Consider the following 72,089-nt stretch of genomic DNA (forward strand, 5'->3'; position numbering starts at 1 on the left):
CTCTGGGATTACTGGGGATTGAGCTTCGCTTTTGAGGCCAGAATGAATTTATCTAGAAATTCACACTGCAAGGGCAAATGAACATCATATGGGCAAAGTCCGTCCTGGAAAGGAAGGCCAATAAGGCCAGATCTGTGCTGCAAATGGGTAAAGCAGGCCAAGTATAAAAAATGTACAGCAGTATTGATGAAGTGGAAAGTATGGGCCTTAATAATGGAGCAGCTATTTTATTAGTTGAGATGACTTCTGTTACAAGTAAGAGAAAATTCAACTTGAAATTGCTTAAACAATAAGAAATTTTATTGATCATATCAATAGGAAGTCCCAACAAAGTATGGGGTGTCTCCAGCAGTTACTAATCGACCAGTTCAATAACATCATTAAAAGACCAGGATTTATTCTTTTCATCTTTCTGCTCTACCTTGTTCTGTATATCAGTCTTGCCCTCATAGTTGCCACATGGCTGCGACACTACCAGACAGGAAATCCAGATGCCAACATCCAGAAGGAACAAGGAGATCTTCCCCATAAATTCCCCAGCATGTCTCCTTTCTTGTCTCATTGGCTAAAACAGAGAGAGCTACACTCACCTCCAAATCAACCACCAGTAAGGGAGATTAGATTCTTATGTTGACTTAGAGTAGTAGAGATTTACCCATTAGAGTGAGAATTATTCTTTTAAAACATGGACAACTGAACAAATTGGCGTAATGGAAACAAGAAAGAAGAGGGTTATTTGGCAGGCAACCAGCGATGTTGGCTCATCAGCAGCCAACTAAGCAGATGGTTGCTATGAGCCTGTGATTAGTGTTGACAGACCATTTGATTAATTTTAATAAGCGGGAAATCTGGATGTTTATACAAGATGTCCCAACTTTTAAATATTGGCAATAAATTTAAAAACACTTAAAAATACTTTGTGACCCAAATTATTCAGGTCCAATATGAATAAATCCGCAATTCATACATGTCTGGAAGGCTACCAGTTTACAATCTCTAATTTGTTTTTTAATTTAACTGAAAGTTCTTTACTTAGAAAGTGAAGCTCACTTTAAACTCACCAGTAACTAAATTATACAAATTTCTATGAAAAATATTTTTATTAGTAAAGTTTATTCAATTTTAGTAAACCTCAAATTACACAACTAATATGGATTATAGAAGATAATGTAGGAAACATATTATTTAAATCAGAAAATGGTTATATACTTTTTCTTTTTAACAAAGGGTTCTAATTTGACAGGTTAATAGTTAAAACAATTGAGTTGTTGTTAGTCTTCTAATGATAAATGTACTATTTTCTCCCATCCTTCCCAGTTTTCTTTGATTACTTCTTTATTTGTTTTCATTACAGGGTGAATTAATTCCTACCAAACCTAATTAGAAATTTCAGCTTCATAGCTGTATCTGTAGAGTCATCTTCCTTCCCTATGTAGAATATAAATTTTAAATTCAAAGATTCTCAAAAGTACATCTCTCTTAAACATTTTATTTCATCTCTTCAAAGTATAACATGAATCAAGAAATGTTAACCTCTTTGGGTATCAAGAGCAAATAGTAGTGAGATAACCCATATATTTCTCTTCTATCAGGTTGTCCCATTATTCAAGTTGATCATTTACCCACCAGTCCTTGATAAGCTGTTGCTTCAGACATTTGGATTGGAGCCCTAAAAAAGATAATACACTTAAATGATCAACTTTTTCCTAAAAAAAATGTATATATCTCATAATTTTGAAATATTAAGAAATTAAAATTTATTATCTGTAGTACTTCCTATTTTATGGATTATTTCATACATCACAGGAAAGGAGTGGAAACATGGGAGTGTAAGGAAAGAAGGTAAGAAAAATGCCACACTGGGATGCAAATATCTATCTAGCTAATTAGCATAATATGGAGATGGTGGGGGGAATCAGGAGAAAAGTTTTGAGATACTAGGTGATTATTATTCTATGGGATACTTCCACAATCTCAATATTTCTGTGGAGTATTTCTGAGAGAATGAATAATATTGAGATCATCATCACGTCATAGCTAAGACACATCCATCTTTTTCCTCTTGGTTATTGGGCAAACTCAGAAGGAAGACATGCTAGCACCCATCCTATAATCATACAGATATTATTCTTACTGAGCATCTTCTAGGGAAATATGGTTATTCTTTCCTTGACACCAGGAGTGCTACACAATTATAATAGTTTAGCTATGGATCTCATACCTTAGGCATAGACGTTGGCTTATCCTTGAAAACAGTAGAGGAAAGGACCTTTGTTTCTTCATGCTATATTATGGACAAAAATAATGGTAAGACTTTAGAAATGCTATGCATTTCCCATCTTAGCTATACTTTTTAAAAAATCATTCCTGACCTTGTCAGCACTCATTTAAATTCTACCTTACTCTCAAATTCCTGTTTTAAGCACCCTGACCCCATTCATTTCCTCTTCACCATATTCTTCTCATCCAATCACCAGCTTTGACATAAATAATATGTAAGCAAATAAGTGCTTCATATATATTTGACTTGTTTTCCTACTAAAATTGTAAAAGTTCTTTAAAAAAATACCTTAAGTTTTAGTTTTTTCATTTACCCACAACAGAGCATCAAGTATGTGGAAATATGCTCAGTAACTATTTGAGTGAATTAATTCTACCCTTTACTTCATGAGTGCCTGACTTTGATTCCATGTTTGCCTATATGTGGGCTATTTTTCATGCCCTACCTCCTACAGAAACTATGACTAATATAGGCTCTATTCTACCTACAATAAATTAAAAAGTAAATATAACTTATTAAATTTTACATCATCCAAAATCAACAGCTAGACACTGTCCTTTGAGGGAGACAGTCTTCTACAGCAGAACTATTGATCATTTCTTAACAATTATATAACAGAGCTGTTTTTAATAATAATAAATTATTAATTAATAATAATAATAAAGTATCATAATACTTTATAGATAGTAAATAGAACTTGCTATGCTATCTCAGATTAGCCTAGGGAGCACATATCTTGATAAAGAACCCATAGATTTAGAGATATTATTCACATTGGCACAAAAAACATTTTAAAGATCATCGGGAATCATCTGATACTTACTGGTACAAGGAAGGAAGAAGATGACACAGAAGTAGGAATCGGAGGTGGTGGAAAATCTGGCTTTGTAATTAGCTAGTAAGAGGTAAAAAAAAAAAAAAAAAAAAAAATCAAAGGTTGGGCCTTAAAAACAAATGCACTTAATGGAAAGAATTAAATTATTTTCAGAAATAATTTTCAGAGAATTTATGCCTTTACCCATGAGAATATTCTAAAGCTGTAAGTTCAATTGTTTTCATTTTGGTGTACACATCCAATTGAGAAATAAGTCCAATGCCAATAGACATATGATTGGGATGCCATTCTATGGAGCAGATTGGCACTCTTCTTGTAATAAGTTATCAGCTTTATAGACCTGGTAATTCTGGTTTAAGGGTTAAATTTAGTAGTTTAATGGACAGGTACACATTCTCAAATTTGACATTTTCAAAATGTTGTGTAGAAGAATCTATACTTTATATTACATTCACACAGATTCTAACATCCTTCTAAAGAAATAATTGGGCATTGTGGGTTGTGACTTTCACTACTATTTCCTCAAGGTTAGGCTGGAAGTGATTTAAGAGAAGTTGCTAACTCACAAAAGAAGCTGGAGGCTCACTGCCATCCACTGGCAGGTCAAGGGCATGAAGCTTCATCTGACTTTTCTAAAAAGAAAAAATATTTTTTAAATGAATTTATCAATTTCCTATGTTCATGTTCCAAATAAGCAATCCTTTCAAAGCATCAAAGACCAAGACTATGATGACACCAAAAGACCAGATGGAAAAATCACAGTGGCCCAGCTGCTGCATTCTGCTATGTCCAGAGCTATCAGAGATTGGTAAGTCTCCGTCAAAAACATTATTACCAATGTCATTATCACTAACCAACTTTTGCTAAAATTTCTAAACTTGCAGGACACAACCAAGGCATTAGGACTTATACATATTACATGTACTGTCATACAAATACACATATTATTTTCTTTACTGGGATATTTTTAAAGGAATAAGAAATCGAGAGAGAGAGAGAGAGAGAGAGAGAGAGAGAGAGAAATCTGACATCTGCCCTCCTTATTCTCTTATTCTGTTTGCATTTTGTGAATCCCAGCAAAGCAGCCAGTGAGATTCCGCATTTTAAGCAAACTTCTACATTTAACCAAAGGCAGAGGACAACTTTCTAAATGTGTAGTTACAGAGCCCACAATATTGCTGCGTACTCAGAAGCGTCATACATTTATAAAACACTGATGAGTAGAAATGACGGATAGATGGTCATCACAAGAGAGGGAGAAAATCACAGACTGGGATCCACAGCAAATATAGTACAGACTATGTTTCACCTCTTTGCATTGAAGAGCCTTCATTGTCTGTGGTTTCCTCTTCTCTCTGCATGGCCTGGTGCCAGGGGCAGAAGGCGACCTGTAGGTGAAAGGATATCATACACATTGACCAAGCAGTGTGTTCGCCATTAGGGGGAAACTCATGATAAATCTGCCAATTTCCTTTGCCCATTGTGCCATAATTAATGAATGCCTGGGTTTTCATCTGCTCCCTAGGATGTTCTTCAGGTTTCTGTGTTCTGTAATTCATCATTACCACCACTGATTTTCTTTTTGATTCTCTTGCAGAGCCCTGAATCTAATAATGATGGTGTGGAATCCAACTTTTATCTAAATTACGCCATCTAATTAATGATTTGTTTTATTCCTTCACTATTTATTAATAGCCCATTTTGGATAAATAGTTAGCTTTTAAAAAAGAAACTGCAAGAAAGATGCTGTAGTGCCAAGACCATTTTCAAAAAACTGACTGATCTTGGTGCATATCAAGACTCCATCACTTACTTTGTACAACTTTGAACATGTTTATTGACCTCTCTGAGCTTCTCTTTCCATATCAGTAAAATGTAAAGTGTGTGGCCTTGCATGATTATTGTAAAATTGATATATAACATCTTTTAATCTATAGAATAGAAATAATAGTTACTACCCTCATGATATTCTTAAGAGGATTAAATGAGATAATGTACGTAAAAGGACTTACTAACAGTGTTTATCATAAAGGTAATAATCAATAAAGATTATATATTGTATTATTATAATGAGCACAAAATCTTTAATAAAGAGTTATTAATCTTATTATGAAATATATATACAGTAATTACAGGAGAAAAAGACATGCCTTACTGTGAAAGTTTTCTCAGTAAAAGGAATACTCAGCCTCTGATCCAAGCAAAATGTATCTGTACTTATTTTTTTTCTTAATACATGTTTTTATTAATTTTTTTGGAGACAGAGGAAGGGAGGGGAATAGAGAGATAGAAACATGGATGAGAGAGAAACTTCATTGATCAGTTCCCTCCTGCACACCCCCTACTGGGGATGGAGCCCTCTTGGTCCTGGGTCAAACTTTAACCACCGTGCAACACCAGCCAGGCCTATACTTATTTCTAAGTATTTGAAGTAAATCAAATTTAAATTTGAGAATTTGGGTCACATCTTTGAATTTAAAGTTCTTTAGAGGCCCAAAAGTCCCCCGATAAAAACCTACCTCTGTACTTTCTTTTGCTTTCCTTTGGTGCTTTGGTGCCTGAATACTATAGCACACACCACAAATATGACAGCCACAGGAAACAGCACCCCAACCAAAATGGAGACATCTACAACAAAGAGAACCCAGGCCTAGTGAGGATCTGGGAATTCATACGCATATATCACGTTAGTCCTTATTCATCATTTAGCATAAATTCCACCTACCCTTCCCTAGAGAAAATGCGTTCTCTGGCAAATCTCTCATAGCCAGTAAAATGAAGATGTATTTTGAGCGTGATTAGTAAAATACTATTTAGATAGAAGAAATAAGGGGAAATCTATATGAAACATTTTGTATGAGATAGTTAAAGCAAATACTATAGAGAAGTATTAAAAGCAATGATGTTTATAATAATTGGGGGAAATGACTGGAAAGTTAGAGAGAATATAAAGTAAGGGGCATGGCAAAAAGGAGTGGAATATTTTTCAAACTCAAGGCTGAAATAAAATAGGGAAATAGAAACTGAAGCCTTAAAATCATATTTCTGTCAGTAGCAAATAAGGAGCTGAGATGTAAGACAATTGATAGAGACACAACTAAGTATTCTACTGATTTTTGCCCTATATTGCAAAAATTATGAACAGAAAAGAAATGATGTGACCCTGTAAATTGGGAAATGGTTTAAATAAAATTCTTGGTTCTATTTAGTGCTTTTTTTCTTTTACCTACTTATCTAAGTAATCACTGTAACTCCAATCTTTTGCTATTTGAAACATTCATTTTTCTTATAATAATCAGAAACCACAGATCCCAGGAGGTACAGCTTCAAAGAGAAAATCAAACAGGTATTATTCTCTTATTCTAGAGATTAGCAGCTCAATGAGATTATTTTTTAATATAAGAAAAGTTCACAAGTGTAAACACACATAGATGAAGACAACAGTAGTAGAATTCTAGGTGAGATGACAATTTCACTTCAAATATCTGAAACTTTCCACCCTCCATAAAAATGAAAATAATTATAAAAATATAGGAAGTAAAGGATTTATATCTGACAGAAACAGAGTAGATTAAAGCTCCAAACACCAGAAGTAGATGCTATTTCTTCTTGGGAAGTCTAACAAAGAATCAACAAATTAAAAACATAATTAGTCCAAACATCAGAAATAGATGCTATTTTTTCTTGGGAAGTCAACAGAGGATCTGAACTTGGGACAGATGATTCATTCAGGCCCATCTCCATCCCTTGTGTATACAGAACAAGCATGCCTCAAGACAAAGCCCTTCTAGAGAACTCTCTAGAAACAATGGGGGACATAAGAGCCTGAGAAGCAGCACAGATCTAATGGCAATACCATTCTAGATCATAGAGAGAAGGAAGAATCAAGGAGAAATTGAGTGCAAAGAAAAATAAAATCTCTCAGGAAGTAAATGACATAAAGACCCCTCTCCTCAAGGCAAAGTACTCTTCACCACAGCGACTAGTGATGAGGATCCCCGCTTTAGCTGCTTCCCACATGATAGAGCTCACAGCCAGATCTCCCATCAGGAGAGGTTATGAGTAGGCACAGCAAACACACACACTCATGCAAAGAAAATCCATGTGAGCTAATTCAAGTTGACCTAATCCCACATGTAACAAAAGATCACATACCCTGAAGTAAAAATAACACAATGAAATACAAGAGACAGGGTGAAAACACAGAACAGTCAAACTTAAAAGAAATAGAGATAGCCTGGCCAGTGTGGCTCAGTGGTTTAGCATCAAACTATGAAACAGGAGGTCAGGGTTCAATTACTGGTCAGGGCACATGCCTGGGTTGTGGGCTCAATCCCAGTAGGGGCCATGCAGGAGGCAGCTGAGCAATGATTCTCTCTCATCATTGATGTTTCTATTTCTCTCTCCCTTACTCTCTGAAATCAATAAAAATACACTTTTAAAAAGAAATAGAAATAATCCAGTTCATAGAATTAAATCTATGGGAAACAATCTGTCAGATTCTTAGAGAGTTTTATGAGGATGTTATATCTATAAGTCAAGGATGGTATGAAAATAGAACAATCAGAAAAGAGAATTTGGGAAGTTAAAGTAAGATTACAAATATAAATTTGAAGAAATATTTTTTTGTATGTAAGGTAAATTCATAGGGATGTGGAAAATTGGATTAAAAACCTGTTAAAGAAACTCTGAAGATTAACATTGTAGATTCATTATTTACAGGACAGGAATTTCAAGAGGAGAGAAAAGAGGCAATGAAATCTTTTGTAATCTGAAAGAAAAGCTTGGAAAAGACAGCAATTTCTCAGGTTAGATGTAGAATGTTACCTACGGAAGACGACAGAGGAGTCATCACAGTCAGGAGGGACCCAGCCCTCTTTACACTGACACTGGAGCTCATGGTCACACACCTGAGGGATCAATGATCTTGTCAGTTTCCATGCCATACTGTCCACTGACCCAAGGGCCTACCCATCCACCATTAAGTCCATTATAAAAATGGAGTAACACCAATTCTGCATCTTTCAGCTATCTACAGAACATACAAATCAATAATAGGAATTTCATATAGACCAGGTTCTTGAAAGAAATTTTTCATTGAAACACCCTAGTGATGGGTTAGACAAACATAAGCTTTATTTCTTGGTTGGTGGATTTTTGAAAACAATTATCTTTATTGCTGAAGTATTACAAATATCCCCCTTCCCTCCCCTCCCCCCCTCCCTCTTTCTGTCTGCTCTGTGCCCTCCCCAGGCCTTCACCACACTATTGTCTATGTCCATGAGTTATATAAGTTCTTTGGTTAGTCTCTTCCTGCCTTATCCCTTCCCTCTGGTGTTAGACTGTTGCATGCTTCCATGTTTCTGGATCTATTTTGTTTGTCAGTTTATTTTGTTCATTAGACTCTACATATAAGTGAGATCATGGGATATTTGTTTTTCTCTGACTGGCTTATTTAGCTTAGCATAATAATCTCCAGGTCCCTCCATGTTGTCTCAAAGGGTAAGAGATCCTTCTATTTTCACAGTTACTAACACATTGTTTTATATAATCAAAACTGACCTAAAAACTACATAAGATTCAGCAAGATTGGGCAAACATTTTCAAAACTTACAGCATGTCCTTTGCACTTAGATGAGCAATTGGTCGATTTGTAGGCCCTCTCCATATCTACACATTCTGCATTAATGCAAACCTGAAAATGATGTGAAAAACAAGAAGTTGACACTAATGTCCAATAGTATCAGTTCTTCAAATTGTTTGGAATTTGGTCTTATATTATTAGCTACTAATACCATTATTAAACTTACCTTTTCATTTGGGAAATCACAGCATTCTTTTGAAAAGAAGAAGATGGGATCTACATAATCTTAGAGGGAAGGCAGAGTGGGTGGGTGGGAAGAGATCAACTAAGAACTTGTACGCATATATACATAACCCATGGACACAGACAATAGGGTGGTGAAGGCCTGGGGCAGTTAGTGGGAGCAGGCTAGATGGGGTCAATGGGGGAAAATGGGGACATATGTAACATTTTCAATAATAAAGTTGTAAAGATATAGATGATATATAGAGATAAATATAAAGATAGATAGATATAGATGATATAGATATATAGATAGATATAGATATAGATATAGATATAGATATAGATATATAAATAAATATATAAAATAAAATATTTAGAGAGTCCTCTTTAAAGATTTTCTTACTTCACTTCATTCCTCAGGGGTCATCCCCTTACCCCACTTCCTCTCTTAAGACAGATATTTAGCATAGAGCTGAGCATAGCACATGATACAAGGTACCCATTCCAACAAAAAATATTACAGAAAACATGTTAATATCACATCTTCTACAATATTAATAATTATCATTTATATAAAAATAAATAATATTTTGATCTATTATTATTAGTGAGACTATCATTCATTGAAAACCTACCAATTTAGGGGCAATAAAACTTACCTAAGTTTAACAACCTAGTGCTAAGCACATAGTAGGTACTGATTAAATAATACTGAAGGAATACATGCAGGCAGGCCTAAATGAATGACATAAGCATTGCTTTGAAAACTGCTCCTATGAAACACAAGGATGCCTTGAAAAACTAAACAAGAAACTAAAACTAAAAAAACATGTGAATAAAAGCCACGATTTCAACCTACCTTCTTATTTCCACACTTAGTTCCATTAGCTACCATGCCTATTTCTTCACTGCTGTCTTCAGGTTCAAATGTTTTACATGTCAGGAAAGTTACTATACGTCCTTCCCAGGGCAAATTATCTGACCCACCTTGACAGAACAACTTCCCACATATGGCATCACTAAGGAAAAGTAAAAAAAAAAAAAAAAGGGGCTGCAGTTAAATTACCAGGACCAAATTGCAGTTGATAGCTCCTCAACTATCCAGATTGAACTAAAGGTATTTCTCCCTATAGCAGAGACTCCTGGTTCTCCTTTATATCAACATTTTTCTTATTCCTCAGTAATAGCACCATTGAATATGGGAAGGCATATTGTTGCTGTAACAACAACAAAAACACATTTCTCAGATTCCCATGCTACTGGTTTTGGACAATAGAAAAGAAGCAGAATCTTAAGTACGAATTCTTGAAGGTGGCCTTACTTTTTTGTTCTTGTTTGTTTGTTTGTCCTTTTTGCTTATTGGAAAGTGATGCCTGGAGAAGCCCAACACAGACCAATAGAAATGCTTGGGAATGGAGGTCACATATGATAGAGCTAGAACATATAAGGAGAATGGATTTCTAATATAATGGAGGGTACCTAGGAAGTCAATTTCTATCTTGTTTCAGTTAACTTTCCTTGTTTATTTTCATGAATTGCAGTAGAATTATTTCCACTATGGTTGTGTCAATATAAATCTTAGCCTTAGTTGATCCTCATGTGGGGTTACTGAAAGAACTATCTCCCTGCAAAGGTAGATGACACTGCTCAGCACTCAAGAAAAACCATGTGTTCACCACCGAAGAGAGTGAAGTCAACGCCAATAAAAGTGCAGACCATTGCTTCATGCACAATTCAGAGGAGGGCTATGAAGAAGTATGCTGAGAGCAGATAGAATCGGATGTCTTCGGTGGTTGTCGAAAACACGAGTGAGCAGTAGAGAAAGGCATGCATCCTCTTCAAATTTGTTTTCCTTGGGAAGGCTTATAATGAATATTCTAGGATACAGGGAATTACAGGCTTACTCTCATGACAGCCAGTTACTATTCAAATGTGACTAGAAAGGCAGCCTGTGAGTAGAATGAAATGCTTGTGCCTCTAGTTGTAATCACAATGGTGATATAAGAAAATGGGATATGCACATGCTGTCGATGAAAAACGCAACTACCCTGCTCTCTTTCCCCACTCATTACCACTCATACTACATATTACTCTTTTCCCCAAAATATTTCCTTTTACATATTTCCCCCTTTGAATCTGCCCTGATATCCTATAAAGGAGAAAGCACAGAATATGATAATCCATCCTTTAGGCCCAACCTCCCCAAGAGATTATCCTATGTCTAAAATACATATTGCTTAGAAAAAATAATAATAAAAAAAACACAAAGTATAGTTTACTTGGCAATATCTATTATCTAGAAAAATTAGTATTTAATAGAAAAACTTTGAGAAATGCTTATCTCGTTGCATATTACTTAGTGAAAAATTTGGAGCAGGTACTAGTTTAATCTATTATAATTTGAATTTTTAATGTCATCTTAAAATTGCACAATCAAGAAATCTTAGAGAAAAATACCAAGTTTATTGCATATAATATTCTATACTTTTTCTATAATATCAATATAAGATTAAAACATTCTTCAGGTGAATTGTCAATTTTTTCTCTTGCTGCCTTTTTTTTTCTTGATATAATTCCATGGCAAGTTTACATAAAACTGTACAAGCATTTATTATTTCTTTAAGTAGGTAAATATTTGTGCCCCTAGGATCATAATAAAAGATATCAGATGGGAAAGTACCTAAAATATCCTGGAATATTAATGGACATATTTCCAACCAGGACCATTTATTTACCTTGCTTGTCCCGTCTCAAACATTCATTCTCTTTAACAGTGATTGTACCTGATGTCATCTAAAACACCCACCAGAATGGACTTGAAAAAAGGCATTAATTCTTATTTCTCTTGTTAACTCAGTGCCTAGCTAGAAACATGGCACATAATAGTCACTCAATGACTATCGGTCAAATGAATGATTTCCAAATTAACTTTTCCTTGAAATGGAATAAATCAGAACATGTAGCTGTAAGTAAACAATTTCTCTAGTCTGTGGAGCAAAAAGGTTCAAAGTATTGTTTGCAAGCCACTTACTTTGCTTTACAGGGAATAGGCGTGTTATTCACTCTGTGGCAGTACCCATACTTTGACCCACCTTCGTTCTTCCGGTAGCATGACTTATCTGCAACCTTGGTTCCTGGGACCAGGCAGGATCAGCAGGAACATAATTTCAAAGAAACAGAAAGGAAGTTCAATGCTGCAAAGGGTTAATGGAATATAAACCAATAGCAGAGGGAATATAGTCAACAATATTGTAATAATTATGCACAGTGCCAGATGGGTACTTGAAATACCAGGGGGGTCACCATGTAAATTATATGATTGTCTAACTTGACTGTATATCTGAAACCAATACAAATTGTGTTGAATGTAAACTGTAATTAGAAAATAAAATAAATTTAAAAACATCATGAGAAATGCTATTTGTAGTTATTCATTCCTTAACAATAGCAATGCATTATGAGAAACGCATCTTTAAGTGATTTTGTTACTGTGTGAATATCATAGAGTTTACTTACACAAACCTGGAGAGTATAGCCTACTATACACCTAGGCCATATGGTATAGCCTATCGTTCCTAAGCTACACACCTGTACAGCATGTTACTGTACTGAATACTGTAGGCAATTGTAACACAATGGTAAGTATTCATGTATTTAAACACAGAAAAGGTACAGTATAATTATGATATAGAAGGTAAGTGGAACACCTGTGTAGGGCACTTATCATCAATGGAGCTTACAGGGCTGGCAGTGGCTCTGGGTGAGTGAGTGAGTGAGTGGTGAATGCATGTGCAGGCCTAGAACATTACTGTACACTGTTGTAAACTTTATAAACACTGTACACTTAGGCTACACTAAAGGTATAACAAGGTAATTTTCCTTCTTCAATAATAAACTAAACTTAGCCTACTATACTTTTTTACTTTATACAACTTTTATATTTTTAAACCAGAGGCCCAGTGCACGAAATTCATGCACAGGTAGGATCCCTAGGCCTGGCTGGTGATTAGGGCCAATCTGTGGGGTGACTGGTGAAGTGATCAGGGGGTGGTCCCCGACTGGCACCCACCTTGGCTGGCCTGGGGCCTGTGGGCAGCACCCGCATTAAGCAGTTGCCCTCTGGTAGTCAGTGAGCATCATAGCAACCAGTCGTTCCACCAGTTGGGTGATTTTCATATTAGGCTTTTATTATATAGGATGTTTCAACTGCTTTATAATAACACAGCTTAAAACACAAACTCGTTGTATAGAGCTGTGCACAATTTTTCTTTATATACTTACTAGGGGCCCGGTGCACGAAATTCGTGCACTGGGTGTGTGTGGGGAGGGGAGTGTCCCTCAGCCCAGCCTGCCCCCTCTCACATACTGGGAACCCTCAGGCGTTGACCCCCATAACCCTCCAATCGCAGGATCGGCCCCTTGCCCAGGCCTGATGCCTCGGCCAGAGGCGTAGACCCCCATCACCCTCCGATCGCCTGATCGGCCCCTTGCCCAGGCCTGACGCCTCCACCAGAGGTGTCAGGCTTGGACAGGGGACCCCCATCTCCCCCCGATCACTGGCTCTGGCCCCCGCCCAGGCCTGAGGCCTCTGGCCCAGGAATCATGCCTGGGCAGGGGACCCCCATCTCCCTCTGATCGCTTGCTCCACCCCCCGCCCAAGCCTGATGCCTCTGACCCAGGCTTCAGGCCTGGGCAAGGGGACCATCATATCCCCCCAATCCCCGGCTCCGCCCCCCACCCAGGCCTGATGCCTCGGCCAGAGGAGTTGACCCTCATCACCCTCCGATCACCAATCACCGGATCAGCCCCTTGACCAGGCCTGAGGCCTCCGGCAGAGGTGTCAGGCCTGGGCAGGGGACCCCCAGCTCCCTGCGGTTGCAGGCTCCGCCCCTGCCCAGGCCTAACGCCTCTGGCTGAGGCGTCCGGCTCGGGCAGCGGGGACCCACAGCTGCAGCGGCCCCGCGATCGTGGGCTCCGCTTTAGGCCCAGGCAAGGGACCCCTAGCTTCCGGGATTGCCAGCTTCGACCGTGGCCAGCTCCCATCGCTGGCTCCACCCCTACTTCCTGCTATCACTGGCCAGGGCGGAAAAGGCGCCTGATTCTCCGATCATGGCTGGGGTGCAGGGCAAAGGCGGCCCCAGGGCCGCCTTTGCCCTGCCCCCCAGCTCTTAGCTCCCCCCTGGGTTTCTGATCACTGTCAGTGGCAGGGGGCTTCTTCCTGCTTTCCCTTTCGCCTCCCTGCATTGTGCCTACATATGCAAATTAACCGCCATCTTGTTGGCAGTTAACTGCCAATCATAGTTGGCAGTTAATTTGCAGATAGCCCTGATTAGCCAATGAAAAGGGTATCGTCGTACGCCAATTACCATTTTTCTCTTTTATTAGATAGGATTCTAGAAGCTTTTCTCTATTTTTTTTTTTTTATTTTTAAATGTTTTGTTAAAACAAAGATACAAGCACACACATTAGCCTAGGCCTAGCCAGCATCAGGATTATCACTATCATTCTCTACCACCTGCACATCTTGCCCCACTGGAGGGTGATCAGGGGCAGTAACACTCCTGGAGCTGCCCTGCCCTGTGATGGCAGCGCCTCCTCCTGGAGCTCCCCCTGGAGGACCTGCCTGAGGCTCTTCCTGAGGGGGTATCACTCTTTTCAGAAATATGTCCATGGTGGTTTATTTGAATCATTTGTTTCATCATAGATTTGCTTGTAAGCAGATAATGCGCAATGAACATTCCTCTCTATATAGGATTTGTCTTCATTGCTCTTCTGCATTCCAAGTGTCTTCCTTTTTTCTTCTCCCCCTTTCTTTAACTCTCTGTCCACCTCTGATCACCTCCACACACCTACATACATACATGCATACAAATGCACATGTATGCACATGCATGCATACAAACTTCCAAGGGTTTACTTATCTGGAAAAGATCTTGGTTGGTGTTACCAGATAAAATACTGAACTCAGCACTTACATTTAAATCTCAGATACACAAATAAAGGTTTTTGTTGAGTTTGCCTCAAATATTGCACGAGACATACGAATACTAAAAAAGATTGTTAATCTGAAATTTAAGTTTCACTGGCCCATTCTTATTTTTATTTGCTAAATCTAGCAAACCCCAAACTGACCTTTGGTCCTAAAACGCAGTGGTGTAGTTGCTTAGAAAGAAGATTGGGACAGAACGCCACTTTGGCCATGATTAAACACTGTCACTTGCAATAACATGTTTTGTTTTGCTGCATATGTGTAGAGAGAGGCAGGAATGCCAGCAACACTGGGATGTGTCCTCCTACCTGCTCCCCAGAGCTCGGTGCACTGCTCCTGCAGCGTGGGGCACATCCCCACCAAGCAGTAGCCCTTCCCATCCTGGCAAGGGAAGCCATTGACTTGGAATCGATCAGCAGGGCAAATACCAGATTTACCATCACACATTTCCAGCAGGTCACACTCATCTTTTGCTGGTCTGCACACTGTACCAGCCTTTTTAAACTGTGGAGGGGTGGAGGGGGTGGAGAGACATTGAGAGAAGGCTGTATTCCACCTGGCTTACCAAATATTTCAAATTAACACAAATAATATTTTCCCTTTGGCCTTTTATTGCCAAGAGAGTTAGGGGCATCATTCTATTCCAGTTTACATTTACCTGGTATAAGCTAAAGCCATCTCCTATTATGTCAATTCCATTGATTTCGGCCAACACTCTGATTCTTTAAGCAATCAATGTTTCTGGATTTGTAGTAGAAACACTATAGAAATATCAAGGAGAAAAGTACCAAAGAAAACCAAGCAATATCCTAGATGCAAAGAAGGAAGTTATTTCTGACTTTATTGAATGTATCATTGTCAAGACTTTCAAGGAGGTTTCAATCTGTAACTTCAGAGGATCTTCCATCTTAAGGGAGGTAAGTTTACAAGAACCAGTAAATTTGGAGTTTGCCATTTAGTGATCCTATTAATCTGCACGTTTTCTGTTCTGAGGCTCCTTTCCCTCAAAAGCAAAATGAGATACTAATACCTACTTCAAAGGGGTGTTGGAGGAAAAAAATAGCCCATGTTTGTCAAGCCCTCAGGGAGGACTTGATAAGTGGCAGGTAGCATTATGTAGAGACAGGAAAATGCTGTTTTCCTTATTTCATTTAACACAACCCCTGAGATTTTAACATGAAAAAATAAAGGGTAGTCATCATGGTTAAGACAGAATAAAAGAATCTTACCTGGCACTTTTCACAGCATTCTCCTAACGCACATTGAAAACCTGCCTTGATTTTACATGTTTTAGCATCACAGCAGATGTTGGTGCATTCCTAAGGAATACCAGAAACAATTGCAAATGCCAAATTACTTTTTTGGTCTCGTTTCAGTACAATTTATAATACAATTTGTTCATTGCACAGACCTCATGTTGGTATAGTCTGAACATAATTTTCAGGAAAATAAAAAACAACAACGAAGCTTAACATTAGAAAAGCTGAGATTTTAGAACAATGAAGGGTTTGGTATTTTTCTGATTCTACTTATATATTTTTTAATTTGAATATCTTTTTTTTTTTAGTTCATCAAGCCTCCCATATTAATACTGAAAATATGAGAGCCAACAAACACACAAAGGACAGTTTATTTAAAAAATAACATTTATCTAAATAAAGAACATAATTAATTCAACTGATCAGTTATGTATCTATTCAGCAGTAAATTTAATATCTAGAACATGTAACTGAAAGTCTAAAAATATAGTTCTTTCTTAAATTTCTACACCCAATTCAACTCTACATAAAGCAGTATACTTTGTTTTGTTCTCCTTGCCTAGTTTTTGAGAAATCGTGCCCCTTTCTCGTTGTAGCAATTGAGTTTCCCCAAGACGAATGGCATATTCAGAATTACAATATTTAAGCTTAAAATTCTTACCCAATTTCAAATATAAGTATCATCTGAGAAAGTTTGCTCTTTTTCACAGAATGAATAGATCTGAAATCCTACTGGAAGTTACTGAGAAGCTGGACCCCTGGGGGTTTGACATGTTACTTATATTAAGTCTTCATAACAGGGGGGCAAGGGTTCTATGCAGAATCCCGGCTGCCCTGTGAACAAGGTGGGATCAGGCCAGGCACTTATAACAGTAACAAGTCCTGAGTCACCAAGGGATAAACTGTGCAGGGTGCTGTGGGACTGCTAAACAGCACACCTGAGTCCACACAGTGGCTCCTTCATTTACCAGCCTGGTGACCTTGGGAAAGCTACTTCCACTCTCTGAGCACTGTCGCAGTGCTCTGTCTAAAGTGACTGCTCAAGAAGTCATAGGGCACATAAGAGATGTGAAGTACTTCTGACAGAAAGGGAGGGATAAGGACACAAAGCCCCGGCTGGTGAGTGGTATTAAAAAACTAGACATGGGGAAGAAACCCAAGAAGGTCTGTTAAGCAACGCGGGATTCATTGTTAGAAAAGCTGGCCTGGCAAGTATTTACAAGTGAATATACAAAAATCACAAGAAACATGAACTTTTATAGTGAACCACATTATATCATTTTTAAAAATATATCTCAAAAGTGTTTCATTTTATTTTAAAATTAAATGCATCACGGTGATGTCGGTTAATAAAATTACATAGGTTTCAAGTGTACAAACACTATAGAGTTGTATAGTTTATCTTCTTGGCAATTTTAAAACAAACTAAACTTTTATATAAAGGACTCAGTTGTACCTCGGAAGTCCCACAATCACAGTCCTCTCCCATTTCTACCAATTGATTCCCACAGATTGGGTTGGATATGATATCTGTAGGTAACGGAACATTAAAGAGGCAATTTGATAATTTATCTTCAAAAAAGTTGGCATAGCTGACACGGCTGCAGGAACTGAAGTCTGTAGGTATATGGAAGCTGTGAAGATAAGGAAAGAGAAAAGAGAATGCAGTTATGCTGAGCAGGTAGGGGACAAATATCAGACATTAGGGATGGTATACCCGAAACCTTCCCCAAAAGAACAAATCAAAGCCACTGATCAACTACCAAGTCACAAGCTCATTTACATACTAAATTAGCCCACCTGAATGGACATAAACACCTCCAACTAAATGAGCAAAATACAGAATCTGGGCTGCTGTTTAACAAAACAAAAATGCAGCCCAGCCAGTGTCACTCAGTGGTTGGGCGTTGACCGATGAACCAGGAGCTCAGGGTTCACTTTCCTGTCAGGGCACATGCACAGGTTGCGGGCCTAATCACTAGTGTGGGGCCTGCAGGAGGCAGCCGATCAATGATTTTCTCTCATCATTGATGTTTCTCTCTTTCTCCCTCTCTGAAATCTATATATATATTAAATGCACTAATATTTTGAAAAAATAGAATCAGATATGTAGTTGGTAAGCAGCCATATGCTATTTTGCAGAATGGAGACTAATCCTATATCGAGAAGCTAAGAAGGAAATGAAAAAGAGGAAATGATTGTGTAAAAGGGAGTCTGGAATTTTAAAAGATAAAATTGCCTGGTAAGTTTGCCTAAGGCAAGGGAGAAATGAGTAATCCCCTTTTCACAGACTCTCTCTTCATCTCCCTGTAAGAACTTACTTCTTTAGATTTTTCTCCTAGAACTTTTTCCTTACTGCCACCCAATCTAAACTTATTCAAAATTTGATAAATGCTAATGATTTCATAAAGATAAGGATGAAATGACAAATCACCCTTAAGAGCAAAGAGAAAAGATGTTTAAACTCTGTGTTAGTTAATGAAAAATATTAGCATATAGGGGAGGGATAAAGTAGTTTGGTATAGATACCCATTTGTGACGATGCTGTTTAATCATTTAAAACCTTGACCATGTTATGGAAGATGACATAAAAGAGTAGCACACCCCAGAGAAAATAAAAAAAAAAAAAACAGGGAGAAATAGCATCTTCCCAGAGAGCCTTACCTTAGTGCATTGTTCATCACACAGATTGTAGAAGGGCACTTGCAAACATGGGAGTCATGAAACATCCCAAAGTTATGGCCCATTTCATGGGCCATTGTCCCTGCAACTTTAAGCACATTGTCACTGTGGTCCTAAGGGTGAGAACAAGAAACAGATCTAGTTTGTAAACTAAAGTATCACTCAGGGTATAATGAAATGTTTTTATTGTAGCCAAGTGGAGAGGCTGATTTTAGCTTCAGCCTACTCATCCTACCCACCATCTGTCCTCTGTCCTTCTCCTCCCCTCCCCTCTCCTCCTCCTCCTCCTCCTCCTCCTCCTCCTCCTCCTCTTCTTCTTCTTCTTCTTCTTCTTCTTCTTCTTCTTCTTCTTCTCTCTCTCTCTCTCTCTCTCTCTCTCTCTCTCTCTCTCTCTCTCTCTACACACACACACACCAAAATAAAATAAAACAAAAACTTCAATACTGAATGCCCATCACAGGTCATATTACCTGCTCTTTTTTTCTTGTGAATGGGGAATTTTTTTTATTGATTAAGGTATTACATATACTGAGTATCCAGATTATTATGACCACCTGATGTTTGTAGGCAAATTAGCTATACTTTTGTGCTGAAGTTGCTAGAGGGCCAGACCATTATAAATAGGGAAGCAGGTTGTTTACCATGACAGTAGAAGTGATTTTTTTCTGAAGATATGGGTAAGCAATATGATTTAACAGCCTTTGAATATGGGATATATATTATGATGAGTGGCCAGATTATTATGACCACCTGACATTTGTAGGCAAATTAGCCGTACACTGCATCGTATGGGATATGGAAGCCAAAGGCCTGTTCGAACACCTTTGCTGTTACAGTTACCAAGATAAAGCATCTCCAATTCACACAGGAACACAAGGATTGGACAGTCGAGCATTGGAAAAAAGTCATGTGGTCCAATGAATCACGTTTCCAGTTGCATCATGCAGATGGCAGAGTGAGAATTTGGCGGAAACAGCATGAAAGCATGCACCCCACATGCATGAGTACAACCCTTCAAGGTGGTGGGGGCAGTGTTATGGTTTGGGGCGTGTTTTCCTGGCATGATTTGGGCCCTTTAATTAGTGTGGAACAACATCTGAATAGCACAGCATACCTAAGTATCATTGCTGATCAAGTTCATCCTGTCATGTTGATGGCATATCCCAATGGAGATGGCTTCTTCCAACAAGACAACACGCCATGCCATGGTGCTTGTATTGTACAGGAGTGGTTTCAAGAACATGAGGGAGACTTTACCTTGCTTAGGTGGCCCCCCACAATCACCAGATCTCAATCTAATTGAGCATTTGTGGGACGAAGTTAAAAGAGTCATCAGGCAGCTGGTTCCACAACCATCAAATCTCACAGAACTGGACAGTGCTATTCATCAGGCATGGTGTCAGGTTCCTCGCATCACCTTTCAACATCTCGTGGAGTCAATGCCAAGAAGAATCGTTGCAGTATTGAAGGCAAAAGGTGGCCCAACGAAGTACTGATGGGGTGGTCATAATAACCTGGCCACTCACGTTCAAATATATCCCACGTTCAAAGGCTGTTAAACCACATTGGTTACTCATGTCTTCAGAAAAAAATCACTTCTACTATCGTGGTAAACAACCTGCTTCCCTATTTATAATGGGTCTGGCCCTCTAGCAACTTCAGCGTGAAATTATAGCTAATTTGCCTACAAACATCAGGTGGTCATATTAATCTGGATACTCAGTGTATGTGTCCTTATCCCCTCATTTACCCCCACCCTACTCCCATTCATGCCCTCAGCCCCCTGGTGTGTAGGTCCATTGGTTATGCTTATATGCATGCATACAAGTCCTTTGGTTGACTTCTACCCCTTATTCTCACCCTCCCCTACTTTCCCTCTGAGGTTTGAGTATCTGATCAATGCTTCTCTATCTCTGGATCTGTTTTTGTTCATCAGTTTATGTTGTTCATTATAATCTGCAAATAAGTGAGATCATGTGATATTTATCTTTCTCTGACTGACTTATTTCACTTAGCGTGATTCTCTTCAGCTCTATCTATGCTGTTGCAAATGATTGGAGTTCCTTCCTTTTTACCACAGCATAGTATTCCATTGTGTGAATGTACCAGTTTTTTAGTTCACTTAACTGCTGATGGGCACTTAAAATCTTCACTATTGTAAATTGTGCTGTTATGAACATAGGGGTGCATATATCCTTTCTGATTGGTGTTTCTAGTTTCTTGGGATATATTCCTATTAGTGGGATCACTGGGTCAAATGGGAGTTCCATTTTTAGTTTGTTGAGGAAACTCCATACTGTTTTCCACAGTGGCTGCACCAGTCTGCATTCCCACCAGCAGTGCACAAAGGTTCCTTTTTCTCTGCATCCTCGCCAGCATTTGTCATTTGCTTATTTGTTGATGATAGCCATTCTGACAGGTGTGAGATGGTACCTCATTGTTGTTTTGATTTGCATCTCTCAGATGATTAGTGACTTTGAGCATGTTTTCATGTCTCTTGGCCTTCCTTATGTCTTCTTTCGAAAAGTATCCATTTAGGTCCATTGCCAATTTTTTGATTGGATTGTTTATCTTCCTTTTTTTAAGTTGTGTGAGTTCCCTGTAAATGTTGGAGATTAAACCCTATTGGAGATAATATTGGCAAATATGTTCTCCCATGCAGTGAGCTTTCTTGTTGTTTTGTAGATGGTTTCTTTTGCTGTGCAGAAGCTTTTTATTTTGATGTAGTCCCATTTGTTTTTCTCTTTAGTTTCCATTGCCCTAGGAGCTGTATCAATGTTGGCATAAGAACAGACATATAGACCAATGGAATAGAATAGTGAACCCAGAAATTGACCCAAACCGCTATGCTCAATTAATATTTGACAAAGGAGGCAAGAGCATACAATGGAATCAAGACAATCTCTCTTCAATAAACGGTGTTGGAAAAATTGGACAGATACATGCAAAAAATAAAAATAAAAATAGACCACCAACTTACACCATACACAAAAATAAACTCAAAATGGATAAAGGACTTAAATGTAAGATGGGGGAAACCATGAAATTATTAAAGGAACCCATAGGCAGCAAAATCTGAGACATATGTGAAGGGGAATATTTTAATGGGAAAGATATTAGTGGTTTCCTGCCATGAGAAATAGCAAAATTTATTCAGCATGTTAAGGAATCAGAAATGTTTTTAAAATAATCTACCTCCAGTCCCCAGCTTGCTTTTTAATACCTTCTAATTCAATTGGAGACTTTGATATGCTTAACTAATGGAGCTTTAAAAGTGTTGATTAACCTAGAACTTTAGCACGTAGATATCTTTTCAACTCTATTACTGCCAAGACTATACTTCCATCAATTCCAGACTTGCCCCATTGCATAAAGCCCAACCAATGGCCAACTTCATTACCAGATTATTTCTGATTTGAGGTGCACTTAAAAACACTAGAAAATTATTGCTAGTTTTAATTTCCCAATGGAGAGACAAATTTGCTGATAACACCAATCCACAGAAACCTGATTCCCTTATTTTCTTCGTTTCAAAGAACCAAGTAAATAGATTCATAATGCACAGTACAAGACTTGCAAGGAAGGAACACTTGTGTAAGATGAGAAGTTAATACCTACCATTTACAATATTGTTTCATCCTGTTGAAATAAATATGTTAAACTTTGCTATCTAGTAAGATTACAACTTTCTGCATGGAGACAAAAACAAATCAAAAAGTTTAAGAAAAGTATAAATGTGTTTCAAGACTGTCCAGATTGCTTTAAGATTTATTCAAATTTAGGTTATTCCTTTAAAATAGTTATTTTCATAACTTCAATGTTTTTCCCCTGGAATAACCCCATAAACAAGATAAAACATTATGATCATGCTGGGTTTATACTGGATATGCAAGATACATTCAACATTTGAAATTCAGTGTTAATCAGCCATGTCAAGACACTGAAGGAGAAAAACTATACTATCTTCTCCATAAATTCACAAAACAGAGCATTTGACAGGCTTGAACACAGACCAATTGATTATCTTAAACAAACCTTAATGATGCCAACAGAATGGTAAGGAGAGCACATTGTAGACATGAAAGCAAGACCCACAGTTGTTCCAGCAAATTCTGTTGCCCTGAAAGAAATTGATATGACAACTTATGATTCTAAGCTTTATTTTCTATAGACAATTCATCCACAACTCTACATGGTTAACAAAGAAACTCACATTGTGAATCATTCTAAACATGTCCTTCTGTTTTTGTTCCTGGACTGGTAGTTTAGTTGGTTAGAGTTTCTTTTTTTTTTTTTTAAATATATTTTATTGATTTTTTACAGAGAAGAAGGGAGAGGGATAGAGAGTTAGAAACATCGATGAGAGAGAAACATCGATCAGCTGCCTCCTACACGCCCCCCACTGGGGATGTGCCCACAACCAGGGTACATGCCCTTGACCGGAATTGAACCCGGGACCCTTGAGTCCGCAGGCTGAGGCTCTATCCACTGAGCCAAACCGGTTTGCCTGGTTAAAGTTTCTTTTTTTTTTTTTAATGTTTTTATTGATTTCAGAGAGACGAAGGGAGAGGGAGAGAGAGATAGAAACATCAGTGATGAGAGAGAATCATCGATCGGCTGCCTCCTGCACGCCCCACGGGGGATGGAGCCCACAACCGGGGCATGTGCCCTGACCGGGAATCGAACCCTGATCTCCTGGTTCAGGGGCTGACGCTCAACCACAGAGCCATGCCGGCTGGGCGTGGTTAGAGTTTCTTATCAATATACTAAGGTTGTGGGTTCAGTCTCCAGTCAGGCAAGGCACATACAAGAATTAACCAATCTACACTAATAAAAGACAAAGATGCTAATTGACCATACCTTTGCTATGCCCATCAGCCAATCAGAAGAGTATGCAAATTAACCCAACAAAGATGGCCATTAAATTTGCATACTGCAGGCAGGGCGGGACAGCACAACCCAACCCCCCCCGCCCCCCCCGCCCGCCACCATCCAGGCCTGCCCTGTGTGACCCGGGGAGGTGGGGAAGGCACTGTGGGATCGGGCCTTCCATCTGCCACCTGGGGAACGGGCCTAAGCCAGCAGGTGGTTATCTCCCGAGGGGTCCCAGACTGTGAGAGGGCACAGGTTGGGCTGAGGGACACCCTCCCCCCCCCAACCCCCCCCGCACACCAATGCACAAATTTTTGTGCACCGGGCCTCTAGTTAATATATAAATAAGTAGAAAAACAAATTGATGTTTCTCTATTTCTCTCTTTCTCCCTTCCTCTCTCTCTCTAAAGTAAATAAATAAATGATTTAAATATTTTCTTATTTTTTTTAATTTGATAAGGCATTTTTCTTATACAATGGTTGTCATGTCACCTAAATCTAAGCACCTGAATGTAATCACTTTTAATATTTTATATCTATCATTCATGATTATTATATTTTCATTGTGGAATACATCCCTTGTCAGAAAATGTGTTTTTGTCTCATTCACTAGGGGGGCCCTCAGCTGAGCCTGCCCCCCTCACAGTCAGGGAGCCCTCAGGGGATATCCTACTGACGGCTAAGCCACAGCCTGGCCTCCATCTGCGGGAGGCAACTAGCTGATCAGGGGAAGGTGCCACGCCCATCACCCCACTGCTGCTCCACTGCCAGCCACTGCAGCTGCCAGCACTCAGCCCTCGCAGCTGCCAAGGTGTTTTCGTCAACAGGGACTCCAGTCCCTTCACCACGAAAAAAATGACTACTTTCTTTAGGCATTTTCAAGATGTCTCTTTCATAGAATATGGCCTTTCTTTTTCTTTCTTTCTTTCTTTCTTTCTTTCTTTCTTTCTTTCTTTCTTTCTTTCTTTCTTTCTTCCTTTCTTTCTTTCTTTCTTTCTTTCTTTTCTTTCTTTCTATCCTCACCTGAGGATATTTTTCCATTCATTTTTAGAGAGCGTGGGAGAGGGAAAGACAGAGAGAAACATCAATGTGAGAGGGACACATTGATTGGTTGCCTCCTGCATGAGCCCTGACCTGGGCCCCGGCCAGGGAGGAGTCTGCAACTTAGGTATGTGCCCTTGACCAGAATCAAACTGGGACCCTGCAGTCTGCAGGCTGAGGCTCTATCCATTGAGCCAAACTGGCTAGGGCAGGATATGACATTTATTAGCCCCTCCAGCAGCGGACCTCCATTTTTTCCTCCAGGAGTGAGATGGAAAAACCCTAGATCACCTTCTTGGATTCTTATTACCCAAGCAAGTAGCATACTGCAAGCTTAGCCAATGAGCGGACAGAAAAAGTGTTTCCTGTGCAGCTCACACACAGAGGCGGGACTTCTGGCGCATGGCAGCTGCCAGGCCCTCTCTCTCCGGCCCTTTGCAGCCACAGCAGCTTTGTCGAGAAGGATGTCCAGAAGGTCATCTGGAAGATGTCTGGTCTAATTAGCATATTACCCTTTTATTAGTATAGATTGTCACATATGCTTTGTTTTAATTTATATTTTCCTGTTATATATTTTTATAACCATTCACTTTTATTTTCCTTTAGCACTATTTTAAGTATAGTAGGATTTGGAAATTGGGCCCATTCTGAAAGATTTTGTGTTAATGAACCCTATATGTTATTGAAATATTTGTCTTATTGAAGAAGGATTTGAAACACTTGCATTTATTTATGGAGATGATGTATTTGGTCTTTAGTAATTCTAATTTATTTTTCTCATTTTTTAATGATTCCACTTTATTTCTTTGTTATTCTTCTGCTGCTATCTGTTCAAGATCCTGGTCCTCATTTGTACTAGAAATTTGCAATATATGCATCATTAGTGTCATCCCATACACCGGGAGGTCACAGGTTCCATTCCAGATCAGGGCACATACCTAGGTTGTGGGTTTGATGTTCTCTCTCACATTGATGTTTTTCTCTCTCTCTCTCTCTCTCTCCTTTCCCCTCTCTCTGAAATCAATAAGAATATCCTCTGGTGGGGAGAAACCAAGATGGCGGCATAGGTTAACGCCGGAGATTGCTGCCCTCGAACAACCACTTCAGAGATATAACTAAAGGACAGAACAGACAGCATCCAGAACCACAGGAAGGCTGGCTGAGTGGAAATTCTACAACTAGGAGGAAAGAGAATATCATACCCAGACTCAGAGGAGGCGCAGTGCTGAAGTGAAATACTCAGGTGCGGAGTGCGCGCGGAGGGGGCTGGTGACGGAGGGCGCGGTTGTTGTTTTCAATCGGGAGGGAGTTTCAGACTCTGAGCTCCAGATCCAGCCAAGTCTCTGGGGACCAAGACTCAAACGGGAGAAGTGGGACTGTCTGGCTTCGGTCAGAACTCGAAGGCAGCTTTCTCTCCGAGGTTTGCAACCATTGCTGGGACTCTGAGAGGCAGAGCCCCTTGGGAAGGAACTGAGAGCAGCCATAACTGCTCGCTCCGCACGCCCTGTAGATCCCCGGGGACCCGCGCCGCCCAAGCCCTGCACAGAACCATTTGCCGGATAGCCTCAGGCAAACGCTAGATTAGCACCACCCTAGAGATCCAGCACAGAAGCCCTCCCACTGCAGACACAGCGGACTCTCATAGCCAGTTAGCCTGGAGGTCAAATCACCCCCAGTATTGCCGACATCAATCAAGGCTTAAAGGCAACAAGACTGCGCACAAAGACCACTAGTGGGTGTACCAAGAAAGCATAAAAAATGCGGAGACAAAGAAACAGGACAAAACTGTCAAAGGAGGATATTGAGTTCAGAACCACACTTTTAAGGTCTCTTAAGAACTGTCTAGAAGCTGCCGATAAACTTAGTAAGGTCCTTGAAAAGACTGGTGAGACCGCCGATAAATGTTGTGAGATCCTCAAGAAATCTAATGAGACCCTCAATGTTGTGATAAAGAACCAACTAGAAATTAAGCATACACTGACTGAAATAAAGAATATTATACAGACACCCAACAGCAGACCAGAGGAGTGCAAGAATCAAGTCAAAGATTCGAAATGCGAAGAAGCAAAAAACACCCAACCAGAAAAGCAAAATGAAAAAAGAATCCGAAAATACGAAGATAGTGTAAGGAGCCTCTGGGACAGCTTCAAGCACACCAACATCAGAATTATAGGGGTTCCAGAAGATGAGAGAGAGCAAGATATTGAAAACCTATTTGAAGAAATAATGACAGAAAACTTCCCCCACCTGGTGAAAGAAATGGACCTACAGGCCCAGGAAGTGCAGAGAACCCCAAACAAAAGGAATCCAAAGAGGACCACACCAAGACACATCATAATTAAAATGCCAAGAGCAAAAGACAAAGAGAGAATCTTAAAAGCAGCAAGAGAAAGAAACCCAGTTACCTACAAGGGAATACCCATACGACTGTCAGCTGATTTCTCAACAGAAACTTTGCAGGCCAGAAGGGAATGGCAAGAAATATTCAAAGTGATGAATACCAAGAACCTACAACCAAGGTTACTTTATCCAGCAAAGCTATCATTCAGAACCGAAGGTCAGATAAAGAGCTTCACAGATAAGGAAAAGCTAAAGGAGTTCATCACCACCAAACCAGCATTATATGAAATGCTGAAAGGTATCCTTTAAGAAGAGGAAGAAGAAAAAGGTAAAGATAAAAATTATGAACAACAGGAGGAGAAACTAAGATGGCGGCATAGATAAACACCGGGAAATTGCTGCTTCCCACAACAATTGATAAATGCATCAAAAACACAAGCCGGACTCATCCAGAACTACAGGAGAGCTGGCTGAGTGTAAATTCTACATCTAGAAGGAAAGAAAAGCACACTTAGAACCAGAGGAGCTGCAGAGGTGGAGTGCAGAGGTACGGGGGCTCGCGCGCGCAGAAAGGGGCTGGCACCTGAGGACACGGCTGTCTTTTTGAATCCGGAGGGAGACACAAGCTCCCGACGGCTCTGAAATCCGGTTCCGGGAAGTCTCTGGGGACCCAGCACTCATATGGGGAGAAACTGGTCTCTCTGGCAGTGGGCGAGCTTGAGGGCAGCTTTCCCTCAGAGGTGCTTGCAGCCATTGCCGGGACACTGGGACTCACGAATCCTTAGGGTGGGGCTGAGGCTTCGCCATAGCTGCTTCCTCCGCCCTTTGATTCCTTGAGACCCCGCCCCGCCCAGGCTGCAGCAGAGGCTTTTGCATATGAATGCCCCGGCCCTTTGCAACCTGTAACTACCTAACCGCAGCTGGGCCAGATAGACCCAGAGCTTCCAAGAGAAGGCCCAAGGCCCCACAGCGGCTTGCATTGCTACACAGCTGAGCATCATCAGGGCACTTCCAAACTCCAAAAAAAGGAAGGGGAATCTGCAGTTCTCTTCATAGTTCCTGCTGTGTAACCTCAGGCAGAGGATAAATTAGCACATCCTTAGATCCAAGAGCCACTGTACCCAGTGGTCAGAGGGGGACCATCCAGATCACAACTCCTCAGATCCATAAGGGACACACTCAGGGTGCAGTCTCAGTGAGCACCAAAGCCCCACTGAAGCAAGTCTTGCCCCAGAAGGGTGTCTTCAGCACAGAAGTTCTCCCACCATAGACACAGCTGATTCTCACTGCCAATTGCCCTGGAGGTCAATTCCTCCCAGTGAGCCTACAACAACCAAGGCATAGCTACAACAAGACTGTGCACAGAGTCCATAAGGGGGTGCACCAAGAGTGTCCACCTCAGGTAACTGGGGAGGCTGAGCCACTCGGCCCTACAGGACACCTAGCACACAAAGCCATTCTATCAACACAGGGAAGCAGCCAAAATGCGGAGACAAAGAAACAGGTCACAAATGGCAGAAACGGAGGAAAGCAAACGACTGGATATAGAGTTCAAGGCCACGTTTATAAGGTTTTTCAAGAATTTTATGGAAACCGCGGATAAATTTAATGAGTCCCTCAATAAGTATAGTGAGACCATGGAGGACATGAAAAAGGACCAACTAGAAATTAAGCATACACTGACTGAAATAAAGAATAATTTACAGAGATCCAACAGCAGACAAGAGGATCCCAAGAATCAAGTCAAAGATTTGAAATACAAAGAAACAAAAAATACCCAACTGAAAAAGAAAAAAGAAAAGAGATTCCAAAAATATGAAGATAGTGTAAGGAGCCTCTGGGACAACTTCAAGCGTACCAACATCAGAATTATAGGGGTACCAGAAGAAGAGAGAGGGCACGATATTGAAAACCTATTTGAAGAAATAATGACAGAAAACTTCCCCTACCTGGTGAAAGAAATAGACTTACAAGTCCAGGAAGCGCAGAGAACCCCAAACAAAAGGAATCCAAAGAGGACCACACCAAGACACATCATAATTAAAATGCCAAGAGCAAAAGACAAAGAGAGAATCTTAACAGCAGCAAGAGAAAGACAGTCAGTTACCTACAAGGGAGTACCCATACGACTGTCAGCTGATTTCTCAACAGAAACCATGCAGGCCAGAAGAGAGTGGCAAGAAATATTCAAAGTGATGAATAGCAAGAACCTGCAACCAAGATTACTTTATCCAGCAAAGCTATCATTCAGAATAGAAGGTCAGATAAAGAGTTTCACGGATAAGAAAAAGCTAAAGGAGTTCATCACCACCAAACCAGCATTATATGAAATGCTGAAAGGTATTCTTTAAGAAGAGGAAGAAGAAAAAGGAACTCTTACCATTTGCCACAGCATGGATGGAACTGGAGAGCGGATAAATACCACATGATCTCACTCATTTGTGGAATATAATGAACAACATAAACTGATGAACAAGGACTGATCCAGAGACGGAGAGGCATTGATTGGACTGTCGGGCTTTGGAGGGAGGGTAGGGGAGGGTGGTGGAAAGGGGGAAAGATCAACCAAAGGACTTACATGCAGGCATATAGGCCTAACCAATGGACACGGACAACGGGGGGGGGGGGTGAGGGCACGAGCGGGGGGTGGGGGTAGAGGGTAATGTGGGGACAAGGACACATATGTAATATCTTAATCAATAAAAATATATTTAAAAAAATTATGAACAACAAATATGCATCTATCAACAAGTGAATCTAAGAATCAAGTGAATAAATAATCTGGTGATCATAATAGAATCAGGGACATAGAAAGGGAATGGACTGACTATTCTTGGGGGGGAAAAGGGTGTGGGAGATGCGAAAAGAGACTGGACAAAAATCGTGCACCTATGGATGAGGACAGTGGGTGGGGAGTGAGGGCGGAGGGTGGGGTGGGAGCTGGGAGGAGGGTAGTTATGGGGGGGAAAAAAAAAGAGGAACAAATGTAATAATCTGAACAATAAAGATTTAATTAAAAAAAAAAAAGAATATCCTCTGGTGAGGATTTAAAAAGAAAGAAAATAAATTTACTTCGTAGTTGCAGTTACATTTAAAAAAAGAACCTATATCTTCCCACTTATCAACATCAAGAATGGAGAATATTAATTTTTGCCATGAAAAATGAGGAAATTGCATTCACTGTGGAGTATTCAGATATCTGTTATTTTGAAATGATATTGATCTCTTAAAAATTATATTGTAAATTTACTTATACTTACATCTACATTTGTTTAGGTTCAATCTCACTACTAGCTCATTTATAAAAAATAAAATATTTCCCCATCTTGAAGTTATCTAGTTTGGTTCTAATTTTTAGTGAATAGAATATATTTAGACTCTAAGGTCTCTAGCTGGTTACACTGAGATACAGGCATCTTTTGTTAATTTGTCAGGTAAATGGTAAACTTTCTATTTACAAGTAAAGAGACAATTATTTCTTTCCATCATATATTTTAATCTGTTTATTTTAACCTATTCGAGAAATTTACTTGACATTTGATTTCCAATTTTTTATTTATGCACCTGTTATCTTATGTATAATTTGTATCTCTCTATCCTACTACTCACATACAGGAATACACTATAATTGAGCATGGCCCTGGAGCCAGTCTGGTCATTGGATTCCCTTACTACTTACTAGTTTAAGATCTTGAAAAATCATGAATTTTCCAAAAATGATGTTTTACCTTTGGTGGGCCCTTGAGTCTGGGTGACCTTCCCAAATGAAGGAACTGTGGCTGCTGTTCTTCAAAGATAACCCCAAAGACCAGCTTTGCAGTATTCACATCCTGGGGTGCCTATGAATCTGGATAGGTCTATGACTTGCTCTTGACCAACAGAACAAATCATGTGACCATGTCATTTCTAAAATTGGGTCAAAACAAAGCCTTAAAGCTCTCTCCTGGGCCTCTTAGAATGCTTCTTCTGGGAAAAGTGAGTCACCTACTAAGATATCCAAAATCCTGAGACTGCCAAGTTAGAGGCAGTCCAAGTTAGCCACCCGAAAAGCTGTATATACAGAAAAATGACCAACCAGCCCCCATTCTCCAGCCACACCAGGCAAATTATCAGCCATAGAAGTGAAGAAGACTTAGTTTAAGTCAAGAGGTTGTGAGCTGATGTGTTATGCTGTAATAGATAACCAGCAAACAATATTAATTCTGATAAAATCTAATTTCTTGCTGCTTCCTTCTATCTGATACAGCTGCAAGCTATCCAGCAGAATTTTCTTGATCTTTTTTAAGGCAAATGTTCAGCACTTTTTGTATAATTTACAACTTTTATATTTATTTTCCCTGTTTTGTTTTTTTTTAAATTAGTCATTTCAGCAGAATGGTAGAGGTGTGTAATTAGCATGCAATATTCAATTTATCTTCTACTCTAGAAGTGTGTCCTGACTAGCGCTTAAAGCTAATCAATTCTTTTTAAATAGTAAATCTAAATTCATCTGGCCATCCTCTAAACCAGTCTTTCCTTTCTGTGCATCCAATAAAAACAGACAAACTTCTTGTGAATCATTACTAAATCATTAGCTTCTCATAAAAAAGAAAAGAGCATATTCAACATAAGGTCCTAATGAATACTTTTAAAACTTTTAACCTTCTATGTTAAACCATGTCTCCTTACCTTATACCCTGAGATACCACTTGCTTTGCCCGGGTTTTGAGAAATTTTATGCTAAAAACAACATAACATAAAAAGGGGGGAATCTATACATACGTGATTAACTGAGCAATATCATGACGCTTTCTTCTAAGGAGGACATCCCCCCTCCATTTAGAAAAGTTTTCCAAGGTGAAGCTTGCATTTGGGGTGATCTTTATCTTATCCTCATCATTCCAGATTTCTATCCCCACTAAGGCCACATGAGTATTGAGCTTTTTATAAACCTGTCCAAAGAGAAAAAAACTTATAATGGTGACATCATCATTTAATATTCTCAATATACTTTAGATTTTCAAACGATTTATAACACCACTGTAAAAGCTTTCTTTCTAAACAAACTTGTGAATGGAAGTTACAATTTCTTTCTTGCAGAGGCTGGTATCCCCATTCTTAGGCAAAACAAACACCCTTAGATATTTCAGGTCTGTAAATTCCTTTTTTTTTTTTTTTTGGAGGAAAGGTTCTTTTGAGACAAACCTTTTTTCTGTCTGCAACCTCAAGAAATATAATTTTCTATTAGTGGTTCATTACTATTACTTCATTTAACTCAAATGCCTTGTAGCATTCTTAGAATCTTCAAGTTTCAGAACTTAGCAAGGTTGAGTCAGTGCTGGTTTGGACAGTAGTAAAGAAACGTGCTATGTGGAAAAGTCCAACATCTGGAAGTCACAATGAAATAAGTGGTCCTCTAATTCTGATAACTGAACTATAAACCAAATACACTACAATGCACATAGAATAACCTTTGGAAATAAGTTCAGCTTATGAGACAATACGCTTACTCTAAAGAAAAAACTTAAATAGCTGCTATAGTTTACAAAGCTATAGTGCTGGTCAAAGGATGAAAACTGCCAGTTTTATAATAAATAAGTTCTGGGGATTGAATGTAGGGCATGGTGATTAAAGTTAATATTACTATATCATATAATATAGTTGGAAATTGCTAAGAGAGTAGATGTTCAATGTTCTCCTCAAAATAAAGAAATGGTAATTATGTAACATGATGGAGGTGTTGGCAAACCTATGGTGGTAATCATTCCGCAATATATAAGTATTTCAAAACAATGCTTTGAACACCTTGAACTTACACAATGCTATATGCCAATTATATCTTTTTGAGATATACTGAAAAAAATCCACAGTGACAGGTTTTCTCATGGGGCAACATTCTGCCTCATTAAAAGTAGTTTGTAAAATAATAAAACATTTAGGAATACAATTATCACCAAAAGAGAAGTAAAAATCTAACAAGATTAAAATCCTCTCTATTATTCCCTCTGCTTCCTTATTCCTTTCTTGCTTTATTTTAGTCGCCTGACAAAACTCTAATCCTGGCTAAAGCTCACTCCCCACTCTGCCTTCCCCGCATCATGCCTCAGAACCCTGACAGGGAAAGCACGCCATGCTGACTGCTTCCACATTGAAGCCCTGATTGCTGACCTCAAGTGGTCTTTCCCACACTCCAGAAACCAGCTGCATTTCCAAAATCCATTCACTCTCTGCACATTGTTTTCATACTCACTCCTCTTTCTTTGAAATTCTGACAGTTTCTTTTAAATCCTCACTTTAAATGGATGGCCCTGCTTATCATCCTCACTAAGCATCTAGAAGCAATCAGGAGAGAACCTCCACAATTCCTACCACCCATCCATCTACCCCCTGGCCTACACCTGTTGGAACAACCCATGCCTCCCCTTTCTTACGATGAATGCTTTGTGAACTGAAGGACAACTCCTCTATTCATGCACCAGATCAAAGAGCTCTTCCAGCAACTCTTCCATCTTCCTTCTATGGAATTGTTTCCCATTAGTGGCAAAATGGGGGTTAGAGGATGAAAAGAGAATTTCTCTTTATGACCCTTCTCCCTCCAACTTAGGCTCCATTTCTCTGTTCCCCTTTATAGCAACTTCTGGGGAGAATTTTCCATATTTGCTGTCTCTAATTTCACTTCTCTCACTGTCTCTGGACTCACTCTAATCCTGATTTACTGTTGTACTCCACAGAAACTTGCATCTCCAGGTGACCAATAACCTCTACTTTGTTAAACGCAATGGTCAATCCTTAGTGCTCAGAAGCATCTACAATCTTTGATAATTTTTCCTTTTATAGATTTCTGTTTCAAGTAGCTTCTAGAAGAACAACTCTCTCCTGGTTTTCCTCCTGCCTCACTATCTACTCCTTCTTGGTCTCTATCAGTGTCTCCTCCACTCCAATCTCTCCTCAGAGAAGTACTTCAATGATCTGTCTTTGAGTTTCTTTTCTACTTATCTAGGCCCACACCCTTGGTGAGCCTGCACCAACAGTTTCTTGGCAAACTATTTCTAGAAAACTCTAGATAGAAAATATCTTAAGCTTTGAGTCCGTGTACTCTGGGTTGAAACTATTCACCACCTCCAGCACTGTATCAGGAAGACAGCAAAACAGATCTTGTGCAAACAAATGGGGGTGGCTGTGTTTCACTAAAACTTTATTTTGTAAAAAGGCAGCAGGATGGATTTGGTACACAGGCTACAGTTTTCTGACCTGTGCCTTCTCTATATGTGCTGGGGACTTACAGATTTATATCTTACAGATTTACATAAAAACTCCAATCTTATATTTGCAGCATTTTTACAAATGTATCTTTATACAAAAAGATATCTCAATGTTAATTTTTCCAAAATGAAAATCCTAATCTGTCCTCTGAGTTACCATCCCCTCCCATGTTCCCCGTTGTTTGTTTGTTAAGTCAAAACCCTTGATGTCACTTGACTCTTCTCTTTTATATTTTTGTAATTCTTATCTCCCCACACGTCATAACCCTGTGAACTATTCTCAATAGACCCATTATCACTGCTTTTTCTCTAACCACCATCATCTCTTGCATGATTTATGGCATAATTCCCCTGTCTCATCTTGTTTCTGCCCTTGCTTTCCTTCCTTTTATTTTCAACACAATGGCCAAGATCATCTTTTAAGAACACACATCTGACCATGTCATACCTCAGGCTCCCAATGTTCCCCTCACTCATGAAGTCCTTACACAGAACCACCAGGCCTTCAGGTTTTGGCCACTGCTACCTGTCAGATGTCATCTCCTCTCACCCTTGCGCTGGTTTACTACATTCTGGCCACAGTGGCCTTTCCACTGTTCCTCAAACATGACAATCTAGGTTCTGCCCTCAGATCCTTTGCTCTGCTTTGCACACCTCCCATGAGGTTCAGAGATAATTCCTTCAAGTCTCTCTCAATTGTCACCTTATTAGAGAGGCCTCCTATTTAACATGGCACCTAAGATGAATCTCTCTCTCTCTCTCTCTCTCTCTCTCTCTCTCTCTCTCTCTCTTTCTCTCTCACTTTATTTTTCTTTATAGCAATTATCACCATCCTACATACTCTTTATATGATTTATTTGTCTCCTTAAACAGAAATGTAAACTCCCTTGAAGCAAAGGATATTTGTCATTTTTGTTCCTCACTTTATTTCTGTAATTTCAAAAAGTACCTGGCACAAAGTAGATGCTCAAAAAATATGGCCAGTACTTGGGGGTTTCCTTAAGAGGAGTGAGTCACCATGATCTTTGTGGTGAGAAGACAAAATAGGACCTTGGCCACTGAATCCACTTTTATTTTCTTTCTACCCTTAGATGATGTGTAGGACACTAAAAGTGACCAACCCTTTTCAACTAAGCAGGCTAACTGTATGCTCAAGTAATAAACTAAATATTAATATTTAAATCTTTTAAAAAGGTTAGATTATAAAATCATGTTTAAAGAGCAGATCAGCAATTATGTAATCAAAATGGGCTTGAAATCTGACCAATCTAAGTTCAAATTTTATTTCTATCATTTTTCTATTTTTGTGATTTTAGAAAAGGTCCTTTGCTTCTCAGAATCTGATTTTTTTGCTATAATTTGGTTTGATAATATTTTAGTGTTGTTTGATGATTCAATGATATAACGTATTGAAAGATGTTATTGTGCCACAGCTTGCTTTATTTTGCTTATTTTATTTTCTTCCCATGATTGGCTTTCCCTTGAGACTTGTTTGTCAGAATTTTTATACTGGGCTTTGGGAAAAGAAAAACCATGCAGACACCTTGTATACCTTCATGGAGCTGAGACTAGTGTGACAAATAGGTGAGAAATGTCTCTGTCCTATAATATTAATATTTAATTAAGTGGCAAAGGTCATGGTCACCCTTCACAAGGCAGTCATCAGTATTAGTGTTAAGAGTGTTGACTTTCTTTCCCTGCTTCATGAGTACTCACAGAAACACCCAATGTTACTGCCTAGCAAGAGTTAAAATTACATCGAATAAAATGTGTCATACCATGTTGACGTAATTGGCCATCTCAAACACCCTCTTTCTTATTTTCTCTGGATCTTGATTGTACTTTTTAAACTAAAAGACAACCAAGAAACAAAAAATGGGCATTGATAGGAATAAACATAATGGGAAGGTTTAAAAATAAAGGCATTCTCAGCTTATTTTACTTATCAGTGTTTATAATCCATGATCAGTTACAAACAGAAACAAATTCTTCCTTATTTTTCTAACCATATTAAAGCATTTTAGGAATAGAGATGATGTTTCATCCCCTAAAGTACTAACTCAGTGTAAAGCTTTAAGATTTTATTACAAATGTATTTCAGCTAAATACCATCATTCCCTAATTTGTGCAGAATCAGAGCCAGGAATAGATTATTCATTAAAAAATTTGAACAGTAGATGAATTTAGTATAATAAGAGAGGTCAAAGTTTTAGAATCTGAACTAATTAACTTGTGTTATCAAAGTACAGAATTTTTCCTTTGAGATCATACATGTGGGCCTCAGATTTAGAACACACAATATATGAAAATGCATTCTTATAAAAGTTAGACAATGAGTATTATAAGAAAGCGCTTTTTTCCAGAAGATCCTATTCATTTGCCCTTTATATTTACCACTTCCTTATGAGCATAAAATCTAATTTACCAATGACTTAACTAGTAAACAGAAGCCAAAATGACAAAGAAATTTAATTGGAAACTGAGTCTGGAGCTCTTAAGATAAAAAGAAAGGACATTAGAGTATAAAAATGTATTGTATGCATATCATATCCAGTGCCCATTCCTGGAAAGAAGAAATCGTATCAGTCTAATTATATGTCAAATTTTTTATAGGTTCAGAACAATTGGTAAAAAAGAATTACTCATAATCATGATTTTTAAAAACCAATCCATAGAGCTAATACTCACATAATAAGTTAAGGTAGGAGAGGATTTAAAAAGACACATTTATTGATATAGTTACCTCACCATTATCCAGGACCAAATAATATTCTATGTATTTCTTTTGTTCCCAAAACTTCTGGTCATTTAATTTCTGCAATCAATATAACAAGAAAAATTACTAAGACAAGATCTTTCTCTGCAAGATTCTTTCTTTTATGAGATTGGTTGTTGTCTAGGGATAAAGGAAGATAAGATTATGATGTTAATTCTAACTAATAAGCCAGAATTATCTATAGACAGGCTCAGAATGTCAGGGCTAGGAGAGATGTCAGCGATATGCTAGCCCAACCCCTTTGTTTTACCAAACAAAGTGATTACACAACTAGTAAATAGGAATGCTGGAATTAAAAGTGTTCAGAGGTTTTTTAACAGTGGACGTTCCCACTATCCTGCTATGAAATAGACAAACTTTGACTTCAGGGTCCTCCTTGTGTTTTTGTTGTGGAGTATCCTTTTATTCCTGTTCCAGGGAACACCCCCTTCTTTACCAATGGTGCCATGCCCAAAGCCACATGACACCTAGTCTGTCCTTTTCTTCCCAGAAAGAGCTGGATCTCTTTCCTACATTCTAAGCTTCCCTATTTTCTGTTCCTTTCTCTCCACAATAAAGCAAAACAACAACAATGAAAACATATTTCATAGTGATTGTCCCATTGAAAAGTAGCAGACATTATTTGTATTAAATAATAAACCATCAAAGTTTATTATGTTGCATTTCTAGAAGTGCTTGTCTTTTAACGGGTAAGTTTCCATTAACAAAAAAGAGTCCTGAAGGTAGACTTTTAGCTATTATCGAATGATAATACTTACCTCCCACCCTCCATGGGAGCAATAAATTTATTAGCAATTACTGTGCACCAGCAGCGCTCTGGGCACTAGGGATCTAGCAGTGAAATAGACATGGGCCGTGCACCGAAGGAGCTCACAATAGGCAAATAAACACAGACATATCAGATGGGCATTATGAGGGCCTCCATTATTTAGAGGAAGGCTAACAGTGAGAGGAACTGAGAAGGCATAGCACTGGTGAGGTAGGAGGAAAACAAAACAGAGAGAGAGAGAGAGAGAGAGAGAGAGAGAGAGAGAGAGAGAGAGAAAATGGAAGCATGGTTATTTGCACATGATTAGCAAGGAATTGAGACAGAGACAAGAGGTCTGTACCAGCTAAACCAGGAGATCAGCATTCACATAGGTAAGAGTGGTTCTTCTGGCTGGTAGCATTCAAACACCCAGCACATTGGACCCAACAGAGATTTGATTTTATTCGGACCAATTCTGCCCACTGCTTATGGGTTCCCCAAATGTTTATAAGAGATGATCTTTTGTAACTGAAAGTTGGATTCCATATATAAAAGCACATTCTAAGCTGCCGTGAGCAGATCCTATATTTACCTTCCTCACTGCCACATCCTCAGCACCTATGGCAGTACTTGAAGAAAGATTGGTTGAATGAATTCATTCATGAAGACAACAGGATATTTTACCTCAAAGTAATAATAATACTTTACACTGCTGTTTTATGTTAGAGTATTGTGAAAGTTGCCTGCTCCTAGTTGATCCATAAGCACTTCTTTAAAAAAAATCAATGTACAATAAGGTTTTAATGTCTCTGTAACCTATTAGTTTCAACAATGTTTGTAAAGTTTCAGCAATGTGCAGTTGCTAAGACTAGAACCCAGGGCAGACAGGACAGAATACATGAGAGTGCATGAGAGTGTTCCAAATTAAAATAGAGGTATGCGTACAACCAGACTGGTGGCAGGTGGGGTCACATTCTTCCGAGATGTATGTGCCCATATCATGTCATCCATCCCACAGGTGCTGTGAGCCTTCTTTTCATCAGGCTCATGCTTGAAGAGTGCATGCTCCTGTTCATCCTGATTTGCAGGGCTTAAAGGTTCAATGAAGTACCTTTCATCTCCCTGCCTGAAGTAGCCCCTAAAAAACATGAGAGTCCAGGCTTCTTAAAAAGTACTTCTGCATTTGAGTGCGATAGACTTAGAGACTCAAAAAAGTTACCATTGCCAAAACATTCTAAGCTCATGGCAGTAGAACACAGTGTAACATTACAGCTGAAGATCCCCTTAGAAATTATCCAGACTTATTCTCTCTATGAGGAAATGGAACTTGTGGGGAGAAATGACTTCTGCAATGTCATATAGCTAACCTAAGTCAGAGCTGGCACTAGAATATAATTTCCTTTGTCCAGTGTTCTTCTAATTCCCTTGCCTTGTCTGCTCTCAGGTGTACTGAAAATGGAAGAGATCTGTAGTCTTATATATCAGGGTTAAAACTCTGGGCCTATCACTTATTAGTGGCAATACCATGGGAAATTACTTAAACTCACATAGCTTCATTTTCTCTATCTGTAAAATGAGAATAATAATACATACAATAGAATGGTTATAAAAATTGAAGGAGATAATATGCAAAGCATATGATCAATGAATAATGCCAATTTCATCTTAATTCTCTCTGCTGAAGCCCCAAGCTAAGATTCATTGGACCATATTTACGGAACATCCATTATTCATTAAGCATTGAACTAGAGGCAGGTGGTAGAAAAGAGAGTCATGGTCTCTCCTCTCATAGAGCTTATATTCAAATGAGGAAGATAGATGTTGATTAAATAAATACACTTGACCTACAAATATATATATAATTATATGACATATATGTAATATACATAATTATAGCAGATAATTTCTAAGAAGAAAAACACAAGAACATACAATAGGGCAAATGGATTTATTATACATAGAATTAGAAGAGTAAGAGGTGACGGGAGAGATACATTGGGGGATTGATTGCATTGGTCTGCAAAATGTGGCAGTAGAGAGAGAATGTAGTGAATAATCTCAGAAAATATTTAGAACATATAATCAATAAGGCTTGATAATGGATTAAAATAGGTAATTGAAAAGCAATAAGTCACCAAGAACCTAGATTTCTGTATTGGGCAAGTAGTTGGTTGATTATTTACTGTGATAAGAAACACTGGAAAAATACCAGATATTAGAGAAAATCACTAGCTTCATTAAGATTTCATTAAGATATACAGATATAGAAGATATATGGAGATAAGAAAGAAAAAATTAGATATTCAAGTCTGGGTATGGGAAGTCTGGATATCTTATTATTGACAGACACATGGGGAGTCCTTAGTACAGAGCAAAAAATGGATAAGCCTGGACAGGACAAACTAGAGATTTTAGAGTGAAGAGAGAAGGTGAAGAGGAGCTCCCCTTTTCTAAAGGTTTTGACTTTAAAATTGGGACTCAAAACCTATATTTTGAAAGCAAGCAACCAGTCAAAAAAAAGCAACTCAGAAAGCAATTCAGGTTTTTAATTTATAAACTACTATAAAGAGGGGCCATGTTTCCTTCAAATTTAAAAATTTTTAGTCCTTAGAATTCATATTTCCCTATAGTAAAATTATGAATATATTTATAAGGACTGGTGCATGAATTCATGCACAGTGGGGTCCCTCGGCCTGGCCTGCAGGATCAGGTCAAAACCGGCTCTCTGACATCCCCCAAGGGCTACTGGATTGTGAGAGGGCACAGGCAGGTCAAGGGACCCCACCGGTGCACGATCAGGGCTGGGGAGGACGTGGGAGGTTGGCTAGTGAGGAGGGACCACAGGAGGGCTCCGGGGCGTGTCCGGCCCATCTCACTCAGTCCCGATCAGCTGGACCCCAGCACAAGCTCACCTAATGGTCGAAGCATCTGCTCCCTGGTGGTCAGTGAACATCATAGTGAGCAGTTGAGTGGCCTTAGCATATCATTAGCATATTAGGCTTTTATTGTATAGGATATATTATTGTTGGCACTATTACAGATGTTCCCCATTTCTTTGGGTTTATTAAACACACATACACACCCAGTCATCAAAGATGCATACAAACTATTCATGAAGTCTTACCTTAGACCTCTACATGTGCTGATGCTAGCTTCAGAAATTTTTGCATTAACAATATGTCCTTGATAATAACAGTCATCCTAAAGGAAAGAGAAAAGGGATTTTAAAAAGGAAAGTGTGCATGTTTTTTAGACCATTGCTACATTTAAAATTGAAATTTTGAAATAGGATCTATAATGCTTTAAAGTCATTTTATGCTGAATAACAATCAACTTAAAGATAGTAAGAACATTTTTAAAGTTCTTTATGGTTGAAATCTTTAATATTTAGGTAATGATCCCAAATGCTTACAGATTGCTAACTAAATGTTGGTGTAAATGTTTGTGTTGCAGATAAAGGAAAACAGGTTGAATACAGCCTGGAAGCAACAAACATAGATGTATGTTTAAAACCTGAGCTCCTAAAACATTAGACATTTATTCCTTTCTTTGACTAATCAGTCAACCACTCATTATTTTTTTTAACAAGTATGAGTTCTTTCCAATGAATGTGTTATTCAGATTTTGTTATTTCTTGATTTATCTAAAGAGTTTCACCAGACTAATTGGATTAGTACAGCACTCTCTGCCTCCATCAGCAAAATGCACAACGCTCACCCTTTTTCTTGTGTCTGTGCTCCTTTCAAGTAGACCTTTCTACTTTTGGAAAGATGAAGTATTGGCCTATGTAAACCCCTGTGCCACTGCATAATTTTATAATTCTACCATTGAGGAAATAGTCTGGACTTGGAGAGACTAGATGATCTAGTGATCATATGTCATTTCCCACTCTTCTAATGAAAATAAGAAGCCCCTTCTGTCCACTTTCCTATAGAGAGACCTTGAAGGCTGGAAAGGGTTACCATGTTTGTAAAGGAATGACTGTTTTTGTCAAGCTCTCCAAATGATGGAGGATCAATCAAGAAATTACTACTAGCCTGGCTGGTGTGGCCCGGTGGTTGAGCATCTACCCAGGAACCTGGAGATCTCAGTTTGACCGCCCTGCACTGCCCCAGTCAGGGCACATGCCAGGGTTGCAGGCTGGATCCCCAGAAGGGGGTGGGCAGGAGGCAGCTGATCGATGATGTTTCTCTCTCATTGATGTTTCTCTCTCTTTATCCCTCTCTCTTCCTCTCTCTCTAGCAATCAATTTTAAAAATATATTTTAAAAAGAAAGAAATTACTATTAAATAAAGCACTGATGCTATACATGCTGCTTCCCTTTCACTCCTTGTTTGGCAATGACTGCATTTGGATGTGTGGGTTGTACCCCAATTAACAATAAATCTAGGATACTCCATCTTACCATGATCTGTGGGCTGGAGGTGACCTCCTTTCCTGTAGAATTATAATGTGTTTCCGTGTAGCCTGGTGCCAAGAGATCCCTGGAGACAAAGAAAAAAGTCATAGTTACTCATGCTAATTATGAAGTTCAGTGATCAAAGTGAGAGCTTTCCCTGGGTGTGCAGTGAAGTTTTAATTCCTGAGGGCCTCGTCCTAACCCCTTACAAGTTCAGGCAGTCGTGAGTAGTAGGGAACAATGTCTGATTTGTTGTCCGACTTTGCTTACTGGCATGAAGAAAGACTTGAGGAAGAAATGAAACTGAGGGGAAAGTTGGTAAATAGTGGCTGAAAAGAGTGCTGTTCCTCACCAGTTGAAGGTAATTGTATTTCCTAGCCCTTCAGTCACCAGTGACTGTTCAAGTTTATTGAAAATTCCCTTGCATTTGGCAGTTAGGGTCCTCCCAGCATTTCTGCCGAGCCTTCTTAAAATTCTTTCAATTACTCTCTAGAAAATAGGAGCCTGACTATATTTTTAAAAGAGGTAGGGCAAAGAGAAAAGGAAGTAATGACTGTGTATTAAGTGCTATCTCTGTACTGGCCACTGCGTTAGACTTGTTACATGAGTCATTTAATATAATCTTTTCAACAATCCTACAAAATAAATATTATTCTCTATTGTTTGGATGAGATTAAGTAGTTCAGTGGCATAGAATCATGTTTAGGTCTGCCTTAATCCCAAGCCTGTTTTCCTTCCATTACAGTACACTATTTCCAAACTCCAGACAGTTGTGATTTTTTTTTTTTTTGTAAAAAGGTGATATTCTATTTGTCTATCTTGCTGTCCTATATGGAACAATTGAGGAATTGAAATAAATTGAAAGCACACATTAGGAAATTGTTTTTGAAATAGTGTACCTATAGGGTAATCAGGATTTGGGTAAGAGCTTAGGCAGTGAAACTTGAAAAGAAACATTGAATTTGATGAACTGGATGGAGGGGTACGAGCCTAATGTAACATATGAGAGAAATTGATGGGTTAGTGGGCAGCTGAGTAGAAATGGCATTGGTGTTGAAATCAGGAGAGCCCAACTCTGGTTTTACCATTGACTGGGTTCTTTGGCCCTAGAGTTTATTTAACTTTTATATGTCTTATTTTTTTATCAGTGAAAATTGTTGCAAATTGCTTTAAAATCTAATCTTTCAGTGTTAGAATAATAAAATGAAATAGTGTAGGGGAAGAGTTAAAAATCTATAATTATTTCATTGAATTTGAAAAAATGTATGTCTGTTTGCACCTCATTTAGTTTGTTTTATTCCTATAACTATCAAAATACTAGTAAACTGTTGTTTTACCCAATATGTTTCTACTACTTCAGTAGGAACAAATATTCATTGAACCTCTTGGGCCAGTAGAGAGCAAAAGCTGATTAGCCAGGGTTTACGTGAGACATAAGTAATAACAGACTCAATTAGCATACTTCCCACATGCTCATTAGCTATTGGTGAGGATTGTATCAGAAGTAAAGACACTTACTTGGATTTTTTCAAATAAAGCACTGCCATTTTTCCATTAACTGTCATTTTATACTTCAATTCAGTTTCATATTTTTCCTGCAAAAATGTAAAAACATTTGCTGGCAATTAAAACACACACAAATATTTATTTTGCTAGGTCTATCTGTTTAATCATTAGCAAGCAATGCCTGCTTTTCCTTAACATTAGTGTGTATAATGCCAAATATCTGCTTCTGCCTCTCTTAACTAATCTAACAACTTTGCCAACCAAGTAGACAAATTACGTTGAGACCTTTATATACATCCATCTTTTCCTCCATCCATCCATTCATTTACCCATTCATGCATTTTACAAATATTATTTGAGTGCTGGTTATTTGCAAGATATGGCTTGGTTCTGGAAATTCAACTCGAAGCAATAAAAATTGGTACTTGCTGTCAGAAAGCTTATAATCTTGTAGAAAAACAGACAATAACTGTGAGTTATGTTGTATGATAAATGACATAAATATGGAGGTAATGTGGGATGGCTAACACCTTAAAGGAAGGAAAGGCTTTCCTGAGGATATAATGCATAAGCTGAGGTATGAATTAGCCAGGTGAAGCACAGCAGGGAAGTTATTTGAGAAGGGCTAGTTTGCACACAGACCCAAAGACCTTTAAGGATCTCACTGATGCTTTTTAGTGTGAGATCTTTTTAAGGCTAAGCGGAGGTCAGAATATGGGCAAAACCAACAAGAATATGTACCCTGGGGCAGGAAGAAGCCCTCAGGAAGAAGAGTCTCAGGTATTCAGAGAAAGAAAAATATCACCTCAAGTAAACCATGTAGATTAGGAGAACTGTCATAAGTTTCAATTTATGTCTACGGGAAGAACGATAGAGGACTATACAGGGCACTTTAAAGATCACATTGGGTATTGAGTTTGGGGTTTGTTGTATAAAACTAGGTTACTAGTCATGGTTACACACAACACCTAAAAATTCACTGGGAGGTGCCAAGACATTGCTATTAAAGAGATCTAAAAATGGCAACAATATGTGATTGAGAACCACTTATGATGGACTGAGTGCTTTTCTCTCTGCTGTTGCACCTAAGCCAACTTTTCTTCTCCCTTCCCTCTCCTGGCCACAACAGTACCAGAGCTCATCAAGGGACGATAGTGAATTAGACCCATCAGGTCAGGGGTATTATGCAGAGATTTACCATCTCCAAGGTCAGGTATTTTGGCCCATATTTCCTTTTAATTATCAATTATTGGTGTCTTCCCTGGGGTCAAAAGTGCATGACTATAAATATCCTATACTGTGGGCCTAAAGGTGGGGAGGCTGCTGTAACTTAGTTCATTTTCATAAATAACAGGATGTGGGAGAAATCCTGAGGATGAAAAATAAAATCCATGGGGAAGTGCTCTAACCACTGGTTAGAAAGGCCATCTGTATATATAAAACCCTGATATGCAAATAGAACCAACGGTGAAACAACCGAACAACTGGTGGCTATGACGTGCGCTGGTCACCAGGGGGTGTGTGCGGAACATGGCGGGCACTGACTGGGGCGGGATGGTGGAGCAGGTGAGCTGGAGCACCAGACCAAGGTGGGGTACTGGTCGCTGTCATTGGGGCGAGCCTCTGGTAGTTACTAAAAATTATTTGCTCCCATGCGCCATGGTCCTGCCAGGCACGTGCACCCGCTGCCAGTGCCTGGTGCCAATCCTGATTGCTCGGCACTGTCAGTGGGTGTGAGGGGCAGCTGCCAGCCCTGATCGCCCCTAAGGGCTTCTCCACCTCCCCTTGCTCCTTAGGGGCAATAGGGGCCGGCAGCCACCTCTCGCACCCACTGCCGGCTCCAGAGTCACTGCTCACACATGCAGGTGGTGCTGGAGCCACCACCTGCACCGGCTGCTGGTGCCTGGCACCAGTCCTGATCGTTTGTCACCATCAGTGGGTGCAAACAGTGGCTGCCAGCCCCAATTGCCCCTGAGGGCTTCTCCACCTCCCCCTGCAGGCCCTGCTCACACCCGCTGCTGATGCTGGCCCAATTGCTCTGCTCCATCAGTGGTTGTGAGCAGGGCCAGTGCTGCCATCAGTGCGTGGGAACAGTGGCAGTGGGAGAGGGGCCAGAAGACAGAGGACTGGGGGGTGTGGTGGGAAGGGCCCAGCAGGGGCATGAAGGATGGGCCGAGACCAACCCCTGTGCCCACCCCATGCTCACTGCCCACAGTTCCTTTCAAGGTGCATGAATTCATGCACTGGACCCCTATTCTATTTAGTATAGAATAAAAATATTAGGAGGATACAAGATATGAGCTTCTAATCAGAAGAGCCTTCCAGATAGCTGCTTCTATTAGCAATGGAGTTTTAGTGGAGCTTTACTTAAAACATTATTTAGAGGCTGTTTTAGAAAATAATCATTGCTTTTGGAATGGGAGTTTAGCTGACACTAGTATATAGATTTTGGATGAAAGGCAACAGCAGGGAAGAAAACCAGAGTCTGTATGAAAGAGGGTGCACTGGGCGAGGTTATAACTGTACTTCTCAAGTACAAGTCCACAGTGAAGAGCAATGCCTGCTAATAGGAAATGTGCCCAATTTGTGTTCTATCTGGGTTCTAAACTAACGGTTGGGAGAGGGGAAATGAACCTTGATTTGGAGAGAATCTACTAGAAGGAAATGATATGAAGTCTATTGAATAAGTTTAGTTGGTCATAAATGTGTGTGTGTGTGTGTGTGTGTGTGTCTAAATTTTCTCCAGAAAAAATGCCATGGCTAAGGTTTAGAGTGTGCACTAAGATGGCCATAGTCCTGGATGATTCAAAATATGAGCAGATGTGTAGATCTGTGAGATCAAGATGATGCTCATGGGCACACATGACCTAGCAAAAGAAACCCTACAGGTTCCAGGGAAGACCTCAATTCACGCCTTGCCACAACATACAGAAAATCTGAGACTTCTACAAACCCAGGTGGACCTAGCTAAGGTCTAAAATTGTTCCTAATAAGAGGAAGCATTATGCTGCCAGATATTTTATTTTATGGCATGAGCCAAAAGCAAGACAGTTTTGGCCTCTAGGAAGTGTGTGAGCCGGAGGCTGAATTCTAGGAAGAATAGTGACCACCTTTTGAATGTAAGTTCCCAATATCAGGGACTTTGGTTAATTATCTGTTGAGTAAATGTTTATGCAGCTGTTTGGGCAACGTACTCCAGTTACACTCCTTTATTCATTTGTCCATCTGTCTACTTATTTACTTGTTCATTTATTCAAATACTTAGTTTCCCTATGCTGTGTATATAAAATACAATAATAAATATAATCTATAATCATGAATAAAACATTCAAGGTTCTATCCTGATGTTTAGTGGCCCCTCCAGAAAGTTTTCAAAGGATTATTTTATTCCAACTCAAACTGTAAGTTATATAGTCAGTCATGATAAACTTAGGAAAATGGAGCCAAGCTTCAGGCACAGCTGAAAGGTAACACTGGTGCCTGAGTCTCTGGTCCAGTAGAAGACACAGTTTTATAATAATAAGTACATGAGACATGGTCAATCTAGCCTGAGACCTAGGGGGCATCGATGGGATGCAGAGATCCCCTTGGTCACATACATTATGAATTCTGGATGTTTCAAGTAATTGCTCATCAGTTCTTTGCACAAGAAAGACCAATAGTCTCAATACAGAATCCACAAGAATAACCTCCAAGACCTTGGCTTATATCGATGGCAGTATTTTTATTAGTCATATCTGTACTTGAGCAAAAAGAGAATCTACACTAATAAAAGAGAAACATGGTAATTGGTGTACGACCGCTACCCTTTTCATTGGCTAATCAGCGAGATATGCAAATTAACTGTCAGCCAAGATGGCGGCCGGCAGCCAGGCAGCTTGAAACTAACATGAGGCTTGCTTGCCTCAGTGACGGAGGAAACCAACGTTCCCCGCCTGCGGCTGCAGGCCTCTGGGCCTGCAGTTTCAAACATTGTAACAAATACCGCCGGACTTCAGCCAGCAGATTCACAACATTGTATGCAAAGGCCAGAAACCTACTTTCAGCAGCGGAGGCCTAAGAGCTGGAGCCAAGCATCAAGCTAAAGCTGGCCCAGAATAAAGAGAAAGAAAAAGAAAAAAGGGAGCGGTTGGGAACTTCAGTCACCCCCAGCCTGAAAACAGCCCTCAGCCCCTCACCCAGACTGGCCAGGCACCCCAGTGGGGACCCCTACCCTGAATGGTGTGTGACCAGCTGCAAACAGCCATCATCCCCTCACCCAGGCTGGCCAGGCACAGCAGTGGGGACCCCCACCCTGATCCAGGACACCCTTCAGGGAAAACCAGCAGGCCCCACCCATGCACCAGGCCTCTACCCTATGTAGTAAAAGGGTAATATGCCTCCCGGCAATGGGATCAGCATGACAGGGGGCAGCACCCAAACCCCCTGATCGCCCTGCAGCTCTGTGTGTGACAGGGGCCACAACCTCCCTATCCATCCTGCTCTGTTCCTGATAGGGGAAGGCGCCCCAACCCCCTGAGCAGCCCTGCTCTGTGCCTGATAGGGGGGAGCTCCCCAACCCCCCCCCCCCACGGGCCCTGCTCTGTGTGTGATGGGTTAGAGCCATAACCTCCCCATCGGCCCTGCCCTGAGTGTGAGAGTGGCGGCGCCCCAACCCCCTGATCGGCCCTGCTCTGTGTGTGACAGGGGGCGGTGCCCCAACTCCCCTATAGCCCCTACTCTGTGCGTGACAGGGGGCAGCGCCCCAACCCCCTGATTGGCGCTGCTCTGTGCGTGACAGGGTACAGAGCCCCAATCCCCCTGATGGGCCCTGCTCTGTGAGTGACAGGGGGTGGCGCCGCAACCTCCCCATCGACCCTGCCTTGAGTGTGACAGGGGACAGTGCCCCAACCCCCCAATCGGCCCTACCCTGATCGTGACTGAGGGTGGCATCACAACCTCCTAATCTCCCTGCTCTGTGCATGACGGGGTGGTGCCCCAACTCCCCAATCGGCCCTGCTCTGAGCCCGACCAGGGGCTGCACCTAGGGATTGGGCCTGCTCTCTGCCACCCGGGAGAAGGCCTAAGCCAGCAGGTCGTTATCTCCCGAGGGGTCCCAGACTGCGAGAGGGCACAGGCCGGGCTGAGGGACCCCCTCCTCCCCCCCGAGTGCACAAATTTTTGTGCACCAGGCCTCTAGTATTCTATATTAGGGAAAAGAATGTGCCTGCATGGCAGATCAGATGCCACTAGCTTTTCTAGACATGTTTAGTAGACAAGTGTGATATGGCAGAAATCAGCAACCCTGACAGGGCAGGATTGAAATATCAGACATGCAGCAGCTTGGGGTCTTATATTTTAGAGGGGACAAGGGCTGGAATCCCAGAGAGACATCTCTGGTATGTTTCTAGATCTTCACAGGGAGATGACAAAAGCCATGTGGTATGACTGCCAGATACAATACAGGACACCAGTGAAATAAAGATGCTGATAAACGGTGAATGACGTTTCAATATCAGGATGCCCCATATAATGGAGAATATTTATAGTAAAAAAGCATGAATGGTTTATCTGACATTCACATTTAAGTGGATATTCCGTATTTTTATTTACTAAATCTACAAGACAGGGAGTGAGAGATGAGGGTGAAAGGGGGACAGACACATGCCAAAGACATAGAAAACACTTTTCTTGTTGACCTGGGCAGTTTCAAACCAGAAGACAAATACATACACTCTCCTAGAAACACACATACTACACACATCACCACTAAAATAAGAGACAGAAAAAAAAATCCAGAGCCAAATGGTATAACACTGACCATGACTAAAGTGTGCGTTTAGAAAAGGGATCTATCTGTCACAAAGAATGTAAGATGGCCTGGCCAGAGGGGCTGAGTTGGTTGAGCATAGTTCCACGCATCGAAAGGTTACTGGTTCAATTCCAGGTCAGCATACAGACTTGAATGGGTTCAATACCCGGTCGAGGACATCTCCCTCTCCCCCTCCCCCCTCCCCCTCCTCTCCCCCTCCCCTCCCCCCCTCCTCCTCCCCCTCCCCCTCCCCCTCTCCCTCTCCCTCTCCCTCTCCTATATTCTAAGGTGAGGATTTAAAATTTTAATTTAAAAACTTTAATTCAAGAACTCCATAAGAAAGGGCATACAAGCGATGCACGCATATTTTTAAGGAAGGCCTTCAGGATACCCAGGGAGACTAAAAAGGAAGTTATGCTGAGAAGCTGGAAGATAACAAAATGGCTTAATAAGCCATAGCATTAAATATAAAATGCCTTAAAAGTTGGTCATATGAAGTAGAATATGATAGGTTACATAGGATAACATCATAGCATAAACAGGGAATTAATTATTGCATCCTGCTTTGATTTTTGTGTAATTACCTCGAAATAGCCATATGAGATAAGCCCTACGGTTGTTGTCATCTCACTTTCACACAAAGAATTTGAAGTTCCTGTGTGCCTAAATTTACACAGGGAAGATTAACAAAGCTAAGACATGAACACAAACAGGCCCTCTAATTCTGATACTTTGCACTTTCCCTAGGGATCAGGAAACCAGTTTCATACTGCCAGTTAACAGAACCGCTGACTAGATAAATATGTATTTGCAGTAAATATCAAGCGCATTGCATTCATCTACTCAATCATTTAACAAATTGGTTGAACATCTAGTATGTGCCAATAACTTTCATTATTGTTTTTCATCAAGATAGATTATTCGGAAGCTTAAATTTATTTTTATAGTTATGAGGAACTCGCTATAGAACTGTGATGAAAAACACTGGACATGTACTCAAATTGTTCTCCAAATATTCAGTGAAGAAAGGTATCTGGCATTATCAAGGGGGGGAATATGAGCTTCCATCTCACAATAGAGGATGCAAGTTATTATTTATGTCTCATATATCTGGGCTTTCCTGATGCCCCACAAAAGAGTTCCAGGTGTAGGGAATTAGAAAATTATTGTTGAATGAATCATTATGTTGTAGCTTTCCTCTTTTGACTGAGAATGTGTGATTCCATTAATTAGTAAGAATTATACAGACTTTAATAGCTGCCTTTTTGGAAAGGACAGAGGAAAATGTCATGTTTAATTACAGTAATTAATCTTGGTATGCATATATGCATGCATTTATCCACAATACTTTATTTTCTGCATCAGTTTTAAAGTTCATGATTTTGTTTATATGTGTATGCATAAATAGAGAGATAACAAATTGTATCAAATTTCTTTGTGAGTACACAGAATAAATTATATATGACCATAAGAATGTTAAATTTTCCTGTCTCTGTAACCTTGGACAGTTTAATTTAACCATGAGAACCTTAATCTGAAAAATAAGGTAGAATATTACATTATTTTAAAGATTAATAAGTATAACAGGTCAAAAAATCAAATACAAATGTGTACATATGTATATATGTATTTGTATATTAAATATAATTATATATTTCTATGTATACCGTGTGCATTTATATATTGTATGTATGTGTATTTTGTATATATATATATAAATTCAAGATTTTTTGGTCTCTGTTAAATCAAAAGCTGTACCTGTTGATGTGGCTTCTTGACCTCTCGTTTATACAGTGGATGAAGTCTTTTGGGGTAAACCACTTCATACTTCTTTACTCCACGGAGTTCTCTTATAGCATTTACTGAAAAAAAAGTAAGAGAAGGTTTAACTAATAAGAACTAATAGACTTGTCGGAAATGGTCATCTTTAATGCATTTCTGGTGAATGGTATCTCCCACCGAGACTTTGAGTTATGTCAGAGAGTTATTAAAGTGCAGACACCAAAAGAGATCCACAAAATCAGAGACTCACTCTTCCTTTCAAATCTTTACTTTAACTTATCCCTTTAAATATTTCCCCACTGAGAATATTTTTTTAAGTTTTTCCACTTCTCTTTGCTATCTTGGATCCCCGCAGAAGAATAGAGCAAACAGTATAGAGTCTACTCTATACTATAGACAAAAGCTAGTCAAGGAAGGCAGAAGCCAAATGAACCCTCTAAGAAGCTAAATCAGTGTCAGAATGGTAGAATTGAAGCACTCTCAAAACTACAGTGTTAGAAAAATGAAATAACTAATGTGTGTCATTTCAGACTCTAAGATATTTTCCTTGGGTTTCCCAAAAGCAAATGCTTTACATTATTGAAAGAAACAAAGTAAGAAAAGGCTCCAATATCAGCGCCATGGAATGGGCAGGCTCTTTGCAGCACAGATACACCTTCATTTTTGCATACAACACATGAAAAAATATTTTTAAAAAATTAGAGACACAGACAGAACACTATTACTGGCCTGGAAGGAAATGTCTGAGCCTGCTATTACCTTAAAAGAGAATTGAAAAGTTATCTCATTTAACCTCCTTTCTGCATCTTGAAATCTCACCTCAACATTGAATCTAGAAGTTATTTTTGAGAGATATTCAGTTCTTCCAAAGCTAACACTGGAATTTCTATTTCCTTTTATTGTACTAGAGACCCAATACACAAAATCTGTGCAAGGGGCTCGGCCCTCGCAGCCGCAATGGCTTGCCTCAGCCTTCACAGCCCCGGCTTTGTCCAGAAGATCGTCCGGAAGGATATCCGGAAGGTCGTTCGGCTGCCCAGTCTGATTAGCAGATTACACTTTTATTATAGATTTATCCACATGGTCCTGTCCCTGTTCTGTGCAGAGTGGAGCCTAAGGAAATGTCAGCAGATCTGCTCTCTGGTCGCTGAAGAGGCTGCAGGTCCACACGGAATGTAGATGCAGGAGGAACCAGGGCCCGACCCAGCGGCTGACTGACACCAGGACTAGAGGGGCTTTAGTTGTCTGTGTGGAGCCGGAGGCTCTCTAAAGGTAACCTTACCTCATTACACTACTCAAGCCTATGTCCTATGATAACACAAATTTATGTTACCCTGGTTGATCTTTTAACAAATAGGACTGAGGATTTTTGTTAGTCACCTTGAATGACTGTACACTTATCCCAATACGTTCCAAGAATAAAGATTTATTTTTAAAAAATTTCTTTAAAAACTAAAGCATACATTTTTAAAATTCCTGGTGATGTCAATTTTCTTTTATTATTTTAGGATGTTTTTATTTCATTTGATCACTCAGGAGCCATGTACATCTAACTTTAAAAGATAGAAAAAGTGATAAAATTATCTGCAAATTCATTGTGTCAAAAATGAGGTGTTAAAATGATGAAACGGTTTTTCATTCAGTGGCCTGAGATTTACTCTTAGCAAGATTTCAAAGGCACTTAAAGCTGTGGCATCAATAGTAGAATGCCTTAACTTTGGGTTTAGTTTGGTTTTGTAATTATTTGAAAAGAGAGGATAGGTTAAGTGATCTCTGGCCATTTCAAGGAGTCTACAATTTCATGCAAATACATACAGAATCCCCTATAATCTCTTCAAAGAGGCAATGCTCATTTGAATAAACTTCTAATCAGTTGATAAAATAAGTCTGGCCACATAGTCACACTTCCAGAACCACATCTGAGGTTCCCTCAAATTACTTGTTGCTGTTTCACAGGTAATCACTGGCCCTCTTTTATTTCTATTTAATTAATTTTGGGTAAAAAAAAAACACACATTGGTTATAAACAGCTTTCATAACAGAAGTCCAAAAGCCTGAATAAACATCTAATCAATCATTGTCTTTTCATTAAGTGAACATTTTGGTAATTATCACACTTATTTCAAAATAGCATGATGTTAAGAGGTAAGAAAACTACTCCTGCCAGAAAGTAACTAATGGTATCGGCACAATTCTCCACAGCCCCCTGTAACTCTGATACCAAACAAGCATACCAAGAGGCATGCGTGCTGGCGGGTGGCTTGTGTCCAATCAGTGCAGTTAGTCCCATTAATACAGAGCTCTTGAAGCCACATATTCACCAATGTTGCAAACAGAGTAACTCTTTCTAAAACGCTATATGAAAAATCATTTTCATCCGTAATACACATCATTCTGACAGGAAATATTATCCAAGCTGCCCTCGGGTCATAAAATAATACCTACCCAAATAATTCTTTTCATAAATGCATAAAGTAATACACATGCACATTCTCCGTTCAGAAGTGGTGAGTAAGGAACAGGCTGATCTGACCAACACAAGTTTTCTTTAATACACACTGATTAGTATCTAATCAGTATGCTTCTAATTAGTATCTAAATTCTAGGGTTTGGTGAAATTCGAAATTACCAGCTGATTCAAATATGGAGTTGAAATATGTAAAATAGTGGAGAAATTTATTTTCAACTATTTTTTTGACGGCAGATCACTTTCCAATGGCAAGCAAAATAAATCAATAAATAAACCAGAATGTATTGAAAGGTCTTCGGCAACCTCTCACTTTCTTCAGTTTGAAATGAATGATTTCTAGCTCTTCCCAAACTCTTGCAACATCGTACATTCTCTCAAAAAGCAGATAGAATTTCCCTTAATGGCACTTGATTTTCTGAAACCCAGAAGGCCCTGGGACGAGTGTGACTTGAGATGTAATGAATTACACAGCAGCTAGGAGATGCAGCAGACCTTCATATTTTATGGCTCTTTCATCGTAAGGTGATAGAGATAGTTAAGCCTCCACTCAGCAGAATTACACAGGCTTATTATTTTGAAGCCTGTGGAACAAACACAACTAACTGCCATCCAGGGATTACACAAATTTGAGCTGTAGCACAGTATGTTTCTACTCATTCATTGCAATACTTGCTTTCTCTTTCCCACAGGACTCACGTACGAGATTAATTTTGACTAGCAAAACTAGATCAACAAAAAGAAATCTCTTAGTTTGGTTTAGATTCAATAATTCTTTTATGTTAAAAAGTTAAAAATTAGCCGAAACCGGTTTGGCTCAGTGGCTAGAGCGTCGGCCTGCGGACTGAAGGGTCCCAGGTTCGATTCCGGTCAAGGGCATGTGCCTGGGTTGCGGGCACATCCCCGGTGGGGGATGTGCAGGAGGTGGCTTATCGATGTTTCTCTCTCATCGATGTTTCTGATTCTCTATCTCTCTCCCTTCCTCTTTGTAAAAAATCAATAAAATATATATTAAAAAAAAAGTTAAAAATTAATTCTGTTGACAAGATTAATGTAACAGACATTGGTCTGGATTGCTATTTATATTTTAATATGTTTTGGGCCACTTTGGATTTTAGCACATTTGTACATAATGCCATTTTCATATGTATTCAAAACTGCTTAAAGCATTGTCTTCCCAAATTGAGCACATGACATGAAGTCCTGATCAGGGTTCATGCCTGACACTGACTTAAGTTTGGGGTTGTCTGAACTCCCTCAACCCATCTGGTAATTTTAAACTTCATGTAGGAAAAGTGAGCATGAACACTGAGGGGGAAAAAAAAAACATCTTAAGTCTATCATTTGGCTATGAAGATGAAATTATATGTACTCTTTAGGGTCTTCTGGTCACCTTATGAAGACAAGAAAGAATCTCTAATTGGAAATAAAATAATTTCAGAAGTACTTATCCCCCTGGGTAATCTGCTGGAAGATAGTAAAGACCATTTTCCTTTGTCAATGCATTTAGTTCTTCACTCCCAAGCACCTGGCACATCCTTTTAATTATTTGTGTGTGTTTTTTCCTGTGATGCAATTCTATAAGTTGTTTTTCTCAGGAAATTACTAAGCTCATTACAAACAGTTGCCCTGATTTTACCCCCTTCTTTTATTTCATTATATGAGAACTAGATAAATGTCAGTGTCTGAGCAACACCTATTTATTCTGTGGATGATGTGAACAAAGAAACAAAATAACAGAAGAGATAGGGAAATAGAACTGCTTTACTTCTTGCATTCTGGCTGGGAAATCAACTTATTGGAAAAAATATTAGAGTATTTTACTACGGGGGAGACAGTCTTGAAAATACAAGATGGCAGGTAATAACAAGTGGGGCAGAATTCTGTTCCCGATGGAAAACGAGGTGGGCAGCTTTCTGTCTGTCTCCTCATTCTCACAAGAACCTCTGTCTTCACCGCCAAGTACTCAGAGATGCCACGCTTTTAAGCATGACTTCTAAGGGAATTGCATCTCTGGGGGCCATGTAGTGAACGCAGACACAGGGGGAGCAGAGTCAGTGTGTACACCCAACTTCCCTGAAAAGGCTGAAATATGGCTAAACTCCAGTGTTAGTTATGTGATTCTGTTTATGGATACAGCTTGATCTTTCTGCTGTGGGAAAAAGCTAGTACCCAAGCAATTCTTATGTTTCACGCAAACAAAGGCTTCCAAAGAGTTTGTAGTGACAGTATTTTTGGAGACTGTAGGGAAAGAATATTTTTATTAAGTTTGACTCAAAAAAGTAGAAATTTTAAGCCAATAACTTAAATGCCTAGCATAGTTCTCTATTAAAGATACTAAGTAAAACTTTCAAAAATCTGGAAAACAAATCAGAAACCAGGGGGAAATGAAAAATCACGTTTAGTGACAAAGTACAGAGTGAGTGCAAGGGGAAGAAGACCACTTCTGCCCAATCCCGTACTTCTGATTGATAATTTGTTCCCATTCCTGGGTCCCAGTAAGCATGCTTATACCCAAGAGAAGTCTGACCAAGGAAGGATTCCCAGGTACTAAAGCTAATGTGCTTCCCTAAGCTCTAGAAACATACATAAGCTAAGGAAATGTGTTAGCCAATCTAATTTAACCAAAATCTAATAGAAGAATGTATGAGCAATGGACAGAGATAGTAGACATTATGTGTTACTAGGAAGTAGAATTCCTCTACTTTTAAGTTTGTAAATGCTTGATATACCAGCAAAATAGAAGTAAGTGATCAAGTTCGGTTTAGCAACAGCATTATTTTGATCAAGTAATATAACACTGCTTTATAAAATGAAATTGGTCAAGTATTTATTTCTAATTAGTCATATTTATTATCACCATAAATGAAAGAACTAAAAATGCGAGCTCAAAAGGAACAGGACAAGCCAACTCGTCCCAATAATAATAGAAAATACTTTCCAAAGCCATGGCACTGCTCTAAAAAGGACAAGGTGGGTTTTGATGAATTTCACCTTTTGACTTGAAGATCACATTCATTATGTTAATTATGCTGAATGAAACCTTCCATTTGATTCCCATGTTCTCAGAACATATATGTAAATATTGATTAAGGACACCTCTTTGCCTCTCATTTACATTGAGTTTTTACATCAGTCACCTGCCTTCTCCAAAAATAGATTAAAATCTGCCCAACTAGTTAGTATAATTTATTAAACAAATATATTTGGAGAAGATAAAAAGCAAGCAGCTCACTGATGTATTTAAAATAACCTAAAGAAAAGGTAAACACCTACCTGGAACTGAAGAGAGAGAGAACGTGGCCACCAGGAGAAGCCCTGGCAACATCCTGGCCGACCCCTGGCGTGTGGTGTCTGTCCTTCTCACTCAAACAGAAGTGCACTGCTCGGTCTTTCACTGCCACCTCTCAAGTGAAACCGAGTGCGACTCCCAGGCTCATTCTCCTCTCTGCTTCAGGAAGTATTTACTGAAGGTGTTGCACAACCTTGAAGCTGTGGTCCCGCAACAATGGCACAAGCAGGCGGAAGTTCTGACTGGCTCCCAGTTCCAAGATTACTTTGTCATGAGCTATGGTTTACCTTTTCTTCTCCCCAGTGTCCCCACTCAAAAGTAGTGTGTTTCCAATATATTACCACCGCCCAATGAGCCACCATGAGAGAACAGCTTAGATGTGTCTTGATAAATGTGTGTATTTATTATGATATGGATGTAGGTAAGGTCATTCCTGCTTTGAACCTGTGTTCCAGTTGAGTAATCCCTGTAATTTCTGAGATATTAGGAAAGCCCCTTCCCTTTAATACATGCCTCATACCACCTAAATCTTGGGACCATTGGATACAGGATCTTCATTTTATGTTTTTACTTAATTATATGTTTCTAAACTGCCATGCTCTCATAATTGCATCTGGAATGGGCAGAGAGGTACCACTCCTTCAATCCAGAGAGAGCTCTAGAGTCATTGAGAACTGAGACACTGCCCTCTTTGCTTTCCTGTACCCAGTAATGTACTACACAGAGTTGGCACAGGTTCAATGCTTCCAGTGTGCTAAAAAGTATGTGTCATGGAGTTTAAGAAACTCAGGTTTAAACATGGTTGAGCACATTCTGTCTCTCTGTCCGATTCACCACGTATACATATTGAAAACTTACCTGATCAAATCTCTACCACTACTTCGGGTAATGGAACAAACAAAAGCACAACGAGTTTTGTACCCTCTAATAGAAGACTTGCCATTTTACCTTCAAAAACTTTAAACATTCTTCATATGTAAATAAATAATTCAACCACTGAGAATCATCCTAAGAAAATTTTCTAAAATATAAAATGAGTTTTATGCCTCAATATGTCAATTAAATTATGTATAAAAGATAAAACTAAAATTAAATATCCCACAATAAGAAGATAGGTATGTAATCTACTACATACCTTCTCAGTGAGATATTAAGTCAATATTTAAACTAACCTGTGCAATAAATTTTAATACAGTGGGGCCTTGACTTACAAGTTTAATTCGTTCCATGACGGAGCTCGTAACTCAAATTACTTGTATGTCAAATCAACAGTGAACGAGTGAGACACGTGGTGCTGGGCCGATGTTGTGGCATTCACTGTGACGTTCGCTGCGCCAACTAGCGGTGGGGTATCTGAAGCTGGCTCGTAACGTGAATTTTAGCTCGCAACTCAAAGCAAAAGATCGGCCGAGAGACCGCTCATATCTCGAAAAACTCGTTAGTCAGGACACTCATAAGTCAAGGCCCCACTGTATTATGGAAAAGCTTTACATCATAATATCAGGAAAAATAAAGCAATAAAATTATATACAAAATAATCAAACTTAAATAAAAACTTTGAAAAGCTATTCAGAGTAAAACACAGAAACAGAAAAAATATCCAAATATTTAGAGAGGCTTGATAAATGTGTGTATTTATTATGACATGGATGTAGGTTAGGTCATCCATTTTGTGTTTGTGCTGGGAAGATGTGCTCTTATTCATTTTCTTTCCCTTTTTAAAAAAATATTTTTATTGATTTCAGAGAGGAAGGGAGAGGAAGATAGAGATAGAAACATCAATGATGAGAGAGAATCATGGATTGACTGCCTCCTGCACACCCCCTACTGGTGATTGAGCCTGTAACCCAGGCATGTGCCCTGACTGGGGGTCAAACCATGACCTCCTGGTCCATAGGTCAACACTCAACCACTGCACCACACCAGCCAGGCTCTTTCCCCTTTTAAAAAATTTTAAGTAGTGGTTAGCATTACTTGTATAATTTTTAAATTATGTAAAATAAACAAAAATATATATTTTTTCCCCAAAATTATTGACTGGCCTTTCTATTAGAAAATAGTAGCTACTGAATGTGTGGGTTTTTAAAAAATATATTTTTATTATTGATTTCAGAGAGGAAGAGAGAGGGAGAGACAGAAACATCAATGATGAAAGAGAATCACCAATTGGCTGTCTCCTGCAGGCTCCAGAATGGGGATCAAGCCCGCAACCCAGGTACGTGTCCTGACTGGGACTCAAACTGTGACCTTTTGGTTCATAGGTTGACGCTCAACAACTGAACCACACCAGCTGGGCACTACTGAGTATGTTTGCACACTGAATTAATGATTGAAAGAGGACCACTCTTAAAAAAACAAGCAGAGCCCTAACCGGTTTGGCTCAGTGGATAGAGTGTCGGCCTGTGGACTGAAAGGTCCCAGGTTTGATTCTGGTCAAGGGCATGTACCTTGGTTGTGGGCACATCCCCAGTGGGAGGTGTGTAGGAGGCAGCTGGTTGATGTTTCTCTCCCATCGATGTTTCTAACTCTCTGTCCCTCTCCCTTCCTCTCTGTAAAAAAATCAATAAAATATATTTTAAAAAACACACACACAAAAAAAAACAAAACAAGCAGAGCTCTAGCTGGTTTGGCCCAGTTGATAGAGCATTGGCCTGAGGACTGAAGGGTCCTGGGTTTGATTCCTGTCAAGGGCTCATGCCTGGGTTGTGGGCTTGATCCCCAGTAAGGGACATGCAGGAGACAGACGATCAACGATTCTTATCATTGATGTTTCAATCCCTCTCTCCCTCTCCCTCCCTCTCTAAAATGTTTTTTAAAAAGACACAAAAAACAAAACAACAACAACAACAACAACAACAACAAAAAACACAAGCAGAGTCTCTGAACTACAAGCATGAGCAGCTGAGTCTTAGAAGAAAAGAAGGAAAAAGCGCTGTTAGTCTTTTAAAGCCAAAACCAATGTAAAGACTTAGGGTTTCCTATTCTAACTTACCACGTAAGTAGATAATGTAACACAAAGGAAGGAAAGCTATTTGCTTTTAAGCTTTGTAAATACATTTGTACATACAAAAATGGAGAGATTTTGTTATCAGCTTTCAGGTACATTTATGTAAAAAATATTTACAAAGATTTTACTTTCTTGCTTAGATGTTAATTTTATAATCAGCCAATAACCCTTTACCCCTGAATTATGAGCTATGTGCTTAATATATAAATGTTGCATTCCATTAGGTTCTTTGTAACATGAGTGGCCTTCCCTCTCATTTTACATCTAAATTAAAAGCAGTAGATAATCAGCAGAGACCTATTGGGTCCAATCAAAATGATGTAGCATTTGAAGTACTTTAACTAGCAGACAGGGGCTGGCAGAGCACTCTGTGTTCCAGGTAGAATAAAGATAGACACTTTCTAATTTTATAAATGTAATTCCTACTTTCTCTGTGCTCCATTGCTGACATACATTCACTCCCATTCTCTTTCTGGTATAAGAACTAAAATTAAGACCCAATATTATGTGTCCCTCTACAAGAGGGCATGCATTGGCCTAACCACAAGTTTCCCTACTCAGCTCCCATGGATAAGGTCCCCTAGCCCAGTGGTCGGCAAACTCATTAGTCAACAGAGCCAAATATCAACAGTACAATGACTGAAATTTCTTTTGAGAGCCAAATTTTTAAACTTAAACTATATAGGTAGGTACACTGTTATTAACTTAATTAGGGTACTCCTAAGGCTTAAGAAGAGCCACACTCAAGGGGCCAAAGAGCTGCATGTGGCTCCCGAGCCGCAGTTTGCCGACCACAGCTCTAGTCAAACACCTCTTCTTATCACAGGGACCAGGCACAGGCCCTGCTTATCTCTGAGTAGTTGCTTCATTTTCCTGCCACCTGCAGAGTTACTCAGGCCCAGCACACACTCCCATGGGGACCAGGGACATCTCACCCCCTTAGTTGCCTCCCAAAGCTCTTTGTTGTTCACTCTGTTCCCAAGTGTAGCCCTTGTGTTTGGGGATGACATGGGCATTCTCCAACCCTGGGCTGTGAGTATATGTGACATAAACTGTTTTCAATCTCTGACCAGTGACAGGTGTGCATTCAGCCATACCCATAACCCTAAAGTTAGAAACTGTCCCTCACCAGCGGAATAGTAGAAGACAAATAGGATACCCCAGCGCATACACCTCCAGTAGCAGCTCCATATCCTCAGGTGGCATTTTGTTTACATAACCTTTGATTTATTATGTTTTGATTTCACAAACTCCCACAGGGAGATCTCACTCCTCTTATTTATGATCAAGGGTAGAAAGTGCTTTCCTATGTTTACTCCCATGATCTGCCTACACATAAAGATTCAGGCTGATTGAAAATCTTCCCCATCTCAATTAAACTCAACTCCATCCAGTATGATGACCTTCGGTGCTGTACAGGACCCACACTTCATACTCTGCACTCACTGGTCAGTCCCTTCTGGTCTCTGACCTTGTATTCTTGTTCACTCTAATCAAGCTACACTGGGTTACTCCATAGTCCTTGACTATGTCAGACATATACTTGCCTCAGCATTTGCTGTGACTGTTCCTTCTGCCTGAAATGCTGTTCCCTCTGATATCTACCTGAATGGTTTAACTATTTTAAGTATTTGGTCTGACTTCCTGATATGTAACCTGGTCAGAAATTTCCATTGTTCTATTCTCTAACACAACCTATACCTTTCTGTTTTATTTTTCTTCATTGCACACTATCACATACTAGCATTCTATATCATACAGGGATGGGTGAAAGTAGGTTTACAGTTGTGAGTATGCAGAACATGGTTTATTCTTGTATCATTACTTATTTATTATTCTTTTAATCTTTATTGTTGAAAGTATTACATCTGTCCCCTTTTTCCCCCATTGCCCTCTCCTGACTCTCCCTCAGGCCCTCATCACCCTATTATCTGTGTCTATGGTCTATTATTTATTTATTAAGTACTAGAGACCCGGTGCATGAAAATCATGCACTAGGGGGTGGGGGGAGGGATCCCTCAGCTTGGCCTGTGCCCTCTTGCAGTCTGGGACCCCTCAGGGGATGTCCACCTGCTGGCGTAGGCCTGATGTCTGACTATGGCTTAGGCCTGATGTCTGACTATGGCTTAGGCCTGTTCCCCACTCTGCCAAGAGGCAGGAGAGGCTCCCTCCACCACCACTGCGCTTGCAGCTGTCAACCTGGCTTGCAGCTGAGCGGAGCGCCCCCGTGGGAGTGCACTGCCACCAGGGGGCAGCTCCTGCATTGAGCGTCTGCCCCCTGGTGGTCAGTGAGCATCATAGTGACCGGACCTTCTTTTCTTTCTTTCTTTTTTCTTTTTTTAATTTCCATTCTTAGTTAATGCCAAAGCAGGAAATAAACTCAGCCCTCCTGTCTCTCAATCCAGAGCTTTTGTTGTTGCTGCCGCAACCTCTGATCCAGTTTAGTATTTCTCATTTGGTAATTTAGGCAGAAATGAACCAGGCTCAGGGCAAGAGATGTGTCACTGAGAAATGGAGACGCCCCAACATTGGGATAAAGAATTTGAGCACCTGTGTTTGGATGTAAGGCTAATGTAAACAAAAAAACTCTATACAATTCAGAAGCTCATCTTACAAAACAAATTTCTCCAAAGTCATCTATTCTGACCATTTCTGGATGAAAAAAGAGGGATGGAGCATGCCACGTTTACACACAGAAAATATGGTTTGTACCAGGTTACAAAGTGAGCCATCATTAATTCATACTTCTCTTTATCACTTCTTAAAGCTGGATCTCAGAGTGAATTGTGTATTGTTCACTGTCTCCTCCAAAACCTTATGTGCACGTTAACCAGTTCTGTGCTCCTGCCTGTTGCTCTAACTCTATCTCAGCCTGCTAATGTTTGTTTCAAATACTTGTCAGGTGGCAGTTTGTGCAAATATGATCTTCTAGATTAGAATTAGATATTCAGGAGGCCTCAGGTAGATATTCTGAGCTCAGGTTCCCCAGAAACATTCGTTGTATTCCATTCTAAACCAGGGTGCTGTCTAGTCCACAAACCCTGCCTAGTCCATCCTTGAAATGGAGATATCTTTTGGTCCTCTCTTGCTACCTTTCTGTGTGACTTAATGATTTTTCTGCAGGGATATACTTTGATTCCCTTTTATATATCTTTTGTGTATCTAGTGTAGGTTTTTGTTTTGTAGTTACCACCCATATACAATAGCATCAAAAGCAATAAAACACTTTAGAAATGAATTTAACCAAGGAGGTGAAAGATTTATACACTGAGAATGATAAGGCATTGATGAAAAATTAAAGAATAAACAAAGAAATAGAAAGATATTTTGTGTCCATGGATTAGAAGTGTGTCCATATTATTAAAATGTCCATACTAGCTAAAGCTATCTATAGATTCAATGCGATCCTTATCAAAATTCCAATGGCATTTTCACAAAAACAGAAAAAATAAAACAAAATTTGTATGAAACCATAAACAACTCAAAGTTTCCAGAACAATTTTAAAAATTAAGAAAAACATTGGAAGCATCAGACTTCCTGATTTCAAACTATATTGTAAAGTATAGTAATCAAATGGTATGGTATTGCCATAAAAAACAGACACATAGACCAATGGAACAGAAGAGCCCAGAAATAAACCCATGCATACACAGTCAACTAATATCTGATAAGGATGCCAAGAATATTCAATGGGAAAAATATAGTATTTTTAACAAATTACATTAGAAAAAAATGATATTCATATGGAAAAGAATGAAATTGGAATCCTGTAATTTACCACTCACAAAAATTAACTTGACATAAATTAAAGACTTAAATGTAAGATCTGAAACCTTAAAATTCCTTTAAAAAAATAGGAAAAAGCTACTTGAAATTGATGTTGGCAATGATTTTTGGATATGACACCAAAAGCACAAGCAACAAAAGCAAAAACAAACAGGTGGGACTACATCAATCCCCAGGAGGCAGCCTATCTATGTTTTCCTCTCATCAATGTTTGCCTCTCACCAATGTTTCTCTCTCTCTCTCTCTCTCTCTCTCTCTCCTTTTCCCTTCCTCTCTCTCTCTAAAATCAATAAAAAAACATATATATTCTTTTTTTAATTAAACAATTCTTATGAATGAAAATTTTTATAATAGACTTATGAATACCTGGAGGTCAAACAAATGCAAATCTTAAGGGAAATTAGAAAATTCTTAGAACTGAAGGATAACACAAATGCTACCTAGTACCCATGGACAAAAGTCCATGTTCTCTAGAAGGTTAAATTAATAAACACAGGTAGAGAACTGTATTCTACCTGGAATCATAAAAGTTGGCCTAAAAGAGAGAATGGCAAAGAGCCAAGGAATGTTGGGTACATCCTCTCATTACCAAAGCAGGATGTGGCTGGACTCCCTCAAACCTACACTCAACTAAATAGAAGGGAGTAGATGCATAATTGCTGTATCAGTCTCACACATTTCAGATGACAATAAAGCTTTTTAATTATTTGTTCTTGAAGTTAAGCTTTAAAGCAGGAGAAAAAGACAGGAGAACACTGAATCCCTGAAATGGGAGGGGTTGACTGAAACAGAGTATTGTTAATGAAGCAAAATATTATAGTAAGGAAAAGGGGGACATTCCAAAGATAAAAGGATCAACTTTACAGTTGTATAGCAGTATTCACTTTTTTTGAATTTCTAGGTCAATGATTTTTAACACTTTTTCAGTTCAGAAAAACCTTGACAATTTTAAGGAGCTCTGTGGACTTTACCACAGATAAATGTGATTTTTAAAAAAACAACAAAAAGGAAACAACAAAAAACCTCCCACAAAATTCTGCACAGACTTTCATGTGGGAGATACTCACCCCTTGAAGTCAATTTATAGATATGATTTCAAAATCAGTGTTCTAGGACATACACCGATTCCTGATATCAAAGGTAAGTGATAATAACGTTGACAAGGATGTGGTTCCACTCCTGCTGTGCTTACCATCATCACCCCCTCAAACTAACCAGCCAGGACAGGTTAGGCCTGGCCTCCTGCATCGATTCCCTTTGTCCAGAAGACCCACTTCCTGGCAAAGCTAGTGAGCTGGTTCTGGAACATTTCACCCATTTCCAAGGACACCATATTCCGAAACTGCATTATGAGGTAATGCTCAGAGTCTGAGAAACTCACAGGGACAGAGAGGAAGTGGGGAAAGTGGAGTAAACTTTGTGTGGCTTTACACAATTACTTAGCCTCTCTTCATCCCCGCTTTCCTTTCTTTTTTTAAAATTTATCTTGTTGAAAGTATTACAGATGTTGTCTTTGCTTTTTTTCCCCCATTGACTTCCTCCACGTTGAACCTGCTCTCCCAAGCCTTCACCACACTATTGTCTGTGTCCATGGGATTGTATGAAAATTTTCAAAAAAGTGACTCCGAAACTTTGAGAAACTTATAAGGTTGGAAGCTAGTTCCCCTAAGGTTATGTTTCCATAATTCCTGGCTCAAACTCTATTCCCTAGGGCTCCTAGCACCACCTCCAGTTACATTTTAAACAAAATGATCTCATGAAACTCTGTTAGTCCTGAATAATTGTTTCTATTTATTAACTAATAGTGGTTATTACTAGTAATAATGATGTAATGAAACTGCTCAATTTTCATGAGTGCACTAAGCTTATGATATTTCTGGAAGAACTCCCAAAATAAATAGTTAAGCTAAATATTTAGTTAGGGCTTGCCAATTACAAGGAAAAAAGACAGAATATAAGAAACACATGGTGGTAATATAAAGTAGAACTGTATGCTCTTCTTGTGTTAACTTCCTTGTTTCTTACTGAAGATGCCGCAGTTGGCCTTGGGTCTAGGGGGAAAAAAAAGTTTAAGTAAGCAAAGATGGCTTTCTGCAATCTCTCTACTCTGTTATCAGCTATCCCCCACCAGCCATTACATTTTTGGGGTGGCTTTTTCAATTATACCTCAAAGAATGAATGTTTTTGTGAATTTAGTAAATATATGCTTTTTGATTACCTATATATGGGCAATGTTCTAGGGACTATAGATAAAATGGAGATTAATGGGATATAATCCCTACTATCGTTTAACATTACAACATAGGATGTAAAATAAGACATTTAAAAATACACTAAAGGAAAAATGCAACCCCCTATCAGGCAACAGTTATTGTAAAAGAGATTCATGCTGCAGTAGATATTTGATTTGATGAGTTCTTAGATGATGGTTGCATGTCAGCGTACTGTACATCCATTTCTTCCAATAAATACAGTACCATCAAATCAGACTATTCCTAGCAACCCATTTCATAGTATTTACAAAATATGAATATTATTTAAAAATAAATTCAAATAAAGAACACATGTGTATATTTAGGAGATGATTTTACTGCATGGGCTAAACTGATTATATGCTTTTAAAATATGAACCTAATGACATTTAGGCTAAATGTAGTTGAGTAGGTTGTTGAGTGAGGTTGAAGTACCAATATTACATAGCTGATAATGCCATTATAGAAACAAAAAATACTGATACTGGGAAAATGTGCTTGAGGAAATCATAATGAGTTCAGTTTTTGGTGTGTGTGTGTGTGTGTGTGTGTGTGTGTGTGTGTGTTTAAATCATCACCTGAGGACACGCTGAGAGAGAGAGGGAGAGAGAGAGAGAGAGAGAGAGAGAGAGAGAGAGAGAGAGGTGAGAGAGAAACATTGATCAGTTGCCTCCCTCTGTACCGACTGGGGATGGAATCTGCAACCCAGGAATATGCCATGACCGAGAATGGAACCAGTGACCTTTCCGTGTATGGGAGGACATTGAACCACTCCTGCTAGACATGAATTCAACTTTAAATATAACTTTGGTTGGAGTTGTCATGAAACAATTGAAAATATAAGAATAGTTTTTTTGGCCCTAGCTTGTTAGGCTCAGTGGATAGAGTGTTGCCTGCGGAATGAAGGGTCCCGGGTTTGATTCCAGCCAAGGGAACATGCCTGGGTTGCGAGCTCAATCTCCAGTAGGGGTGTGCAAAAGGCGGTCAATCGATGATTCTCTCTCATTGATGTTTCTATTTCTCTCTCCCTCTCCCTTCTTCTCTGACATCAATGGAAATTATATATATATATATATATATATATATATATATATATATATATATATATATATATATATATATATGTTGTTGTTTTTTAAAGAATACTTTTTTTTTGTTTGGGGTTTTTTGGTTTTTGTTGTGGTGGTGTTTGTTTTTTTTCTTAATCCCTTCATTTTTCTCACCCAGCCTCACAAACCCTTCCCCTTTGACAGCTGTTGGTACACTGACAACAGTAAGGTGATTACCAGAGGACATGGGGGAGGAGGGTCAGAGGAGATAGAAGAGGATATAGAGGAGATAAATGGTGGTGGAAGGAAACTTGACTTGTGGTGGTGAGCACACAATACAATATACAATTGATGTATGATAGAACTGTAGACCTGAAACCTATATTTTATTAACCAATGTCACCCAATAAATTCAATAAAAAGGGAAAATATAAAAGTAAAGAATTAAAAAAGAAAATATAAGAATAGGACTCAAGAGAATAAATTTGAGAGCTATGTTCATATTAGAATTGGTAAGGATGGGTGATAATCTTAAGGGAGAAATTATAAAAGAAAAGATGACTGTGAAATGAATTTGGAGTAAAACAACTTGGAAGACAAGACAAAAAAAGGAATCAGTGAAAGGGTATGAGATGTAAGACAAGAATTAGAACAGTCATTGTCACTGAGGCCAAAGAAGGTGTTAGTGACATAAAGATTGCAATGGTGGACTAAAAGAAGTCACACAAAATGATATTTGAGGATGGAAGATATAGAGAAATAAAGAGAGATTAAATATTGAAAGGGGGATGAGGAAATTGTTGTGCCCAGATTTCAAGATTCCCAAGGGCCCACCAGGGAGCCAGCCAGTCTTATGCAAAAGCAAAGAGTCCTTCATTTCGAACTAGTTCGGCTCCCCGACCACACTCACCGATGCAACGGTAAGCCCAGTGGCCGATAGAGAGAGAAGCCTGATGGGATTGTGGGTTTTATAGAAAGGGCAGGGGAGGGGACTGTGGGCCCCGACGATTGGCCAGGTGCGAGTCGGGTCTTGTTACACAGGATGTGGTCATCTCTATGGCGCGCACGTCCCTTGATTGTCATTGGTTAGTTCAAAGAAATCCCAGGCGTGGCCAGCAGGGGCCTGGGCTTCCGGGAAGAAGGCACTCTCCTGAGCACATGGCGGCCGCCCCAAAAATGGAGGACCCAGGGCAAGATGGAGGGTGCAGTCCTAGCCCCCCCCAGGGCGAGCTGAGCCCGGGCTCCAGGGGCCAGTCCGGTTGCCGGGGGTCCAGCAGATCGACCAGTTCCAGCCCAGACAGGAAGTCCACATCCTCCGTCTCGTCCCCAGGGCGCCGGCGATCGCCTCCTCCTCCATATCCTCGGGCAAGGGCACGCGCCCCGCCCCACTGCCGCTGCTGCCGCGTGGGTCCGGTCTGGGGGCGGAGGGAGGGTGGCGGCCTGCGCTGGGCTCCCACCGTGGGCTGGGGAGTCGGTGCCCGAGGCCGCCAGCAGTGTGGTCAGGCTGTGCCTCATGGGGCCCGGCGGCCGGCCCACGTAGGCACCGCGATGACTCGCCCTTTCAGAAATACTACTCACTTAAGAGAATTGGGATCCAGGAAAGATGGAGATGCAATAGTAATATAAGGTAGAAGCAGGATGAAGGAGAGTTTATATTAAGAGGGTGAGACCTGAATGTAAAGACAAACAAGTCAACGAATGAGAAGAGAGGAAAAAGGATGGGTAGAGAGAGTATAATGACTTAGCTGGTTTCATAGGAATGGGAGAATGAGGGTTACAGTCAAGATAATCTTTAGGAGATATTTTTGGCAACACAAAGAGACATAGGGGAGATGAAAATATGGAGAAACATACAGATAAAAGCAGAAAAGTGAAAGAGACTCCCAGTGAATGTACTACCTAACACAGGAGCTAAAATTGGGTATAGATATATGAGAAAAGCGGAAAAGGGATAAAACAGCCATTTTAGATAATGCAACAGGGAGACCACAAAAGTTAAATTATTATGGGACAGAAATGAGGTACAGACTGACAATAAATATTTCAATGGGATTAGCATTTTTGCAATACTTTCCACAGTGATGTTTGGCAGTGAAAACAAAGTTAGCAATGTGAATTTGCCTAAGTTTAAACTTTGATAAGGTTGAATAGCGAAAGTGTATAGTATACTTTCCTATAAGTTAAACTAATTTTTGCTCTATAAAAACTGTAGGACAAGTAATATCATTTCTGTTTTACCCAGTGATGTTGACAATTATCACATAAGTATTAACTGGATGAGCCAGAATTTCAAGAGAATTTTTGATAGGCACCCTGACAATGGCTGAGAGGTGTATGCAAGGCGGAGGAGGGAGAACTGTAAGCTCAAGTAGCAGTAACAAATCGTGATAGCAGGGGATTAGGAAGCTCACTCATATTAATCACTGGAGAAGAGAAAACTATATGGGAAAAACTGGGTGTGGGTCACCACCGAGGTCCCCAGTATATTGATGGAAGCAGTATATTTGCCTGGAATCTGCCACCCAATGTTCCATTTTTGCTCAGTGCTGATACTATCTAATAAAGAGGGAATATGCTAATTGACCCTTACACATCCCAAAAGATGGAGGCACCCACAGCCAATAAGGAGGGAAATTGACTGCCCCACCCTCAAAGATGGCAGCACCCACAGCCAATAAGGAGGGAATATGCTAATTGACTGCCCCACCCTCAAAGATGGTGGCGCCCACAGCCAATAAGGAGGGAATATGCTAATTGACTGCCCCACCCTCAAAGATGGCAGTGCCCACAGCCAATAAGGAGGGAATATGCTAATTGATTTCCAGGCCCTCAAAGATGGTGGCACTCACAGCCACAAGATGGCAGTTCCCAGCCCCCTCAGCCCTCCAGCCACCCAGGGACGGTCCCAAGGTGCAGGCAAGCCTTGGATGGCGGTTGCCCAGCCGCCCAGGGCTGCCCGAGGCTCAGGTAACCAGGGCTGGCTGAGGCTTGCTCTGCTGGCAGTGGCAGCTGCAGAGGTGTGATGGGGCATCACCTTCCTCTGATCGTTGGGTTGCCTCTCACCCTGAGGGCTCCCAGATTGTGAGAGGGGGCAGGCTCGGCTAAGGGACCCCCCTCCAGTCCATGAATTTTCATGCATAGGGCCTCTAGTTTCCAAATAATCCCTGAAGTGGGTTAAATTAATAACATAACTTATTAAAAGTAAGTAATAAAGCATTAATAAAAGAAATGTTTGCATGTTTTCAGTAGGGAAACCCTGCCTGTTTTCTCATCATGCTGAATCCTTCAGTTTTATCCCCACCTATCCATTTGTTTTTAACTGTAAAACTTATGGATGTATTTTCCCATTGGTCTTCGACCACACCCAGCCCAGCCACTTTGGACTGCAGCATTCTCAGTGTAGAAGAAAATTTTTATGGGAGCTGCAAATCAAAACCACAATCAGATGTCATCTCACTTCTGTTTGTGGTTAAAAACCTCCAACCCTTCTCCCTTCTCAAAGGTCGGGGAGCAGGACAGAAGTCTCTAAACACCTGGTGGATTCTCCTGGTAACCAGACCTCCATCCTGAGGGGCTTTCCAAAGTCACTTCATTAACATAAGGTTGTTCTCAATAAAAAAACATGCTCCTTTCACCCTTATAGCTCTAAAGCTATTTCATGAATTGGGGACACATACAAAAATAATCCTATATAATAAAAGCCTAATATGCTAAGTATCCAGTATTCTGGTCAGCTGTTCAACCAAAGTGTAATATGCTAATGATATGCTAAGGCTGCTCAACCACTTGCTAAGATGTGCACTGACCACCAGGGGGCAGATGTTCCAACTGGTAGGTTAGCTTGCTGCTGGAGTTCAGCCAATTGGGACTGAGTGAGATGGGCCAGACATGCCCTGGAGCCCTCCCACAATCCCTCCCCAGCTGGCCAACCACCTGGGTCCCTCCCCGGCCCCAATCGTGCACTGGTGCGGTCCCTCAGCCTGGCCTGCCCACTCTTGCAATCGGGGACTCCTTGGGGGATGTCAGAGAACCAGTTTCAGCCTGATCCTGCAGGCCAAGGTGAGGGACCCCATGGTGCACGAATTCATGCACCAGGCCTCTAATGATATTATAACCAAAGATGTTCGTTTTGCTCTTATAACTTAGGACATCACAAGTGTTTTAGGAGCTCTGGCCAGAGGTAAGGGAAAAGATAAAAATACATATTTCTTATTATATCAAAATCACAGTAAGCTAGAGAGATAACATACCCAGCTCAATTGGGTTTTAATATAAGTGGAAAATAAATTTTTGTTGTAAAGGTATAAACTAATACTATTCATCCAGTGCCAACATAATGGGCCACCAGTTGTCTGCATCTAACCTGCCTTGCCACAAAGGTTATAATTTAATGAGTATTAATTACTGAATTGCTTTCTACAATTGCAACCCAAGTCATTTCCTGTTCTCTTCATTCAAATTATTTTGACGACATCATTTCTGATTTCAATGTAAAAATGTTTCTTATGTATGTATTAGAGCTTCTTTTAACAACCTCCTTCCATTTCTTTCTCCCTCCTTCCTCCCTCCAATGTGTGTGCAAGCACACATACACATACACATACACAGAAAATAATTACAAATATTTACATCTTGAAATTAGCCTACGTCTTTCAGAGGCTGAGAAAAGCTCAGATCATAAAAATTCTAGAGATAAAAAATATACTCTGCAATGAAGTATACAGGAGGCAGGACATATTAAATTGGACACTAAATGGAATTACAACACAAACTTGAGCCCGGCCAATGTGGCTCAGTTGGTTTAATATCATCCCATGCACCAAGAGGTCACTGGCTCAATTCCTGGTCAGGGTGAATGCCCGGGTTGTGGTCTTGATCCCCAAT

The 72,089-nt window shown here is 39.7% G+C and overlaps 1 protein-coding gene across 1 annotated transcript; it reads right to left on the reverse strand.

The window, feature by feature from the left end:
- Nucleotides 1-1,534: 1,534 nt before the first annotated feature.
- ADAM28 (ADAM metallopeptidase domain 28) lies at nucleotides 1,535-57,385 on the reverse strand. Its single transcript, XM_059695958.1, has 24 exons — nucleotides 57,095-57,385; nucleotides 51,328-51,431; nucleotides 43,791-43,867; nucleotides 42,279-42,357; nucleotides 40,998-41,074; nucleotides 38,819-39,011; nucleotides 37,093-37,164; nucleotides 36,128-36,199; nucleotides 31,870-32,039; nucleotides 22,891-22,975; nucleotides 18,838-18,968; nucleotides 17,630-17,807; nucleotides 16,144-16,233; nucleotides 15,223-15,418; nucleotides 11,957-12,059; nucleotides 9,785-9,944; nucleotides 8,731-8,811; nucleotides 7,948-8,026; nucleotides 5,636-5,744; nucleotides 4,426-4,504; nucleotides 3,683-3,748; nucleotides 3,105-3,176; nucleotides 2,222-2,284; nucleotides 1,535-1,669 (listed from the first exon to the last, which is right to left on the reverse strand). Exons 1-24 carry the CDS (start codon nucleotides 57,144-57,146, stop codon nucleotides 1,649-1,651), a joined length of 2,409 nt encoding a protein of 802 aa, XP_059551941.1. The 5' UTR covers nucleotides 57,147-57,385; the 3' UTR covers nucleotides 1,535-1,648.
- Nucleotides 57,386-72,089: the final 14,704 nt, after the last annotated feature.

Source organism: Myotis daubentonii, chromosome 5 (genome assembly GCF_963259705.1).
Source record: "Myotis daubentonii chromosome 5, mMyoDau2.1, whole genome shotgun sequence".
NCBI lineage: Eukaryota > Metazoa > Chordata > Mammalia > Chiroptera > Vespertilionidae > Myotis > Myotis daubentonii.

Excerpts from the sequence above, each read along its gene's own strand:
- ADAM28 (XM_059695958.1), bottom strand. The coding sequence starts at position 57,146 with ATGTTGCCAGGGCTTCTCCTGGTGGCCACGTTCTCTCTCTCTTCAGTT. Across the intron at positions 41,075-42,278 it reads CCTCCAGCCCACAGATCATG|GATGACTGTTATTATCAAGG; the intron begins GTAAGATGGAGT and ends TCTTTCCTTTAG. Across the intron at positions 15,419-16,143 it reads AATGCTGTGAAAAGTGCCAG|TTTAAAAAGGCTGGTACAGT; the intron begins GTAAGATTCTTT and ends ACCCCTCCACAG.